General features: G+C 37.6%; 3 protein-coding genes and 1 pseudogene across 3 annotated transcripts; all 4 read right to left on the reverse strand.

The window, feature by feature from the left end:
* Nucleotides 1–9,693: 9,693 nt before the first annotated feature.
* LOC118901179 (olfactory receptor-like protein OLF3) lies at nt 9,694–10,635 on the reverse strand. The gene is given in 1 exon segment (XM_036864270.1): nt 9,694–10,635. A coding segment is annotated over 1 exon segment (942 nt).
* Nucleotides 10,636–28,308: 17,673 nt separating this feature from the next.
* LOC118901180 (olfactory receptor-like protein OLF3) lies at nt 28,309–29,243 on the reverse strand. Its single transcript, XM_036864271.1, is given in 2 exon segments — nt 28,309–29,057; nt 29,060–29,243. Coding segments are annotated over 2 exon segments (933 nt in total).
* A 14,823-nt stretch (nt 29,244–44,066) lies between these two features.
* On the reverse strand, nt 44,067–45,003 carry LOC118901152 (olfactory receptor-like protein OLF3). Its single transcript, XM_036864238.1, is given in 2 exon segments — nt 44,067–44,247; nt 44,249–45,003. Coding segments are annotated over 2 exon segments (936 nt in total).
* A 15,324-nt stretch (nt 45,004–60,327) lies between these two features.
* LOC118901207 lies at nt 60,328–61,282 on the reverse strand (annotated as a pseudogene).
* Between the last annotated feature and the right edge of the window lie 10,807 nt (nt 61,283–72,089).

The raw sequence follows: 72,089 nt of genomic DNA on the forward strand, positions 1-72,089 counted from the left end.
GTAAATAGTGCTGCTATGAACACTGGATGCATATATCTTTTTGAAATATAGTTTTCTTATGCCCAGGAGTGGGATTGCTAGATCATATGGTAACGTTATTTTTAGTTTTTTAAGGAACCTCCATACTATTCTCCATAGTGGTTGTACCATTTACATTCCCACCAATATTGTGGGAGGGTTCCCTTTTCTCCACACCCTCTCCATTTATTGTTTGTAGACTTTTTGATGATGGCCATTCTGACTGGTGTGAGGTGATAATCTCATCGTAGTTTTGATTTGCATTTCTCTAATAATGGAGTATGAGCAGAGGTCTAGGGTATGATCACCAAAGTTGATGACTGAAGTGGGTCAGAGTACAAAACAATGGAAAGAAATAGAAAGTCAAATAACTGAGATGCCAGGATACTGAATGGATCTGCTGCATTGATGTAGAAATTTTCACATGTACAACAGAATTAGTAGTAAACCAGTGTAAAACAAGGAGGATGGATGGTAAGTGAAGAAAAAAAGAGGGGATGATGGTGCAACACTCTGATAGCATATGCTTCAAAGGAATTGGAGTCATTTAGGGAAAAATAAAAAGAGCAATGGTCTGGAAGTGGCAGAGGATCAGGAAAAATACCCTCTTCACTTTCCTACTCAGTATTAGAGAAAATACAAGAGAAAATGTGTGTACATTTGAGAGGACTGAGTGGAATCAGAGCTCTCAGTGAACAGTCGGCTTGACGTTCAAGTACGAAAGAGAAGAATACATTTTTAAAAAGCCATTCAGAATATAGAGCATTTTGCTGATAATGCAGCACAAGTTTCAGGGGACAACTGGGAATGACTGTGGTATCAGAGCAGATTAGTATTTTGGTCAGATATTTAGGGCAAATTGAGATAAAAGCCCAGATGATGAAGGACAAGCTGTAAACTGTGGACTTCCTGCCAAGCCTCAGATACACAGGGTTGTGAGGCATGAAAGAATTACTTGGGATAGTCTCTTGAGGGAAAGTGGTTAATCAGAGGTAATTAAGACCTCTTTCTAGACACTGGGTTCAATCCAAGTCCTTATTCCCTGTGGGGGCAGCAGCTTCATTTTGCACTCCCCACTCTGGCCTTTGTTTCTTCACTTTCAACATGTAGAAATATAGAGCTTTTTTTTTTTTTTTTTAGATTTGATGAAAGTTCATAATGATGCAATTGACAAGGAAATTTAGTTATTTCTGAGATATACATTTTAAAGTAGTAACTAGAATTATGACTTATAACATTATACCAGAACATATAAGATTTTTAGAAATTTCATGTAACGTCTGAAACATTTTTTTTAATGTGTGAAACATTTATATTAACATATTTCCATACATGTTTCCATACAAATATAAGATTTTTAGAAATTTCATATAATGTCTGAAACATTTATATTAACATATTTCCATACAAATAACCCAAAGAAAGTTTAGTATTAGTTGTTTTGTTTGTTTGTTTCTTTATACTGCAGATTCTTATTAGTCATCAATTTTATACACATCAGTGTATACATGTAAATCCCAATCACCCAATTCAGCACACCACCATCCCCACCCCACCGCAGTTTCCCCCCCTTGGTGTCCATACGTTTGTTCTCTACATCTGTGTCTCAACTTCTGCCCTGCAAACCGGTTCATCTGTACCATTTTTCTAGGTTCCACATTCATGCGTTAATATACGATATTTGTTTTTCTCTTTCTGACTTACTTCACTCTGTATGACAGTCTCTAGATCCATCCACGTCTCAAAAAATGACTCAATTTCGTTCCATTTTGTGGCTGAGTAATATTCCATGGTATATATGTACCACATCTTCTTTATCCATTTGTCTGTTGATGGGCATTTACGTTGCTTCCATGACCTGGCTATTGTAAATAGTGCTGCAATGAACATTGGGGTGCATGTGTCTTTTTGAATTATGGTTTTCTCTGGGTATACGCCCAGTAGTGGGATTGCTGGATCATATGGTAATTCTATTTTTAGTTTTTAAGGAACCTCCATACTGTTCTCCATAGTGGCTGTATCAATTTACATTCCTACCAACAGCGCAAGAGGGTTCACTTTTCTCCACACCCTCTCCAGCATTTGTCGTTTGTAGATTTTCTGATGATGCCCATTCTAACTGGTGTGAGGTAATAGCTCATTGTACTTTTGATTTGCATTTCTCTAATAATTAGTGATGTTGAGCAGTTTTTCAGGTGCTTCTTGGCCATATGTATGTCTTCTTTGGAGAAATGTCTATTTAGGTCTTCTGCCCATTTTTGGATTGGGGTGTTTGTTTCTTTAATATTGAGCTGCAAGAGCTGTTTATATATTTTGGAGATTAACCCTTTGTCCGTTGATTCGTTTGCAAATATTTTCTCCCATTCTGAGGGTTGTCTTTTCATCTTGTTTATGGTTTCCTTTGCTGTGCAAAAGCTTTGAAGTTTCATTAGGTCCCATTTGTTTATTTTTGTCTTTATTTCCATTACTCTAGGAGGTGGATCAAAAAAGATCTTGCTGTGATTTATGTCAAAGAGTGTTCTTCCTATGTTTTCGTCTAAGAGTTTTATAGTGTCCGGTCTTACATTTAGGTCTCGAATCCATTTTGAGTTTATTTTTGTGTATGGTGTTAGGGAGTGTTCTAATTTTTCTTTTACATGTATCTGTCCAGTTTTCCCAGCACCACTTATTGAAGAGACTGTCTTTTCTCCATTGTATATCCTTGCCTCCTTTGTCATAGATTAGTTGACCATAGGTGCGTGGGTTTATCTCTGGGCTTTCTATCTTGTTCCATTGATCTATGTTTCTGTTTTTGTGCCAGTACCATATTGTCTTGATTACTGTAGCTTTGTAATATAGTCTGACATCAGGGAGTCTGATTCCTTCAGCTCAATTTTTTTCCCTCAAGACTGCTTTGGCTATTCGGGGTCTTTTGTGTCTCCATACAAATTTTAAGATGATTTGTTCTAGTTCCATAAAAAATGCCATTGGTAATTTGATAGGGATTGCATTGAATCTGTAGATTGCTTTGGGTAGTAGAGTCATTTTCACAATATTGATTCTTCCAATCCAAGAACATGGTATATCTCTCCATCTGTTGATATCATCTTTAATTTCTTTCATCAGTGTCTTATAGTTTTCTGCATACAGGTCTTCTGTCTCCCTAGGTAGGTTTATTCCTAGGTATTTTATTCTTTTTGTTGCAATGGTAAATGGGAGTGTTTCCATAATTTCTCCTTCAGATTTTTCATCATTAGTGTATAGGAATGCAAGAGATTTCTGTGCATTAATTTTGTATTCTGCAACATTACCAAATTCATTGATTAGCTCTAGTAGTTTTCTGGTGGCATTTTTAGGATTCTCTATGTATAGTATCATGTCATCAGCAAACAGTGACAGTTTTACTTCTTCTTTTCCAGTTTGGATTCCTTTTATTTCTTTTTCTTCTCTGATTGCCGTGACTAGAACTTCCAAAACTATGTTGAAAAATAGTGGTGAGAGTGGACATCCTTGTCTCGTTCCTGATCTTAGAGGAAATGCTTTCCGTTTCTCACCATTGAGAATGATGTTTGCTGTGGGTTTGTTGTATATGGCCTTTATTATGTTGAGGTAGGTTCCTTCTGTGCCCACTTTCTGGAGAGTTTTTATCATAAATGGGTGTTAAAATTTGTCAAAAGATTTCTTCTGCATCTATTGAGATGATCATATGGTTTTTATTCTTCAGTTTGTTAATATGGTGTATCACATTGATTGATTTGCATATATTGAAGAATCCTTGCATCCCTGGGATAAATCCCACTTCATCATGGTGTATGATCCTTTAAATGTGTTGTTGGATTCTGCTTGCTAGTATTTTGTTGAGGATTTTTGCATCTATATTCACCAGTGATATTGGTCTGTAATTTTCTTTTTTTGTAGTATCTTTGTCTGGTTTTGGTATCAGGGTGATGGTGGCCTCATAGAATGAGCTTGGGAGTGTTCCTTCCTCTGCAAATTTTTGGAAGAGTCTGAAAAGGATGGGTGTTGGCTCTTCTCTAAATGTTTGATAGAATTCACCTGTGAAGCCATCTGGTCCTGGACTTTTGTTTATTGGAAGATTTTTAATCACAGTTTCAATTTCATTACTTGTGATTGGTCTGTTCATATTTTCTGTTTCTTCCTGGTTCAGTCTCGGAAGGTTGTGCTTTTCTAAGAATTTGTCCATTTCTTCCAGGTTGTCCATTTTATTGGCATACAGTTGCTTGTAGTAGTCTCTTAGGATGCTTTGTATTTCTGTGGTGTCTGTTGTAACTTCTCCTTTTTCATTTCTGATTTTATTGATTTGAGTCTTCTCCCTCTTTTTCTTGATGAGTCTGGCTAATGGTTTATCAATTTTGTTTATCTTCTCAAAGAACCAGCTTTTAGTTTTATTGATCTTTGCTATTGTTTTCTTTGTTTCTATTTCATTTATTTCTGCTCTGATCTTTATGATTTCTTTCCTTCTGCTAACTTTGGGTTTTGTGTGTTCTTCTTTCTCTAGTTCCTTTAGGTGTAAGGTTAGATTGTTTACTTGAGATTTTTCTTGTTTCTTGAGGTAGGCTTGTATAGCTATAAACTTCCCTCTTAGAACTGCTTTTGCTGCATCCCATAGGTTTTGGGTCGTCGTGTTTTCATTGTCATTTGTCTCTAGGTATTTTTTGATTTCCTCTTTGATTTCTTCAGTGATCTCTTGGTTATTTAGTAACGTATTGTTTAGCCTCCATGTGTTGGTGTTTTTTACCTCTTTTCTCCTGTAGTTCATTTCTAATCTCATAGCGTTGTGGTCAGAAAAGATGCTTGATATGATTTCAATTTTCTTAAATTTACTGAGGCTTGATTTGTGACCCAAGATGTGATCTATCTGGGAGAATGTTCCGTGTGTACTTGAGAAGAAAGTGTAATCTGCTGTTTTTGGATGGAATGTCCTATAAATATCAATTAACTCTATCTGGTCTATTGTGTCATTTAAAGCTTCTGTTTCCTTATTTATTTTCACTTTGGATGATCTGTCCATTGGTGTAAGTGAGGTGTTAAAGTCCCCCACTATGATTGTGTTACTGTCAATTTCCTCTTTTATAGCTGTTACCAGTTGCCTTATGTATTGAGGTGCTCCTATGTTGGGTGCATATATATTTATAATTGTTATATCTTCTTCTTGGATTGATCCCTTGATCATTATGTAGTGTCCTTCCTTGTCTCTTGTACCATTCTTTATTTTAAAGTCTATTTTGTCTGGTATGGGAATTGCTACTCCAGCTTTCTTTTGATTTCCATTTGCATGGAATATCTTTTTCCATCCCCTCACTTTCAGTCTGTATGTGTCCCTAGGTCTGAAGTGGGTCTCTTGTAGACAGCATACATATGGGTCTTGTTTTTGTATCCATTCAGCAAGCCTGTGTCTTTTGGTTGGAGCATTTAATCCATTCATGTTTAAGGTAATTATCAATAGGTATGTTCCTATGACCATTTTCTTAATTGTTTTGGGTTTGTTTTTGCAGGTCCTTTTCTTCTCTTGTGTTTCCCACTTAGAGAAGTTCCTTTAGCATTTGTTGTAGAGCTGGTTTGGTGGTGCTGAATTCTCTTAGCTTTTGCTTGTCTGTAAAGCTTTTGATTTCTCCATCGAATCTGAATGAGATCCTTGCCGGTAGAGTAATCTTGGTTGTAGGTTCTTCCCTTTCATCACTTTAAGTATATCATGCCACCTCCTTCTGGCTTGTAGAGTTTCTGCTGGGAAATCAGCTGTTAATCTTATGGGAGTTCCCTCATATGTTATTTTTCATTTTTCCCTTGCTGCTTTCAATAATTTTTCTGTGTCTTTAATTTTTGCCAGTTTGCTTACTATGTGTCTTGGTGTGCTTCTCCTTGGATTTATCCTGTATTGGACTCGCTGTGCTTCCTGGAATGGGTGGCCATTTCCTTTCCCATGTTATGGAAGTTTTCGACTATAATCTCTTCAAATATTTTCTCGGGTCCTTTCTCTCTCTCTTCTCCTTCTGGGAACCATATAATGCAAATGCTGTTGCGTTTAATGTTGTCCCAGAGGTCTCTTAGGCTGTCTTCATTTCTTTTCATTCTTTTTTCTTTAATCTCTTCAGCAGCAGTGAATTCCACCATTCTGTCTTCCAGGTTACTTATCCGTTCTTCTGCCTCAGTTATTCTGCTATTGATTCCTTCTAGTGTAGTTTTCATTTCAGTTATTGTATTGGTCATCTCTGTTTGTTTGTTCTTTAATTCTTCTAGGTCTTTGTTAAACATTTCTTGCATCTTCTCGATTTTTCCCTCCATTCTTTTTCCGAGGTCCTGGATCATCTTCACTATCATTATTCTGAATTCTTTTTCTGGAAGGTTGCCTATCTCCACTTCATTCAGTTGTTTTTCTGGGGTTTTATCTTGTTCCTTCATCTGGTACATAGTCCTCTGCCTTTTCATCTTGTCTATCTTTCTGTGGATGTGGGTTTTGTTCCACAGGCTGCAGGATTGTAGTTCTTCTTGCTTCTGCTGTCTGCCCTCTGGTGGATGAGGCTATCTAAGAGGCTTGATGGGAGGGACTGGTGGTGGGTAGACCTGACTGTTGCTCTGGTGGGCAGAGCTCAGTAAAACTTTAATCCACTTGACTGTTGATGGGTGGGGCTGGGTTCCCTCCCTGCTGGTTGTTTGGCCTGAGGCAACCCAACACTGGAGTCTACCTGGGCTCTTTGGTGGGGCTAATGACAGACTCTGGGAGGGCTCACATCAAGGAGTACTTCCCAGAACTTCTGCTGCCAGTGTCCTTGTCCCCACAGTGAGCCACAGCCCCCCCCCACCTCTGCAGGAGACCCTCCAACACTAGCAGGTAGGTCTGGTTCAGTCTCTCCTGGGTTCACTGCTCCTTCCCCTGGGTCCCAATGTGCACACTACTTTGTGTGTGCCCTCAGAGTGGAGTCTTGTTTCCCCCAGTCCTGTCAAAGTCCTGCAATCAATTCCAACTAGGCTTCAAAGTCTGTTTCTCTAGGAATTCCTCCTCCCATTGCCAGACCCCCAGGTTGGGAAGCCTGACGTGGGGCTCAGAACCTTCACTCCAGTGGGTGGACTTCTGTGGTATAAGTGTTCTCCAGTCTGTGAGTCACCCACCCACCAGTTATGGGATTTGATTTTACTGTGATTGCGACCCTCCTACCATCTCATTGTGGCTTCTCCTTTGTCTTTGGATGTGGAGTGTCTTTTTTGGTGAGTTCCAGTGTCTTCCTGTCAATGACTGTCCAGCAGCTAGTTGTGATTCTGGTGTTCTCGCAAGAGGGAGTGAGTGCACGTCCTTCTACTCCGCCATCTTGGTTCCTCTCCTCGAAATTTAGAGCTTTTAAAACTCAATTTTACACTTAGAGGATTTTAGCTTGTTGCCTGTCTTATCACAACTTCATTTTCATGCCCCCCGGTCCTTCATTTACACCATATTTTGTTTGAAGTTTTCACATTTTTTGTTGTATTGCCTGTAGTCTTAATGAAGGATGAATGGGTCATAATTTTGAGTTCTTGCATACGTAAATATGTATTTCTATCACCATTTAAAAGTGAATGATGTCAAGAGAATGAAAAGACAATCCAGAGGCTGGGAGAAAATTTTTGCAAAAGATACATGTGATAAAGAACTGTTATCTAAAATATACAAGTAACTCTTAAAAATCAGCAATAAGAAAATGAACAACCTGATTAAAAAATGGCCCAAAGACCTTAACAGACACCTCACCAAAGAATATATACAGATGGCAAATAAACATATGAAAAGATGCTTCATATCATGTGTCATCAGGGAAATGCAAATTAAATCAACAGTAAAATACCACTACACACCTGTTACAATGGCCAAAATACAGAACACTGACAACACCAAATGCTGGTGAAATATAGAGCAATAGAAACTCTCATTCATTGCTGGTGGGAATGCAAAGTGATACAGCCACTTTGGAAGACAGTTTGGTGGTTTCCTACAAAGCAAAACATACCTTTACCATACGATCCAGCAATCATGCTACTTGGTATTTACCCAAAGGAGTTGAAAATATGTTCACACAAAACCTGCACACGAATGTTTATAAGCAGCTTTATTCATAATTACCAAAACTCAGAAGCAAATAAGATATCTTTTAGTAGGTAAATGAATGAACTGTGCTACATGCAGACAATAGAATTTTATTCAGTTCCAAAAAGAAATGAATGATTAAGCCACGAAAAGACATGAATGAACTTAAATGTAAATCTCTAAGTGAAAGTAGTCAATATGAAAAGGCTGCATACTATACGATTCCAACTATAAGACACTGTGGACCACTTTTTTCCAAGTTTGCAGTGATACATAATTGACATGTACTGTTTGGTGTTTATTTGTATAACTTTTTCTGCTTATTGTATCCATTGAAAAAGAAAGACAAAATAAACAAATGGAATGAATTGGAGAATCAAAATTCAAAATAATCTTGGCAAGTTGGTGTGACATGTGAAAATCAGTAACAATTAGCAGAACAAAATGCATATACCTTTGTTTAAGCTTAAAAGAGTGCAATGGGTGTAGAGTCTTTGTAACCAGATTATAGGAACCAGGTCTTGGGAAATTAGTTGTATAAAAGACTGGTAATGAATAATTTTGGAAAAAAGAAGTGGTGATGTTTGCACAACATTGCGAATGTAATTAACGCCACTGAAGTGTACACTTAAAAATGATTAAAACAGCAAATTTTGTTACATATTGTATGTTTTACCACAATAAAAAAAGACTACAGGGCTTCCCTGGTGGCGCAGTGGTTGAGAATCTGCCTGCTAGTGCAGGGGACACGGGTTCGAGCCCTGGTCTGGGAAGATCCCATATGCCGCGGAGCAACTAGGCCCGTGAGCCACAACTACTGAGCCTGCGCGTCTGGAGCCTATGCCCTGCAACAAGAGGCCGTGACAGTGAAAGGCCCGCGCAACGCGATTAAGAGTGGCCCCCGCTTGCCACAACTAGAGAAAGCCCTCGCATAGAAACGAAGACCCAACACAGCAAAAAAAAAAAAAAAAAGACTACAGTGAAGCCACAGATTTCTCATCTTAAAAGCAAATGAGATCCAGCATAATGGCCTGAACAAATATCTATCATATATTATTTATTTCAGCATATATCACAGTCTAGACTAAGGCACAGACAGTATTGAAAGTTTCAAAACTGATATTTTTTTTAAAAGAGTTGAAAAAACCATTTGTGGTTATCCTGGAGGAAATTAAGCTATTCTACAAACAATTGGAGTATTGTCATGTAGAAAGAGAAACAGACATTATCCATTCTGTTTCACAAAAGTAAAGTGAACCTAATTGGTAGAATCCATCTATCCATTCAATCCACAAACCAGGTCTGCTTGATGAAGTCATGGCTCATTTCTTTAAACGCTGGTACGCTAATAAAATTTTTAAATAGGCAGATGATGTCTAAATACTACTGGATACCTGAGAGAAGACGATCTAAAAAAAGACCCTCTGCTGAATCACTGACATGTAAATTATCTGGTATTGGCCTATATAAGGAAATCCATTAATCATGTGGAGTAATTCTTCATTTGAAAGCAAGGGTCTGACCATAATAGTCTTCCTTAGTGTGAGTGTGGCAGTCCCACCTTCAGTTATCTGATCTCCTTTTTGATTCTGATGATAGATAGCAAGAAGTTCTTATAGTCTTTACCCTTTATCTCTGAATTTCTCTAAAAATTTAGAGAGAGCAGCCATAACTTCCTTGTTCCTCAAGCTGTAAATCAAGGGGTTCAACATAGGTGCCCCCACTGCATAGAATAGAGCAACCATCTTCTCCTCTTCCACTGAGAAGGCTGACCATGGCCCCAGGTAGGTGAAGATGGTAGCCCCAAAGTACATGCAAACCACAGTGAGGTGAGAAGCGCACGTCCCAGACGCTTTGCCACATCTCTGAGTAGAACAAATGCGCAGAATGGCAACAACTATATGACCATAGGAGAATAGAACCAGGGAACAGGGAAGCATGATCACCAGAAATACTGAGGCAACCACCATGACCTTATTGAAGTAGATGTCCACACAAACTAGCCATAGCACTGCTAGGGTCTCATAGGCAAAGTGATTAATAACACGGTGACACAGGAGAAGCCGAAAGGTGATGATTGTTTCCATCAGTGAATTCATGAAACCAGCCACCAAGCAGCTGGCAGCCAGCCCCAGGCACAGCCCTCCGTGCATGATGACTGTGTAGTGCAGCGGGTAGCACACCATCACACAGTGGTCATAGGCCACGGCTCCCAGCAGAAAGAACTCAGACCCACCCAATGCCAGGGATGCACAGAGCTGGAGCACACAGCTGTGGAATGGGATGGACTTCTAGACTGAGAGCAGGTGGGCCAACATTTGTGGGGCAAAACTGTTTGCATAACAAAGGTCCACAAAAGATAAAACACTAAGGAAGAAATACATGCGGGCATGAAGCCTGCTGTCCAGTCTGATCAGAAGAAGAATGAGGAAACGTCCCACAACAGTCACCAAGTACATGGCCAAGATCAAGACAAAAAGGGAGACTTGAGTCCCCCAGTCACTGGACAGCCGCAGCAAAATGAACTCACTCACCCATGTCTGCGTTTTATTTCCCTGGCCCATGAGTTTCTCCGGACTGAACTAATGATGTCAAAATAACAAATTAAGGAAACTCAGAATGGGAAGGTGGCTTTTAGACCACAGAGAGAACCTACCCACTTGAACTTAAAGTTCTCCTTGAATGTCTCAGCCAAATCATCATCCAAACTCTGCTTGAACGTATCCGTAGATGAAGAACACAATGGGACCCAGTTTTGCAGCTGGAAATCAAGGAGAAAAAAAGTTACATTCTTGAAATTCAATTTATTGGAAGATAATTTCTTCTCCTAAACATCTGCTCTTAAATGGAGGAAAGAAATTAATGAAGTGGTTAGACAAAATCCTAGTCAATTTAGTAGTTATTATAGGGGATAATTTCTGTCTTTCTGGTGTGACATTTTTTAGCCCACATGACTTTTTCTGAATTCTACATGATGTTCAATACCATTTAACTTTTTTGTTTTGTTTACTCTGGATACCTCAGACACAACTCCACTCACCCCTCCTTAATGGACTGTATCCATGAAATCCTGAATGTTTTAAGTGATATTCTCATACTTCTCATTACTAAGTGATTTTGAATTTATTTTCTGTAATTTGTCCTTTTAATTTGAGAGTGGCAGGTGGAAGGCCTCCTCTCCACCTACCTCATACCAGTGGCCCAGGTGGGCAAGATCAACCCAGGATGGCCAACTTCAAGACTCAGGTTGAATGAAGAGAAGGTATACATAGCTGCTAAAGTTTATGTCTTATGTCCCCCAAGGGAAATTTAATAAAGCATTTAATGATGTCAGGTTATTACTTAATAATAATGTTTTCTCCAGGAAGGGACAACTTATTTCCCAATATAACAGGGATCAGTCCTCAGCAGGGAAAGCAGAAGGATAGAAAATCAGGTCTTAATTATAGAACATGACGACAGAGACAGTAGTAGTTTTTTGACCCAAAATCAAAATTTCTTTTATGTTTGCTCATTTAAAGAAAGAAATAAGTGATCCATAACTAAAATATACAGATGGGAGTTTGAGGTCTCTGAGACAATCCTGTGACAGTACATGAAAGATTCACATGAAGATAATTATTCCAATGGCTTCTATACTATTCATGCTATAATTATAGATGGACAGCAGATTACATTTATTGAAAGTTTCCAGTTTCAGCATAAAAACTTTTAGAATGATTGTTACAGATCACACCACTTATAACACAGATGGTTGGAGGACTTAATATTATAGTTTATTATCATATGGTTAGTTATAAAATATTCAGGATTTAGTATTGTTTTGAATAAGGTCCAAAATGTCAAGGAATTATTAAAAAGAGAGCTTTCAGAAATTGAGTATCACACAGAAATTAGTGGAAATGATCAAACAGTGTCAGAAACCATGTTCAAGGCCTTGCACTGAAAGCTTTCAGTCACTTACACCAAAATTGATTGGAACAAGATACTCAGCTGCAACACTGGCAAAGAAATGCACAATATTTAAAGATATAAGTAATATTCTTCACCACATGAAAAGATAAAGAATTCAAAATCTTGATGACAAATAGGTATAGTTTATACTCAAGAATGATATTTTTTTCTAGAATGTTGAAAATTAACAGCTTGTCAGCCTCACAGCTACAAACCAATAGCCTAGTCTTAATTATTGTGTATTCCCTTCTTTGTAATTTTATTTTGCATTTTACCTATTTATACATCAATATCTTTTTGTTCTGCTACATTTTACATTGGAATAAAAATTATTGTCATTATACTTGTTGGAAATTTTCCTAGTCCTTTCAAGCCATGATAAAAATGTGGACTGGTAATATCTACAGTGCTTTCCGATCCCTATGTAAATGGACTCTGGCATTCCAATGCTTTTTAGAGATTTACCAATAGCTAGAGACCACACTATAAAATACAGCTAAATGCAAGACCCATCCATCCTTCCCCATCCATTCACTTTATTCCCAACATATGGCTGCCTATGCTTGCAGTTTTCAGAATATTTGGACTGAGAGAGTCATCAGGCCCATTGTGACAGGCAAGGGAGTTTTCTGGAAAATTCATTATAAGTACTTTATCTGGGGATATCAGTTTTGCATCTAAATATCTGAACTATATTTTCTCCACATGGAAGTGTTTGCTCTTCTTTTTACTTTCTCCTTCCCCACCTAATATCATGATGGCTATAGATGGCCATGATGTGTGTATATGTATCATATATTTGTGGTTCCACGTATTAGTGAACTCACACAGTTCAAACCCATGTTTCAAAGGTCAACTGTATATATGTGTGTGTGTATTTTTTTCAAAAATTGCTAACAACATAGATATTGAAGAAATTAATAGTTATTTTGTGTTTAATGCTTTGTGTTATGATTTAATTAAATAAACAACTATGTAAATCACTAATAAAACCTAAAACATATCAAAGTGGATGAATTGTTTCCAAGAAGTATTTCTACTGTGACCTGTTCTTTAACGGAATACCAGTGATTTGTCCTACGTTGTATGTTCAGGCCTGTCTCCCAGGGCTCAAATGTAACTGTGATGCAGGAACTCTTCCAGGTTTATCAGAAGGTATGTATGTGCAGATAGGTAGCATGGATGTGACAGTGATAGTTAATGGTAGATTCATTTACACTGTTTACACTTCTATAACCAGGACTCAAACGAATGTCAATTTTTAAAAGTCAATGTAACAACAAAAAAATAAATGGTGTCTTTTTACCTATCTCCAAAACCATATCCAAAAAAAGGGTATTTGTGCTTAAAGTCATGTTGCTTTTGCTCAGTAATGAAGTCAAGCAAGTGAATTTCCAAGTGACACATTACTTGCAAGCAGTTTTGTCTTTTTTAAATAAAATACATTTGATATTTTTAAAAAGTGATGTGTAAAGTCAAAATAAACCTGTTTCTTTGTAAAATTGTTTCAAATAACTTAACAGGTCAATTGCCCTGTGAATCACTGAATGGTAAGGTTCCGTTTTAGAAAATGTTCTCAGTCTTGTCTATTATTTTGGAGACAGATGGCAGGAAGAAAACAAACAAGCTACTGAAACACTTTTGCCCAGAGTACAAAAATCCACTGGAGTGGGAAAGATGGTAAGAGAAGAAATAAGAATCATAATTATACTTATTTTTATATTGAGTTGATATAAATACTTTATTTGCTGAACACTTACTATGTACTAGGCATCATACTACTTTATATATCTACTAATATAATATAATATAGTATAATAATATTCACAACAACACTCTGAACTTTGGCTTATTATCTCTATTTTACAGATGGGAAAAAGACTAGACCATGGAGGAGTCAGCAGGTAAACAGGATTATCTGATAACCTGGGGCACACCAATGATCCTGCTCCTGTACATAGCAGACCTTGTGTATAGCACAGTGAGAGTAATTTTTTAAAGGTTGTGGATTCACCCAACATGAAAATCAGAAGACATATCAAGAGGACTAATTGAGTTCCTACTTTTGATCCCATTTACTTCACAGTCATGGTGGACCAGAGTAGGTACTTCTCACTCACCTATGAAGTTGAAGTCTGGCCTTCAAGCCACATCAGCAACATAAGGAAAAGAAACACAGCCCATCACCCTTATTAGGGACTCTCTTCATGAAGTATGTGATTAACTGGCCTCTTTCATAAATTTGAAAAGGTGATCATGCTTCTACTTTGTGTCTCATATTGTGATGAACACAACATCTTATAATGGATCCATGGCAGGAAGTTCTTTCTTCCTCTTATAAGAGAAAATTAAGGGCTCTAATTATGGAAAATAAGGAAAAAAATAATTTAATAGAAATGGATAAATCGAGTGCTTATTTTTTAAAATTAGCTTTCAAAAGAAGATTTGAACCTAAGGATAGTTTTGTCTACCCAAAAATATCCCTAACAAGTAAGAGATGAGACATGATGAAGGGTCCTGGTCTGAAGGTATGAGTTTTATCTGGTTGGGAAGATTTGTCCCTTCTGAGCTGTCTCCCATGGGGAACTTGGAATCTATTCTCTGTACTGGTGAGTGCTTATAAATAGTGCCAATACATCCCCTACTGTGTAAATAGTTACTATCGCACTAACATAAAAAGTGGGCTATGTTTCCAGGTCACTTGGCAACCACACCAAAGGCAGAGGAAAACTGTTGAGTGGCCAGGTAGTTAAGCCAAAATCATTACACAGGTGGAGAAGAGAGCCAGGAGTTCTTTCCACTCAGAGGAACGCTTTCCATAGTGTCCTCTTTGGATCCCACACATAAGCACACTCACTTATGCTCAAGTTGTTCACAAACTTCTTTTCAAACCTACTTAGCTGTACACTCACAAATGTAATTTGAATAGCCAGAACATATTTTTTAGAATAAATTTCTACTAGAGCACAACTATATCAAGCCGCCATACTCTTAGGTTTGAGGAGTATGGCAGGAGAGGCCATGGATTACAGGAACCTGGTTTCACAATTTATGCTGCTAAATAAGTGATGAAGAAAGACTGAAAATGCCTGACTCACCTCTGGAGAATGGAGGAGGCCATCCTGTGCCTTGGAAAGATGGCAGGGCTGGGAAAGTTATGGAATTTGAAGCAAGTGCAGTTGGAACAGGTAACTTTCTATAACTTAGTGATAAAATCTCAAGGGACCAATTATTTTTTGTTTATTAGATTTCTTTTATTTTCCATTTCCCTCTGTCTGGTCACTTCTGCATCTAACACCCTAACCTACATTTCAACTTTGCAAATGAACATTTTGTTTCCTTGTCCCCAGAGCCTGGGAAGGAGCTTGCCAAACTTTAATTTCTCAAGGGAAGTGTGTCTGAATCTTCAGTGATAACACTTTTGGATGCTGGGAATTTTTATCCCACTTTAGGACCGTGAAGATTAAATCGAAACTTTCTCATTCCAACTCATCCATCTCCACGTTCCTTTGAGTGATAGCTCCTGGGCCAGGCAACTCACGGGACCACTGACATGCTCTATGGTACATCATCTAATCTGAGGTTGGATAGGGAGAGTTTCTTATGCCAATCCTTAAACAGATGTTGCTTATTATTGGGCTGCTCTCAGGTTTGTAATTCTACCATCACATCGTGTAACCTTAGCAATTTCACCTTTCCCTTCACTTTAAGGAAGATGATCTTTCATATCCTGGTTTGTACTTAGGGATTTTTAGTGTTGGGAATCTTTAATAAAAGTACAACCTCCTCTGTGAAAAACATCTAGTGAGGATGTTAAGCATTGTGCAGTGACACCTCTAGTCCCCATTTCCCTTTCCCAAGAGTGGGAAGGGAGATTTCCACTGTACGCCTTGTCTACGTCAGAGTGACCAGTCTGTTCTCATCCTCTGCTCAACTACCTGGCATTGCCCCAGAGAAGGGCTTATTCTGGGAGCTGGTGACAAAAGCATCTTCTGGTGACCTGAAACCATAAAACTCTAGGAGAAAACATAGGCAGTTTACTCTTTGACATCAGTCTCAGCAATATTTTCTGTGTGTGTGTCTGTCTCCTCAGGCAAGGGAAATAAAAGCAAAAATAAACAAATGGGACTACATCAAACTAAAAAGCTTTTTCATAATGAAGGAAATCATAAAATGAAAAGACAACCTACTGAACAAAGGAAAATATTTGCAAATGATATACTGGATAAGGGGTTAATATCCAAAATATTTAAAGAAATCACACAACTTAATATCAAAAAAAACAAAACAAAACCCAAAGAGGTCTATTAAAAAATGGTCACAGGACCTGAATAGACATTTTTCCAAAAAAGACATACAGATGGCCGACAGACACATGAAAAGATGCTCAACATCACTAATCATCAGAGAAATGCGAATCAAAACCACAGTATCACCTCAAACCTGTCAGAATGGCTATCATCAAATAGACAACAAATAACAATTCTTGGCAAGGATGGGGAGAATGGGGAACCCTGTAGGCAGTTCCTGTTGGTGGGAATGTAAATTGGTGCAGCGCTATGGAAAAGTGTGGAGGTTCCTCAAAAAATTAACAACAGTACTACACAGTCCAGTAATTCCACTTCTGGGTGTTTTCTAAAGAAAACAAAAACACTAATTCGAAAAGATATATGTACTCCTATGTTCATTGCAGCATTATTTACAGTAGCCAAGATATAGAAGCAACCTAAGTGTCTACAGATAGATGAATGAATAATGAAGAGGTGGTATATAGCTATATACACAATGGAATATTACTCAACCATAAAAAAAGAATGAAATTTTGTCATTTGTGACAACATAAATGGACCCAGAGGATATTATGCTAAGTGAAATAAGTCAAACAGAGAAAGAGAAATACTGAATGATTTTACTTATATATGGAATCTAAAAAACAAAACAAACCAACAAAACAAAACAGAAGCAGACTTACAGATAAAGAAAACAAACTGGTCATTGGAAGAGGGGTGGGAGGTTGAGGAAAATAGGTAAGAGAGATTAAGAGGTACAAACTTCCAGTTACAAAATAAATAAATCATGGAATGTGATGAACAGTATTGGGAACATAGTAATTTGTAATAGATTTATCTGGTGACAGATGGTTATTAGACTTATCATGGTGATCAATTTGTAATGTACATAAATGTTAAACTACTATGTTTTATACTTGAAACTGATATACTATTGTATGTCAACTATACTTCAATTTTTAGAAGTAGAGTAACAGGATTACATGGTGCAAGAACAAACGAACAAACAGAAAAGAATAGAATTTAAAGGCAGACCCATATATAGGTAAACTTAATGTACATGAAAGTTATTAAAATGACTGAATAAAGAATAGACTGTTTAATAAATGGACCACACATGGAAAAAACACTAGATCCATACTTAACAACATATGTAGAAGTAGATGTCTAAAGAAATACTAAAATACTAAAGATAAACTAAAGAAATACTGTGAAAGGTAAAAGTATAAAACTTAATTAAATAAAACAGAATATTTTATGACCTAGATACAGGGATTTTTATTTAGAAAAACAAAACTTCATAAGCATAAATCATTGGACAAAAATGTGATAAATTGGATTACATCAAAATGAAGGTTCTTCATTCAACAAAGGACTCTATGAATAAAATTGACAGAGAGGTGATGGATCAGAGGTATGTATTTGCAATGGTTATAACCAAAAAGCATTCATATTTATAATATACACACCAACAAGGAAATGGTAGAAAACTCAAAGGAAAAATGAGCAAAGAAAATGAACACAGAGTGTCCAGCAATAGAAACCCAAAAGGCTGACAATATGGTTCACTCAGAAAATATTTATTTGGTGCTAACTATAAGACAGACAATATCCTATATTCTTGGTATATATATATATTTACCTGAACCAAAGAGCCCTGCTCTCAAGGGGCTTATATTATATTCTGGGGGCAGTGGAGGGATGAGAGACAGACATTAAACAATGAGTTAATTGCAAATATGTTAGAAAAGATAAGTTCTTTGGAAAAAATAAATAACAAGGTAAGAGGGAACAGGAGTAGGGGGCAAGGAGAAAGTCTGCAGCATCAAATAGGGCAGTGATGATAATTAAATGAAGAATTGGAGGAGATGAGGAAGTGGCTACCTGAGAAAGAAGCATTCCAGGTAGAGAGGCATAGTTAGGAGAAAAGCCTGTGTTCATTGTAAATACTTTGGATTTAATTCTGAATGATTGCATGGTTGAAAAGAGGAAGGACATGATTTGAGTTCTGTTTTAAAGGGATCACTCTGAGTGCTGGGATATAAGAATAGAAGCAGGGAAATTTGATGCAGGCAATTGCAGTAACCCAAGTGGGAAGTCAGGGTGGCTCACATTGGGGTGTAAGAGTGGAGATGTTGAGAAGTGATCATACCATGTATATATTTTGAAAATAGAGACAACAGGCTACTCTTGCCAATTTATGAGAAAAAGACTGGGAAATTGCCTATCACTGCAACGATGGAGTTACCACGAATTGAAGCGGGGAAGGCATGGATAGAGTGGTGTTGGGTGAAGGTAGACAAATCAGAAGTTCAGCATATGAAGACATGTTCATATTGATTACTTATCAGAGCAACACAAAATAAGACAATTTTATATCTTTTAGGCTAGAAAAAATTCAAAACATGCAGGCTGTGGATAGATAAGACCTGTCAGAACCAAGAGGGCGGAGTAGAAGGACGTGCTCTCACTCCCTCTTGAGAGAGCACCAGAATCACAACTGGCTGCTGGACAATCATTGAGAGGAAGACCCTGGACTTCACCAAGGAGGATACCCCACGTCCAAGGACAGAGGAGAAGCCACAGTGAGATGGTAGGAGGGGCGCAATCAGAGTAAAATCTAATCCCATAACTGCTGGGTGGGTGACTCACAGACTGGCGAACACTTATACCATAGAAGTCCACCCACTGGAGTGAAGGTTCTGAGCCCCACGTCAGGCTTCCCAACCTGGGTGTCTGGCGACAGGAGGAGGAATTCCTAGAGAATCAGGCTTTGAAGCCTAGTGGGAATTGATTGCAGGACTTCAACAGGACTGGGGGAAACAGAGACCCCACTCTTGGAGGGCACACACAAAGTAGTGTGTGCATCGGGACCCAGGGGAAGGAGCAGTGACCCTGGGGGAGACTGAACCAGACCTACCTGCTGGTGTTGGGGGGTCTCCTGCAGAGGCGGGGGGTGGCTCTGTTTCACTGTGGGGACAAGGACTCTGGCAGCGGAGTTTCTGGGAAGTGCTCCTTGGCGTGAGCCCTCCCAGAGTCTGCCATTAACCCCACCAAAGAGCCCAGGTAGGCTCCAGTGTTGGGTTGCCTCAGGCAAAACAACCAACAGGGAGGGAACCCAGCCCCACCCATCAACAGTCAAGTGGATTAAAGTTTTACTGAGCTCTGACTGCCACAGCAACAGTCAGCTCTACCCACCACCAGAGCCTCCCATCAAGCCTCTTAGATAGCCTCAACCACCAGAGGGCAGACAGCAGAAGCAAGAAAAACTACAATCCTGCAGCCTGTGGACCAAAAACCACAGTTACAGAAAGATAGACAAGATGAAAAGGCAGAGGGCTATGTACCAGATGAAGGAACAAGAAAAAACCCCAGAAAAACAACTAAATGAAGTGGAGATAGGCAACCTTCCAGAAAAAAAATTCAGAATAATGATAGTGAAGATGATCCAGGACCTCGGAATAAGAATGGAGGCAAAGATTGAGAAGATGCAAGAAATGATTAACAAAGACCTAGAAGAATTAAAGAACAAACAAACAGAGATGACCAATACAATAACTGAAATGAAAACTACACTAGAAGGAATCAATAGCAGAATAACTGAGGCAGAAGAACGGATAAGTGACCTGGAAGACAGAATGGTGGAATTCACTGCTGCGGAACAGACTAAAGAAAAAAGAATGAAAAGAAATGAAAACAGCCTAAGAGACCTCTGGGACAACATTAAACGCAACAACATTCGCATTATAGGGGTCCCAGAACGTGAAGAGAGAGAGAAAGGACCAGAGAAAATATTTGAAGAGATTATAGTCGAAAACTTCCCTAACATGGGAAAGGAAATAGCCACTCAAGTCCGGGAAGCGCAGAGAGTCCCATACAGGATAAACCCAAGGAGAAACACGCCAAGACACACAGTAATCAAAGTGGCAAAAATTAAAGACAAAGAAAAATTATTGAAAGCAGCAAGGGAAAAACGACAAATAACATACAAGGGAACTCCCATAAGGTTAACAGCTGATTTCTCAGCAGAAACTCTGCAAGCCAGAAGGGAGTGGCATGATATACTTAAAGTGATGAAAGGGAAGAACCTACAACCAAGATTACTCTACCCGGCAAGGATCTCATTCAGATTCGATGGAGAAATCAAAAGCTTTACAGACAAGCAAAAGCTAAGAGAATTCAGCACCACCAAACCAGCTCTACAACAAATGCTAAAGGAACTTCTCTAAGTGGGAAACACAAGAGAAGAAAAGGACCTACGAAAACAAACCCAAAACAATTAAGAAAATGGTCATAGGAATATACCTATCGATAATTACCTTAAACGTGAATGGATTGAATGCTCCAACCAAAAGACACAGGCTTGCTGAATGGATACAAAAACAAGACCCATATGTATGCTGTCTACAAGAGACCCACTTTAGACCTAGGGACACATACAGACTGAAAGTGAGGGGATGGAAAAAGATATTCCATGCAAATGGAAATCAAAAGAAAGCTGGAGTAGCTATACTCATATCAGATAAAATAGACTTTAAAATAAAGAATGGTACAAGAGACAAGGAAGGACACTACATAATGATCAAGGGATCAATCCAAGAAGAAGATATAACAATTATAAATATATATGCACCCAACATAGGAGCACCTCAATACATAAGGCAACTGCTAACAGCTATAAAAGAGGAAATTGACAGTAACACAATCATAGTGGGGGACTTTAACACCTCACTTACACCAATGGACAGATCATCCAAAGTGAAAATAAATAAGGAAACAGAAGCTTTAAATGACACAATAGACCAGATAGATTTAATTGATATATATAGGACATTCCATCCAAAAACAGCAGATTACACGTTCTTCTCAAGTGCGCACGGAACATTCTCCAGGATAGATCACATCTTGGGTCACAAATCAAGCCTCAGTAAATTTAAGAAAATTGAAATCATATCAAGCATCTTTTCTGACCACAACGCTATGAGATTAGAAATGAACTACAGGAGAAAAGAGGTAAAAAACACCAACACATGGAGGCTAAACAATACGTTACTAAATAACCAAGAGATCACTGAAGAAATCAAAGAGGAAATCAAAAAATACCTAGAGACAAATGACAATGAAAACACGACGACCCAAAACCTATGGGATGCAGTGAAAGCAGTTCTAAGAGGGAAGTTTATAGCTATACAAGCCTACCTCAAGAAACAAGAAAAATCTCAAGTAAACAATCTAACCTTACACCTAAAGAAACTAGAGAAAGAAGAACAAACAAAACCCAAAGTTAGCAGAAGGAAAGAAATCATAAAGACCAGAGCAGAAATAAATGAAATAGAAACAAAGAAAACAATAGCAAAGATCAATAAAACTAAAAGTTGGTTCTTTGAGAAGATAAACAAAATTGATAAGCCATTAGCCAGACTCATCAAGAAAAAGAGGGAGAGGACTCAAATCAATAAAATCAGAAATGAAAAAGGAGAAGTTACAACAGACACCACAGAAATACAAAGCATCCTAAGAGACTACTACAAGCAACTGTATGCCAATAAAATGGACAACCTGGAAGAAATGGACAAATTTTTAGAAAGGTATAACCTTCCAAGACTGAACCAGGAAGAAACAGAAAATATGAACAGACCAATCACAAGTAATGAAATTGAAACTGTGATTAAAAATCTTCCAACAAACAAAAAGTCCAGGACCAGATGGCTTCACAGGTGAATTCTATCAAACATTTAGAGAAGAGCTAACACCTATCCTTCTCAAACTCTTCCAAAAAATTGCAGAGGAAGGAACACTCCCAAACTCATTCTATGAGGCCACCATCACCCTGATACCAAAACCAGACAAAGACACTACAAAGAAAGAAAATTACAGACCAATATCACTGATGAATATAGATGCAAAAATCCTCAACAAAATACTAGCAAACAGAATCCAACAACACATTAAAAGGATCATACACCACGATCAAGTGGGATTTATCCCAGGGATGCAAGGATTCTTCAATATACGCAAATCAATCAATGTGATACACCATATTAACAAATTGAAGAAGAAAAACCATATGATCATCTCAATAGATGCAGAAAAAGCTTTTGACAAAATTCAACACCCATTTATGATAAAAACTCTCCAGAAAGTGGGCATAGAGGGAACCTATCTCAACATAATAAAGGCCACATATGACAAACCCACAGCAAACATCATTCTCAATGGTGAAAAACTGAAAGCATTTCCTCTAAGATCAGGAACGAGACAAGGATGTCCACTCTCACCACTATTATTCAACATAGTTCTGGAAGTCCTAGCCACGGCAATCAGAGAAGAAAAAGAAATAAAAGGAATACAAATTGGAAAAGAAGAAGTAAAACTGTCACTGTTTGCGGATGACATGATACTATACATAGAGAATCCTAAAACTGCCACCAGAAAACTGCTAGAGCTAATTAATGAATATGGTAAAGTTGCAGGATACAAAATTAATGCACAGAAATCTCTTGCATTCCTATACACTAATGATGAAAAATCTGAAAGAGAAATTATGGAAACACTCCCATTTACCACTGCAACAAAAAGAATAAAATACCTAGGAATAAACCTACCTAGGGAGAGAAAAGACCTGTATGCAGAAAACTATAAGACACTGATGAAAGAAATTAAAGATGATACCAACAGATGGAGAGATATACCATGTTCTTGGATTGGAAGAATCAACATTGTGAAAATGAGTATACTACCCAAAGCAATCTACAGATTCAATGCAATCCCTATCAAATTACCAATGGCATTTTTTACGGAGCTAGAACAAATCATCTTAAAATTTGTATGGAGACACAAAAGACCCCGAATAGCCAAAGCAGTCTTGAGGGAAAAAAATGGAGCTGGAGGAATCAGACTCCCTGACTTCAGACTATACTACAAAGCTACAGTAATCAAGACAATATGGTACTGGCACAAAAACAGAAACATAGATCAATGGAACAAGATAGAAAGCCCAGAGATTAACCCACGCACCTATGGTCAACTAATCTATGACAAAGGAGGCAAAGATATACGATGGAGAAAAGACAGTCTCTTCAATAAGTGGTGCTGGGAAAACTGGACAGATACATGTAAAAGAAAAATTAGAACACTCCCTAACACCATACACAAAAATAAACTCAAAATGGATTCGAGACCTAAATGTAAGACCGGACACTATAAAACTCTTAGACGAAAACATAGGAAGAACACTCTTTGACATAAATCACAGCAAGATCTTTTTTGATCCACCTCCTAGAGTAATGGAAATAAAAACAAAAATAAACAAATGGGACCTAATGAAACTTCAAAGCTTTTGCACAGCAAAGGAAACCATAAACAAGACGAAAAGACAACCCTCAGAATGGGAGAAAATATTTGCAAACGAATCAATGGACAAAGGATTAATCTCCAAAATATATAAACAGCTCATTCAGCTCAATATTAAAGAAACAAACACCCCAATCCAAAAATGGGCAGAAGACCTAAATAGACATTTCTCCAAAGAAGACATACAGACGGCCACGAAGCACATGAAAAGATGCTCAACATCACTAATTATTAGAGAAATGCAAATCAAAACTACAATGAGGTATCACCTCACTCCTGTTAGAATGGGCATCATCAGAAAATCTACAAACAACAAATGCTGGAGAGGGTGTGGAGAAAAGGGAACCCTCTTGCACTGTTGGTGGGAATGTAAATTGATACAGCCACTATGGAGAACAATATGGAGGTTCCTTAAAAAACTAAAAATAGAATTACCATATGACCCAGCAATCCCACTACTGGGCATATACCCAGAGAAAACCGTAAATCAAAAAGACACATGCACCCGAATGTTCATTGCAGCACTATTTACAATAGCCAGGTCATGGAAGCAACCTAAATGCCCATCAACAGACGAATGGATAAAGAAGATGTGGTACATATATACAATGGAATATTACTCAGCCATAAAAAGGAACGAAATTGAGTCATTTGTTGAGAAGTGGATGGATCTAGAGACTGTCATACAGAGTGAAGTAAGTCAGAAAGAGAAAAACAAATATCGTATATTAATGCATGTATGTGGAACCTAGAAAAATGGTACAGATGAGCCAGTTTGCAGGGCAGAAGTTGAGACACAGATGTAGAGAATGGACATATGGACACCAAGGGGGGAAAACTGCGGTGGGGTGGGGATGGTGGTGTGCTGAATTGGGCGATTGGGATTGACATGTATACACTGATGTGTATAAAATTGATGCCTAATAAGAACCTGCAGTATAAAAAAACAAACAAACAAAACAACTAATACTAAACTTTCATTGGGTTATTTGTATGGAAATATGTTAATATAAATGTTTCAGACATTACATGAAATTTCTAAAAATCTTACATTTGTATTTGTATGGAAATATGTATGGAAATATGTTAATATAAATGTTTCAGACATTACATGAAATTTCTAAAAATCTTATATGTTCTGGTATAATGTTATAATAATCCTAGTTATTACTTTAAAATGTATATCTCAGAAATAACTAATTTTCTTGTCAACTGCATTATTATGAACTTTCATCAAATCTTTAACAGTGGTCATTTTTAAGTCTTTTGTCATTTACAGACAGTTCTGGGTGTACTCTGATGCTTTTGCAAATATGTTCCTATAAAAGGCTTTCATCTTCAAGAAATTCATGGAAAAGACTCGGACAAGTACAGGTTTCTGGTAACTGACTGTACTGCTGAACTGAATGAATAAGCATTTTCAGATCTCTAATGAAAAACTGATGAACTCATAAAAGTGCTAACAAAAGGTCAAGATGAAAAAAAAAATTAATTACATGGGACTGAGTGAACTGATGAGGATGAGTATAATTTTTGTGACTTTCTGTCTGAATTAAAAAAAAAAATCCCACAAGGACTCAGAGGCAAAGAATATACAAATCAATTTTCACTGCAAAGTAAAGGAGCTGTTACAGTGGAGGATTACTGGACTGAATGTCAATATTATGACATAGTATGAGTGTGTTTCATGTTTGGTAATTGCAATCATTGTTGCTTTTGTTGTGGTCATCCATGTACAATGCTTGGTGTCAGTCTATTTATCTCTTGTAAAAATAAAATACAGTGTGTGTGTGTGAAAAAAAAAAAAAAAAAAGACCCGTCAGGCACTGACGTACGAGTGTAGACGTATAAAGCCATTCTGGAGAGTGTTATCCATTACCTAGCAATTTGGCTCCTGTGTATATTCCTTAAATAAATTCTCACAGGTCCTTAAGTACACATGTATTATGATGTTCACCATCGGGCTATATGTGGTGGTAGGGAGCTGGGTACCATAACAAAGAGTGATAGCTAAAATATGATGAACACCATGGATTACTCTGAACAGTTAAAAGTAATAGACTAGCAATATGTATCAATCTTAAAAATATAGTCTTGAGTAAAAAAACAAAACTAAGACACAGTATGAGTAGTTAATATATATTTTAAATACATAAACGCACTCTCAAACATCATTATATGCATTAAACATATCAGAATAGTTGAATAAAGAATGGGATAAAACAGAATTAATTAATTTTAATTAATAAAAGAAGGCTTGTATGGGTGATAATATTTCATCTACTGAAGAGTATTATGAACCAATTAACTCTGAGCCTGAGATTTTTTAAAGCCTATTTACTATTATACTAAATTCCAACATGCATTATCTTTATATATTTCGTAAGAGGCAACCTCTAGAATAGTAAAGAAAGTTTCAATTAATAAATCAATCAGCAGGAATTTATTAGCATTGTTAAGGCACTGGGAACACAAATAAGATAAAATGCATAGTCCTTGCTCTCAAGAAGCTTATAGTCTAACTGATGAATATAATACTTTGCCCTTTCCACAGTAGAAACTTGAATTTTCTCCTTTTAAAAGTGGGAGATAAAACATCTCTTCTCTTGAGATTTTACTCAGAAATTTGAGCCCAGTTATTCATGATGTTAATTGATAGGATTCAGAATTTCCAGTGAAAGGAAGTATTTATTACTAAATTTATTAGTGCTTATTAGTAAATTATTAAGACATTGGATAAGTCTCAGATTTCACATACAAAAAATGTACAGGTCTACAATTATTTTTTCCATGAATGTCTATGACTTGTAAAAAAAAAAAAAATTTTCCTTTTATAGAGATTTAGCCGTTTTCTTCCAACCCTTGTTAGACAAGCAGTGTGCCATGAGAGCAGTAAGAGAGAGGAAGAAGGAGTCAAAATGCAGATGAAGAAGCAGGCAGCAGCTGGACCAAGTTAGGTCCTGTACTTGGGGAGTCTGGATTTTATACTAAGCAGGAAAAGGATGTGACTTGATTTATTTTCTAAGATAAAGGAGCCTTCTACAGGTCAAATGGCCCAGGTCACTCAAATAAATTGTAGGGAAAAGAAAGAGTTGGAGGGGACCTATAGATTAATGAGATTTCAAAGCATATCAAATTGAAAAAAATGGGCAAAACTAAACTACAGTGACAGTGACTAGGGATGTTTGCTTGAATAATAAAGCCATAAAGAAATGCAAGACAGTGATTACTACAGAGGTCATGAGAGCAGTTACTTTTGGGAAAAAGGAGTTGTGATTATGATGAGGCACATGGAGGGACTGCTACAGTAGCTGGCAGAATTTTTTTTTTTTTTTTTTTTTACTTGAGTGGTGGTTACAAGAGGGTTTGTCTTACAATAATTCCCTAAGCTACACATTTATTTAGTGTGGTGTTCTGCCTGTGTTTCACCTTACAAAATAAAGTCAAAAAACAAATAATAATTTTAAAAATTAAAGCTGTTGTGTGCAGAATAGAATGTAGAAAGCAGAGGTGGAAACAGAGAGACCAGTTGATCATATATTTTGTTGACAAGCTAATGAAATCTATTGCTGGGTAGGGTGTAAAATAAAGGAATCAAGAATTACTCTGATGTATGATGGTTCCTTTTACTAATACAGTGAAGGTGTATTGGGGCAAGAGGAAAGGAATAGCTTGGGATAGAGGAAGCAAGAACAACAGCTCTATTTTAGCTATGTTAACAATGAGATTCATATAATGTAAGTGAAAGGAGTTAAGCAAGCATTGATACATGTGTCTGGAGATCATAAGAAAGGTCTTGTCTGGCTTGGAGCTAAAAAATACATAGATAGATACATAGATGGATAGATAGAGATAGAAAAGTTGGATGGATGAATGGATGGATGGATAATGAATGGGTGGATGGATGGATGGATGGAGAGATAATAAATTGGATGGACAGACGCCATGGTTCTGGGTAAGGTGACTACCTGGAGCAGACATGGAACAGTGACCTACTAGAGCCACAGCAAAAGGAAAAAATTCATTTTGAGTAACTCTATATAGAGAGAAGGTTGCATAATGTGTAGTGCTATAATTGTGTCCTACAAGCTATTTTAAAAAAATAGTTGAATATCTACTCTATGCCACCACTCTACTAGGTATTTTACATAGATAATTTATAATCTTCAAAATAATCACACACACTGGATATTATTACTTCTTTTTATAGTTGAGGAAACTAGAGGTCAGAGATGTTAAGTACCTTTTTCAAAGCTACATTGCTGGTGATGGGTGGGGTCATGATTCAAAGTGTGGCTCTTCTCACCCTGAAAATTTTTACTGTTTGTATTTCATTTTCTGAGGGAATAGGCAGGAAGTATATGTAAGTAAAAGGGGGAATATGAAGTCTAGGAGGAGAGATTATCCAGCAGACTGCAGCTTAATAATTAAAGGCTTTTTTTCTTTTTTTACTGTATGTGTAACAGGGCAGTGATACATAGTCAAAATGTGGATGAATGTGGAAAGTCAGTCTAGAAAAACTTGTTCACCATGATCTACCTTATGAGAAAATCTGAGAAGAAAGGGCATGTCCATCATTTTCTCTTTGTTTAGAATGTCGTTCTATGGGCTGTTGGAGGGAAGGAGAAATTCTTTGAATCTTTACCCTTTGTCACTAAGTTTCCCCAACACTCTTCTAAAGGCGCTCATCACTTCCTTGTTCCTCAGGCTGTAGATTAAGGGATTCAGCATGGGGGTCACCACAGCATAGAACAGGGCAACCATCTTCTCCTGTTCTGCTGAGGAGGCAGCCATGGGTCTCATGTATGTGAAGATGGCTGTTCCAAAGCACATAGAAACCACAATGAGGTGAGAGGCGCACGTCCCAAACGCTTTGTGGCGTCCCTGGGCAGAATAAATACGCAGAACGGCAGCAACTATACGACCATAGGAGAACAGAACAAGAAAACAGGGAAGCATGATCACCAGAAATCCTGAGATGGCCACCATGACCTTGTTGAAGGAGATGTCCACACAGGTCAGCCTCAGCACAGCCAACATCTCACAGGCAAAGTGATTAACAACCTTACGGCACAGAGGCAGCTGAAAGATGATGACTGTCTGCATCAGTGAATTCACGAAACCAGCCACCAAGCAGCCGGCAGCCAGCCCCAGGCACAGCCCTCCGTGCATGATGACTGCATAGTGCAGTGGATGGCACGCTGCCACACAGCGGTCATAAGCCATGGCTCCCAGCAGGAAGAACTCTGTGCTGCCCATTGCCAAGGAGATAAACAGCTGGAGCACACAGCTGTAGAATGGGATGGACTTCTGGGCTGACAGGAAGTGAATGAGCATCTGGGGGACAGTGCTGTTGGTATAACAGATGTCCACAAATGACAGGATACTGAGAAAAAGTACATGGGTGTGTTTAGCCTGCTGTCGAGTCTGATAAGGAGGATGATGAGGAAGTTCCCCAGCACAGTCATCAGGTACATGGCCAGGAAAAGGACAAAGAGGGAGACCTGAGTCTCCCAGCAGCTAGACAGTCCCAGCAGAATGAACTCACTCATCCATGTCTGGTTTTCCCTGCCCATGAGCTTCTGAAGACCAAACCCAAGTTATAAACCAAAAAAACTAGATACGTAAGGTGCCAGAGGACCTTATAAGGTCACTTAGATCAAATAGCCATCTAATATTAAGTGGTGTGGTTTTTCAGATTGTACGTCTCCTTCTGGGAAACAATAGAACCCGCTGATGTGGCTCAGATCCAACGAGAAAACTCTTCTCCTTCTTAAGCAGGAAAGTTTTCATTAAAATGCTTATTTGAGTTAAAAAGATTAACTGTAAAACGTGATTTTTTTTCTTTAAAGCCAACTCCTAACCATGGAGTTTGTTTACTTCTCTGTTAGACACCGGTTTTTCCCTCCTTACTATCTCAAAATCCATACTGAATGGAACCTAATAGGTACGAACAGGTTTTTTTTTTTAATTTACTTTTTTTACTTCTGGATTCTTTGACTATGAAAATGAGATACTAAATTTCCACCCTTTTAAAATCACAAATTTGGGGTTGTAAATTAAAAGGTAGCAAATATAAAATAGTTTTTAGTAGCTAAAAATTATCAAAAATTACATTTCAGAGTCAGTGAGATAAAAAATGAAGACCTGGGTGACGAGGCTCATTTCTGAAAAATCTTCACCTGTTTGTCTTTTACCTGGCTGAGAGAATAAGAGGAAAGAATCTGCAATATTGCATTTCTCCTCCCTTGAAAGAGCAGCAGATCATGGGGTCGACAGCAGAGTATGACTGTCAAGAAACAAATCAAAGATGCATTAACTATCTTCCTTAGTAAATGATAAGAGCTCGAATAGTTGCCACACGTGCTAGCCTATTAACTAAAAGATAAGGGAAAACTGGTTGCACATTCCCTCTGATTCTATTTGCACATATTCTGGATAGTGATTATTGTGATTTGGAGACTATATAATGTGATGGAAAAAATTAATTAGAATTAACTCAGTGAAATGACTGTTGATGATCTTTCCTTCAACCGTCCTTACTTTTATCTTTATCTGAAATATTTGACTATCCCCTGCCCCTTAGAAAACTCTGCCTTTTCTCATCCTTGCGCTATGCTCCCTCTACTGTGACTCACATGACCAGAAGGTAATACTCTAGTCTGCTCAATACCATCCGCAAACTTTCTAATCCTGCTGATATATTAGTATTTCCGAAAGCTCAAGGGCTCTAGTATTCTCTCTAGAACTCTTAGTAATCTTATTTGTACATTACTTGTCAAATCACAAGTGATTTCCAAAAACCTCACAGACTGAACAAAGCCCACTCTAGATTTCCCACATACCCTGCCCCTCTAATTACTCTGTCCTTTAGGTACAGAAAGTGAAACACATGCACTGTTGTGACAAGGAGATATTATCTGTTTGCTGTCTGTGATCAGATAGTGCCATTGAATATATGATGAGAATCATACTTTGTGTTGAGGGTATTCATGACAGTAAGGGCAGCTAACTGCAGATAAATAGGGTGCCAAAGGTGATTGGATTAGCCAGCAGAGAAGGGTCTATTGGCATTTGCATTTGATAATCTTTTATCTAGAAATAAATTAAGCTTGATAAACCATTCCCACTCCAAGAGATAATTTATGCAAATTACAAGAGGAGGCAATAAAAGTACAAAATGTTCTTTAATTCTTTAGAATTTACTCTAGAGCTTCAGATCAGCAAGCCACTTTGTAATATTTCTATCAAAGAAAGAGGAAACCTACCTTTTTATCCCCAATGAAAAGGGAAAAGTTGGAATATAAAATTATCACTGGTGAAGAACTCAGGTACAAAAGAGAGATAAGTGACTTCAAAGGGGAAAATCAGTGCCTGAGACCTGTCAGTGGAACCTGACAATGTACAGATGGTATTTTAATAGATAATATTCCTAGGAAGGTGCATGAGGCAGTCTCTGATTCTGCTATAATACATGAAGCAATTCATGTAACATGAGTTCACCAGGAGAGGGCTAAAAGGAAAAAAAAAATACAGTGCAGGAGGTAGCTGATGATTATTTAAGGTATTCTCAGGTACCAAATAAGGAGACTTGACTGAAAAATCTGATGATAATATCTTGTGGTTTTGAGTTTTCACTTCTTAAAAACTAGTAATAGTTAAGGGCTCGACAAAGAAAATGTAGTAATCCCTGGTCTTGGATCAGTAATTCCACTTAAAGGCTCAGCAAGGTATTGTTTACAAATAGAAACACTCATGGTTCGCATGACACGTTTCTGTATCATCTTCATGTTTTTTAAAGTGCCTCTCCCTGGGAGTGAATGAACGACCTGCTTGGCCAATGAACTTGCATTTCCCAGTTCAACTGTCACTACCTACAGCTGCTCCTCAGTATCCCTGGGATTGGTTTCAGGACTCCAGTGGATACCAAAATCCACAGATGCTCAAGTCCCTTATATAAAATGGCCTAGTATTTGCATATAACCTACACACATCCTCCTGTACACTTTAAATCATCTCTAGATTACTCATAATACCTAATACAAAGTAAATGATAAGTAAATAGTTTCTAGCATGAAGCAAATTCAAGTTTTGCTTTTGCAAACTTTCTGGAAAATTTTTTAATATTTTCAATCCATGGTCGGTGAATCCACGGATGTAGAACCTGTGGATTTGGAGGTCCAACCGTAGCTTCTTCATCTGTCTAAAGGAAGCATAAATTCAAGTCTGTCCCAATTTGTTGGAGTGGGGGAAGTAGGGAGGATAATAGAAAAAGGATATGACATCAATAGGAAAAAGAATAATTTTTTAACCAAAAGTAAAATGTTTAAAACACTTTTGAAAATATGGTGTGTAAATAAAAGTTAAAAACAGATTTTCAAAAATAAGGCAGAGGTGTTGTAAGTGACAATAATAGTAAGATAAACAGCATTCCTGAACCACCTCTCCTTCCAAGAACTGTGATTCAAGCTTCCTAAAGTTCTACATCAGAAGTGTTCTCAAAAAAAGCCACCTGGAAAGCTTCAGATTTCCCAACAATGTTAACTGGCTAAGTTGCTATCGCCACCCCATTCCCACTTCCTAATGCATACCTACACTACTTGGAGCAACAGAAAGTTTAGAGCCAGTCATCTAGACTAAGTTATCTTCTGACCATCACTGTTTAAGAATGAGCTGGTTAACACAAACCTGTTCTCAGGTCCAGATTTCCAGCAGTGGACAAGTGCTGAGGGGGGAGTGCAATGTGACACAGGGAACACGACCTGTAGTAAATAAGTTCAATGTTTCCTATGAATGCAGTAAAAGCCCTAGGCTAGGTGCTTCATTTCTCAGAGGTATTCAAGAGAAATTTCTCCCCAGTTTGGCTACCCAAACGTATTTTCTTAAAACCAACTGCAAAAATGGGACCTTAATCTCTGTAGTAACCAAACTCAACCCAATTTTCACATGAGCCCAGAAAGAAGCTGTGTGTTAAGGAAATCCTTGCTTCTTGACTCATAATCCTAAGAACCCAATGGAGAGCCTCTGAGCATGACTGCCTTACCTCCAGGAAAAGAGGTCAGCATTGCCCCAGGAAGAGCAGGGCTGGGCAAGAAGTGGGATTTTATCTTCCCTCAGAGATAAAATCTCTACAGGCCAATTATGCTGTGCTTGTTAGGTTTCTATTGTTTTTTCTCCTTCTCTGTATGGTGACTCTCTCACCTTAAACTCTCATCTGCTTTTAAAAGAATTTACAAGTGAGAATTCAGTTTTTCCTGAGCCAGAAACATGAGAAAAGAGAATCTAAATCCCCAGTTCCCCTGGAGACATTCTCCTGTCTTTGTTGAAATTTCACTTTGAGGTAGTTAAAACTTGCCCATGACTTTCTGTCCATGTACTCGTGATTGAGACTATCTGAGCCAAAGTGCCCAATTATTTATGGACCGTCAAGGGGATCTTTGGGCAACATCTCCTGTAACAAAGTCCTGAAATTGTACATAAGCTATGATTATATATTATCTACACAACTTATGTAACTATTTCATAGGATATATCTCCATTTTGTCTCTATTGGAAGGTTCCTTTTAACTGTGCATTGTCATTATGTATTTTTATATCTAGATGTTTGCCCTCATTTTCTAAAAATACTACAAAAATTTACTACCCACTTAAAGGCATCTCAAATCTGATATCCATCCCATTGATAGACATTTAGGTTGTTTCTAATTTGTGGCTATTAAAAACAACACTGCTATGAACATTCACATAAACACACTAACAAACACACACACACACACACACACACACACACTCACTCACTCATCTTTTGTCCCAGACATGTACTGTACTCATTTCTGTTGCCTAGTAGTGGAATTGCTATATCACAGATTATGTGTGTGTCCAACTTTAGCTAATATCATCAGTTCTGTCAAAACAGATGTTTCAATTATATTCCCACCAACTCTCTATGAGTATTCCTTTGCTCTAACCATTCTTTGTCCTTGGATTGTAAGTCTTTTTCATTTTAGCCATTCTGATGTGTACATAGTAGCATCTCACTGTGATTATATTTTACATTTCTATGATGACTAATGAGGCTCTACATATTTTTAAGTATTTATTGACTATTTGGATATTCCATTTTCTGAGGTGTATGTTCAATTTCTTGCCCATTTTCCTATTGGGTTATTTCTCTTTTTCTTATTGAGTTTAGTTCTTTATATATTTTGAATATGAGTCACTTGTCATTTATATGTATCACAAATATTTTCTCCCACCTATTCATTCTCTTAATGGTGTCTCTGATGAGGAGATGTTCTTAATTTTAATGTAGTTCTATTCATCAATTGTTCTTCATACAGTTACTGCATTTTGAGTCTTGAGTGAGAAATCTTTGTCTCTCCCAAATCATGAAGTTATTCTTCAATGCCATCTTCTGGGAGTTTTAATGTTTTACTTTTCACATCTAGATCAACAATATATCTGGAATTTATTTCTGTGCATGATATGACATAGGAACCTAGATTCATTTATTTCTATGTGAATATCCACTTTTATTGAGAGACAATTCTTTCCTCACTATTCTCCTGTGTTGCCACAAATCAAATTTTAATTTATATGTGTAGGTTTTTCCCTAGACTATTTTTTTATGATCCATTGGTCTACTTATCTATTATTATACCAGTACTGCATTGTCTTAATTACTGTAGCTTTATAATAAACCTTGTTTATAGTAGTATAAATCCTCCAACTTGATTCTACATTTTCCAATTGTTTTGGCTCTTCATGGCTATTTGAATTTTCAATCTGACTCTAGAATTAGCTTAAAGATTTCCAGGAAAAAAAAAAAAAAAAACTTTGTGAAATTTTAATTGGGATTTTACCTAAAAATCAATTTGGGGAGAAGTGACATTTCTATGCTATTCAGTATTCCAATCCATAAAAAAAAAATTCTCCCATTTATTTAATACCTTTCCTTTTTTCTATGTATATTTTTTCTGTGTGTCGTATATGTCTTATCAGATTTGTTCCCAGGTATGATGGTTTGAAATGCTGTTTTAAATAGTAACTTTTAAATTATATAAAAATGTAACTGGCTTTTATATATTAAATATGTATATATGAAATTACTTTTGTGGATGAGTGGTGTTATTTCTTCCTTATATATTTGGTAGAATTCACTGGTGAAGCCACTTGGCCTGAAATGCTCTTTGTTAAAAAATTCTTAAATATGCATTCAAATTTCTTAGTATATAGGACTATTCTATTTCTTAATGTGTCCATTTTGGTCAGGTTTATCTTTCCTGGGAATTTATCTCTTTCATCTAACTTTTCAAATTTATTAGCCCAAATTTGTTAATATCTTCTTATATATTTTAATGTATATAGAATCTGTGGTAATGTCTCTTTTCTTTCCTAATATTGTCTATTTCTTCCATTTCTCTTTGTCTTCTTTTATTAGTCTTGGAAATGGATAATGGTTTACTATACACTATTTTTAATATCACTTGATGCAAGGAGAACAAAGATGGGGTAGTCCCACCCCTTAGAAAATACCATTTAATAGGTAATAGGGAGAAGACAAATATTTCCTCTTTCAAGCAGTTAAATCTGGAAACTATAAAAGAAATCAAACATCATAAAAAATTTCCTAAGATATAGGTGAAGAGAACAGAAGTATCCACCACCCAAAAACATAAAACTCAGTGTCTGTAATCCAGTAAAAAATTTTTCCAAGCATACAAAGAGGCAGAAGAGTTTCCAGGCCACAGCACAAGGAGAGGGAATGCAAACAAGCCATGATAAGGAGAAAAATCAACCAATAAAAATTATGCAGTAACAACAGAGGTGATAAAGTTATAATACAAGCACATTAAGATAGCCATTATAAATACACTTCATATTTCAAGAAGACAGAGAAAACACTAAGCATGATGAGGAAAGAAACCAAAGATATAAAAATACCCAATTCAAACTATAAGGTGATGAAAAATATGATATCTAAAATGAAAAATACACTGGATAAAATCAATAGCAGATTAGACATTGCAGAAGAAGAGATCTGAGAACTTGCAGACATAGCAATAGAAACTATCCAAAATGAAGCAGAGAAGAAAAGACTGAAAAAAATTGAACAGTGCTTCAATAAGCTGTGAGAAATATCAAACATGAAATCAGAGTCCCAGAAGTAAAAAAGAGTACTGGGGTATAGGGGAAGACATAACCAATATTTTAAAAATATTAACCTCAAATTTCGAAATATAATGAAAAGAAAGAACCTACACATTTAAGTAGCTCAGCAAACCTCAAGCATTTTTTAAAAATGAAGAAAAACATTACAAAGTGCTACGTTATCAAAGTGCTGAAAAGCAATAATAAGAACAAAATTATGAAAGCAGTTGTATAAAAAAATGCATTACATACAGAGAAAAAAAATAATATTAACAGAAAAACTGAAAGAAAAAACATGCCATCCTAGAATTCTATGCCCAGAGAAAATGTCTTTTAAAAATAAAAGAAATAAAGATACATTCAGTTATTGATAAAAAGTATTCATAGTCAGCAGACAAAATATTACAAGCAAAGTTAAGGACATACACCTAAAGAAAAAATAAAGATGAGCATAGAAATCAATGGAATAGAAAAGAGAAAAATAGAAAAAAAAATCAAGATGATTCTTTGAAAGCATCAATAAAATTGATGAACTTCTATCTAGACTGATCAAGAAAGAAGAAACAAGACACAAATTATCAATATAAAAAATGAAAGGGGTGACATCACTACTGATCCTACAGACATCAAAAGAATAAAAACAAAACCTTATGAATATAGTCTATGTTAATACATTTGACTACTTAGACGAAATGGAAAAATTTTTAATTTCTTTTACAAGTATTGTGCTGCCAAAACTCATAAAAGAAGAAACAGATAACGTGAATAGTCTTATATCTAAACAACAGACCAAATGGCTTTACTGGTGAATTAAACCAAACATTTTAGGAAGAAGTATTACAAAATCTACCAAACTCTTCTAGAAAACTTTAGCAGAAGTAACTTTGCTCCTTTAATTAATTCTTTAAATATTACCCTGATATCTAAACCAAACAAAAACATTGCAAATAAAAAAAAGAAAACTACAGATCAAAATCACTCATCATCATAGACACAAAAATACTTTAAAAATATTAGTAAATTGTATCCAGCTTATAATAAATATGTTATTTCCAAGTTGAGTTTATCCCACGAATGCAAAGTTAGTAAAACTTTCAATTGGTCAATACTCTTCAAAAGTGTCAAGGCATGAAAGACAAGGAAAGACAAGCTGTTACAGAATGAAGGAGATTAAAGAGAAATAATAAGCAAATGTAATGTGGGATCCTGGATAGTGTTCTAAATTTTAAAAAAAATAATAATTAGTGAGAAAACTGATAAAATTAGACCAAGCACTATAATTTAGCTAAAAAATGAAATAATATTAATTACACCAGTGTTAAATTCCTGGGTTTTTTTTTTGTACTATGGTCATGTAAGATGTTAACTTTATGGTAAACTTTCTATACTATGGTTTCAAACTTTCCTTAAGTCTAAAACTAGTTCAAAATAAAATCATTTTTAAAAAAATTTAAAAATGTGATTTACCAAATCAAGAGTCTACAGAGATTACCTATATATGATAATATATGATATCTATTGAGATATATATATGATATCTATATGAGATATATCTCAATAGACATGAGAAAAATTGTTTGACAAAATTCAATATCCATTAATTATAAAAACTAAGGAATCTAGAGATAGAAGAGAAAGTCCTCGGTCTGAAAAAGGACATTAACAAAGTTCTAGTAGTTAACATCATTCTTAATGGTGAATGACTGAATGATTCCCCTCTAAGATCCAGAAAAATGAAGCAGATTTACTCTCAACACCCCTATTCAACATTGTATTAGAGGTTCTAGTCACTGCAATAAAGAAAGCAAAAGAAATAAAAGGAGAATCTACCAATAACAAAAAAAGGAAATCTAATAAGGGGTTTTAACAAAGGACAAAGGATGCACATCAGTATGAAATAATAAATTTTATTTCTATATTCTAGCAATGAATAAAGTGGAAACTGAAATTATAATAGAGTATCATGTAATGTAGCATAAAAATCATGGAATACTAGAGAAAGAGCTAATGAAACATGTGTAAGATTTTTATCATGGAAACTACAAACAAACTGATCAGAGACATTAAAGAAGACCTAAATAAATGGAAAGAAATACCATGTTCACGAATTGTAGGATTCAATATTGCTGAGCTGACAGTTCTCCCCTACTATTTGACTTATAAGTTGGATGCAATCCTAATCAAATTTCCATCAGGCTTTTTTGAAACATTTGACAAGCTGATTCTAAAATGTATGTGGAAAACAAGGAACCTAGAATACAGTCTAAGTAATTTTGAGAATGTAGAACAAATTTGGAGTGACACTCTCTGATTTAAAGACTTACTATTAAGCTACAGTACTCAATACAATCTAACATTGCTTTATCAGTAGAGGCATGGATCAATGGAACAGACAAAAGAAGTTTCCCCTTCTAGCCAAGATACAGAAACAGGGCTTGAACTTCCCCTCCCATCAGAAACAACTATAGATCAGGACAAAATATATTAAACTACAATTTTCATGGTATTGGACATCAGGCAATGAAGGACAATGATCCATGAGATATGGTGAGAAAATACCACGTTAACACTAATCAAAAGAAAGCTAGAGTTTCTATAGTAATATCACTCAAAGTAGATTTCAGAGCAAAGAACACTACCAGGGATAAAGAAAAGCATTTCATAATAGTAAAAGATGCAATTCATCAAGAATACAGAACAATTGTAAATACTGAGGCACTTAGTAACAGAGCCTCAAAACACATGAAGCAAAAACTGATAGAAATGCAAGGAGAAATAGGCAAATTCACAATTATAGTTAGAGATTTCAATACTTCTCAATAATTGATAGAATAAGTAGAAAGAAGCGAATAATAAGGAAATGGTAAGGAAATAGAAAACTTCAACAGCACTATCAACCGTGGACTAATTAACATTTATAGAATACTCCAATCAACAATTACAGAAAACACGTTTTTTTCAAGTATGTATGGAACATTTACAAAGATTGAACATATGACTGGTGATAAAATAAGCTTTCATTAATCAAAACAATTCAAGTAAAAAATATGTTAATGCCTCATAACCCTAACAGAGGGCTTGACTGAGGAAGGGCCACACCACCCAGGGTAAGCCAACCTGGACCCATCTCTGAGCTTTTTCCGCTGGAGCTAGCAGACAAGTCAAGATTCTGTCTCTCACATCATGTTGTATATCTGGGGCCTCCAAGGGTCACTTTTTCCACCTCATAGAGGAAATCGATGAATGATAGAAAAGAACAAGTTCCACAGAGAGAAGCAAAGCCAAGAGGCAGGAAATAAGAAAAAATTTAAAAAGACAAACTTCAAAAAACTTTTTAGACTCTAGATTCAGTTATTCATGATACCATTGATGATATTCATTACTATATTCCACAGTTAAGCTATTTATTTAATTTTTAGTTTTGCTTATCCATTTTGCTTTGGGTCTTACCACTTGAAACCCTAACGGTCCTAACTATAATGGTAACACTACGGGTCTGTGGGTTTTTCACATCTTCAACTGAACGCTGATCCACACACAGCAGACTTAAAGTGCCAAAACTCCCTGTGGTATCCCAAAAGGGGTGTCCTTGTCGAGATTTAGGATGCCTTTGGATTCAGACAAGCCAAGGCTGAACTGAATCTAGGCTGTATGTGTTGATTACTAGCTGTCTGAGCTTGTGTGAGTTACATATACTTGAAACTCATATTTTACCCACAATGTGGATAATAATATCTGTATTTTAAGGAAAGCCATTAATATAAGCTTATAGAATTTAGGAGACCTTTAAAGTTTAAAATTCGTAAGTGTAGCACAGAGCTAGCTAATATTACTCTGCTCTTTCAGATTTTTATGAATCTGACTTAAATCCTATATTTATATAACTGATGGGAATTCTAATACCCCCTCTAAAAGTTTCTAGACTTCTTGGCTCCCAAAAAGTGAATAAGCATCTGTGAAACAGAACTTTGTAACAGAACCCCGCAAAGCACAGTCATTAAATAAAAAATATATAGAATAGGTGATCAAGTGTCCGGACTGCTCATAGGGGCTTGATGAGGAAGTATCACAGCACTGCCACCAGGTACTTGGCCAGAAGTTGAACAGGGTCTCCAGTGACTCAGGTCCCAGAGCAGGGTGAATTCACTCAACTTTCAGTTGTCCATACCTTTGTGGCTGTAAAGGCCAAAAATAGGGGTAGAAACCAACTGGGCAGGATTTGCTTAGATAGAGTAGGTCAAGGTAGTCAAGGCCCAGGGTTATAGACTAAGATAGGTAAAAAACAGATGAAGCAGACATCAAGCCTATAATGAATTAACTCTGGGACTGTATGTCTTCTGACCTCTGTGCTTATGATTCACTTGTGAATACTGGTGCCCAAACAAGGACTAGTTCTCTACAGACAGAGCAGTTTGTCTCAGCCTTTTATGCATCATCATCCCTCAAAGAAAACTTTTTAGACATCTTTTTCTTAATCACCCACCCCATGGAAATTTAATACCTTAGATATTCTGTATATCTGTTTATATGGTCCCTTTGAAGGACCATAAGCCATTGCAATATCTAAGATATTTTTGCCCCCCCCCCATGAAGACCAATTTTCACCGCTTTGGGGATGATACCTCCGACAATGAGAATGCATGAGACAGAATTTGTTCTTTGTTGCCAAAAATTAGAGGTCTGTTTTCTAGACACTTTTCTGGCATCTACTCTTCTGTCAGACCCCTTAGATTGTTTGGGATGGACTAGTGAGTTGGTCTAAAATGTTTGCCAGAGGGTCAGGGAGGACAGGAGGTGGGAGAAAATTGGTAGAATACTCTATGAGAAAAAAACAAAGATAATAGCAAACAGTTACCAAGTGCTTTTTGTGTGTCAGCCATTTTACTAACTGCTTTACATATAATATTTCACTCAATCCTCTCAAATTTCTCATGAGGAGCTTATTATTCTTTGTAAGTTATGAAAAAGAGAGCTGATTCTTAGAGAGGTTTTATAACTTGCCCAGGATCGCACTTCTTGTTTTGTTATCCTGCTATACTTTGATGAGGAAGATGTAGAAGGCTCAAAGAAGTCAGGAAATAGTATGCATACAGTGATGAGATATTTTCCATGAGATGGGAAAAAAAATCTCATGATACTAAGGATCAGATTTCACTGGAGTAGCCTAGCCCAAATTTGGAACTAGAAGGACAACCAAACCACATCAGTCTGACTTGGTTGTGTATATTTTATAGGACCTATATTTTATACAATAGGCTTAGGTCTCAAGATCCTGAATTTTAGTGGGATGAATAGGGGAGAACCTGATGGTCCCAGACATCATGATAAGGGACAGTACAGAGTGAAGCTCCAGCTTGTATGTAAGGGAATGTGTCCCCAAAAGACCTGTCACTGTGGTTAAATGCTGCTAGGGCTAAGAAGTAATACAAATCATCCAATTAGTATTCAGCAGATATCTAAGAATTATGCTCAGTGTGTGATTCATGTCCTCCATTCACCCATTAGTATGGAGTCCTTAGATCTTGGGTAAATGGACCTAAATGACTATGAGAAATGAGATGCTTTCTGAAATGCAAACTGAAGTCAGAAACACTTCATTTTCTCTTAGAAGCCTTCACCATTATAACAGTCTACATGCAGAAAAGAATCCCTTCTTCCTTTGAATATCAGGACTCTTTATGAATCCCTTCTTCCTTTGAGTATCAGGGCTCTTTATGTGCATACCTCGTGTTATAATTTTGCACTTTTGTTCTATTTCCCCTATAATGGTGTAGCAAACTATTGCCCAAAGGCCAAATTTGGCCCACCATTTGTTTTTGCATGGCCCACAAGAAAAGAATTTTTTTATATTTTTTAATTGTTGAAAAAATAAAAAGAATATTTTATGATGTAAAAATTATATAAAATTCAAATTTAAAATTTCAGTGTCCATATATTTAGGTTCATTGCTACCAGCCACATTCATTCTTTTTTTATGTATTATCTATGGCTATTTTAGTGCTGTCATGGCAGAGCTGAATAGCTGTGATGTAGAATGTATGGCCCACAGAGTCTAAAATATTTTCTATTTGTCCTAATACAGAAACAGTTCCTCAACCCCTGCCCTACAAGACTGTAAATTTCTTGAGGTAGCGGCCATATCTGAACACAACTTTGATATCCCACAATGCCAAAAGCACTGTCTACAACAAAGTCAATGCCTACAAAATGATCATCTGTAACTTTGTTTTAGAGAAGGTTGAGAATAAAGATAAAGTTGGTCAAATTAGAGGAAAAATATGACCTTTGTGACCTTGTAATTGAAGATACTAAGATGAAATTCAGAGATACTTTAGGCTCAGTGATGTCCACAGGTAAAAGGGGCACATTTGTCTATACCCATGTGGACTATTAACCTTCACCATTCTCGGACTTCCCTGGTGGCGGAGTGGTTAAGAATCCACCTGCTAATGCAGGGGACACGGGTTCGAGCCCTGGTCAGGGAAGCTCTCATATGCTGCGGAGTAACTAAGCCCATGCGCCACAACTACTGAGCCTGTGCTCTAGAGCCCACAAGCCACAACTACTGAGCCCACGTGCCACAACTACTGAAGCCCCCATGCCCTAGAGCCCATGCGCCACAACTACTGAGCCCGTGTGCTGCAACTACTGAAGCCCATGTGCCTAGAGCCCACGTTCCGCAAAAAGAGAAGCCACTGCAATGAGAAGCCCGCGCACCACAACAAAGAGTAGCCCCCGCTCACCGCAACTAGAGAAAGCCCGCGTGCAGCAAAGAAGACCCAACACAGCCAAAAAAAAAAAAAAAAAAAAAACTGCACCATTCTCAAATCTCACTCCTGTATCTCTTCCTCCTTCCCCTGTACTCTCAGCCATGGGTACTCCATCTTATTTCACAGAGAAAATAGGTGCCGGTGGAAACCCTTCAACTTCTGATCACCAACGCCCAAACGCAAATCAACCAAAAACCAATCAACTGACTTAATAATGAGACCAGAAAAAAAGAAGAGTCCCTCTTTTATACTCCTTGAAGAGAGTGAGAGGACCCACTATTCCCATATTTTTTGTCTCCTTCCCTTACCTATCCCTTGTTTAATTATTTCTTTCCCCTCTTTTACCTTATTTAGGTTTATCCTCAGAGACAAGGTACACTCACAGACAATGCCAGCTCACAAGATTTACAGAGATTAAGTAGGGTTTTGGTGTCTGTGTGTGTGTGTGTGTGTGTGTGACAGGGAGGGGAATACAAGAAGGCCTTTAATGTGGAGACTTGAGAATAACATCTGCAGAGCAGACTGACCTATCCTGATAACACAAAATCAAAGCTGTACTATCTTCCACTGGCTTCTCCAAGAAAACTGCTTTTCTTAGATTAACTATGTCTTAACATTGTACTCATTTATTTCCTTGTTTATTTGCTTATTTTTTTCCCAAGATTTCAGAGAAAAGAAAGGTTTGCTGAATTTTCAGAAATTACAATTTTACCTTTTGAATGGTACCCAATATACATGCAATAGTTTTCTTATTAAATTATTCATATGCTAATTAGCAGTAACTGAATCTCATATTTTTCTTAAATAATGTCATTGTGTACAAACAACCCTTGATTATATCCTTATCACGGTAAACTATGAATTTGGTTGATGCTTCTCCTCTCACTTATTTCCGTTACTCACACAGTCCGTATATCCACGTGCAGTAGGTCACGCACAAAAACATCTTAATCAGCGCTGATAGCAACGCCCTCCTTAGGATGCTGACTCACACAATTAATGAACGTGACTATATACGCCACACAATATTTTAAGTGAGTGTTCAAATATGAAAACGCATTTTGTTCCCAATGGAAATACAATAACCTCTTTAAAATGTGGTTGAATAAAATCAGTGTTCCAAGGTAAGATCCAAGAATGGGTCAATGATTACAACAATTTTTCATGCTGCTATCAAAAACAATAAATGATATTTTCCTCAAATACTCTGAGGCCATATGAATGGATACTGAGTGGTTAACAGTGGGAAGTTCTATTACAGCAGGGCTTAATTTCTCTGAACATGCTGCTGTGACATAAAAACACCCTTACATCCCACACCCCAACCCACTCACTCAGCCTCCTACCCAGTATCACAAGTACACATTTCGTCATCTCCTTCCTGGTTGCCAGGGCAATGCAGTTACAATGCTTCATATCTCAGTTGGGTGGGAAAGCATACAAGCAAAGCTCTTTTCTCTAAGTGATGCTCATGATTCATCAAGTTGCCAGTTTTGACATTAATCCAGATAATTGCCCTAGTAGTTTCTGAAAGGCCCCCTTCACCTCCTTATTCCTCAGACTGTAAATCATGGGGTTCAGCATGGGTGTCAAAATGGCATAGAAGAGAGAGATCAACTTCTCCTGAAGGACAGAAGGGCTGGAGCGTGGTTGGATGTAAGTAGCACAGGACAACTACTGCGAGGTGAGAGGCACAGGTGTGGAAGGCTTTCTTTCTCCCCTCTGTGGACTGGATCTTTAGGATGGTGGAGATGATCTGGATGTAGGACAAGAGAACCAAGCACAAAGGTGTCATCAGCAGAACAATACTAGAAACCATGATTGTGATCTCATTGGAGGAGGTGTCCACACAGGCCAGCCTGACCACAGCTAGGAGTTCGCAGGATATGTGATCAATATACTTGTTCATACACATGGGCAACTGAAAGGTGATGGTGGTCTGCATGAGAGAGTTGACAGAGCCACTGACCCAGGATGTGATCGCCAACCTAGTACAGAGCCCTCCATGCATGATGACCAAGTATCTCAGGGGGTCACACACAGCCACATAGCGGTCATAGGCCATCACTGCCAGGAGAACAAACTCAATCCCACCCAGGCCCAGGGAGAAAAATAACTGGGCTGCACAGCTTACATATGGGATTCCTTTATGTTCTGCAAGAAAATGCACCAGCATCTGAGGGACAATGCTTGTGGCATAAGAGGCATCAACAAGGGAGAGGTTGGTGAGAAAGAAATACATGGGAGCGTGGAGTCGGCTGTCCAGTCTGATCACAAGAAGAATGAGGAAGTTCCCCAGCACTGTCACCAGGTACATAACCAAGAACAGGACAAAGAGAGCGACCCGAGTGTCCCAGTCACTGGACAGGCCGAGGAGGATGAATTCTCTCACCAAAGTCTGGTTATCTGCTCCCATTTTAAAATGTGAGGATTATTAATCTGCAGAGAGAGTCAGAAATAACAGAATCTACTGAATCACAGAACCATAAAAATAACTTTTATCAATACAAACTATATACAATTGGCCACCCTTAGTCAGATGTTTCACATCACTCATGGGCCAAGATGACAGGCTTCACCCTGATATACATTGTATCCATTCTGCATCAGAGAACAGGACAGCACCTTCATAAGGACTTGATGTTGTCCCTGGGAGGCCCAGTTAAAGCCTGAAGATAATGCATTACAATTATAGGAGCTCCACATCTTTACCAACTTGCCTAAGTTTCTAGGGCAAGGAAAGGATGGTAGATAACAATGGCAGGTAAACTGATAAACAGTGAAGAAAAGCTTGGTGGGAAAGTTACAAAAACTACCTTAAATATGTCAACTAGATCCATCATGATGAAATGTATAAATCTATTATAAAAGGAAATACTGAAAAGAGGCAGGGGCTTGTGAGAAGATCTGGAATCAGAGAATCTAGGTTTGAAAACTGATTTTATTTACCAGTTATGTGATGTGGGTTTAGTGACAAACTTTTACATATGAAACAGATAATATTATACAACTCACAAGTACATTTAAGCTCACATGTAGGTAACTTATGGAGAAAGTACTCTGTGAACTGTTACTTGTAGCAGTACTGTAGTTGTATGGGTATTAGTAGTCATATGATCTCTGCCTTGGCGTAAATAAAGTAGCAAACATGATTTTCTCATGCAAACCCCCCCCCAACAATTCAGTCATAAATAATATCGGAGGCAATTTTTAATAGAACTGAGGGCTTAGGAGTTGCTGGGTCACTTTGAGGACCTGGGGACCATTTGTCTTTCTGATAGCCTTGGGTCTCTTTAGCCTCAGTGAGATACAGTGGGGTAGATGACTGTAATTGTACCTTGTTCTTTTCATTTTTCTCCTTGCAACTTGCTGCTGTTAAAAATCCACCCTTTTATATGGGCTCAAAATCAAGGAAATGAGAGTGTGAATGCTTGACTTTTTATTTACAAGAGAGAAAGGGAAGCAAATGTTTAAATACCTTTCTTAATTGTCGAAGGCAGAGAAGGAGGTATGAATTCATGTAGATGTACAGAGGAATAGAGTTGACTTTTTGCTTTCTTTCACCCAGAAAGTGCTTTTTCAGTAGAACTGTATGTTATAATGTCAATTTTGAATATTAATAAGCCATTTACATTTTTAAAAATATTTTTATAGGACTCATTATTATTTCTCCATGCCTGCCTAATTCACTAACTTTTCTTTTCTTGCAGTGTACAAAATAAAGTACAAAATAAAGGAAAATAGGAGATAAGGCAGTAAGAGGGCTTGAGGGCAGCAACAGAGCTGCTTGTGTCATCCACAAACCCTTACGGGTTGGGGTAGGGTCTCTGAGCAGAAAAGTGAGTATTGTCTATGCTTCAACTCTCTTACCTGTGTGAAAATTAAAAAAGGAAAACCCTGAATAAGGGAGGCCTGATAGGGAGTCTCAAGCAGACCATCAATGTAAATTACAGGAAGAATTGTCAATTACAGGCCCCAGGGAAGAATCATCAACAGGAAAGAATCATCAATTACAAACCTCGACAGGAAAAGATAAACACATTGCATCTCTTGTAAGTAACGGACTACCCCAGCAACTCAGCCAGTGAGAAACCGTCATAACCCTGAATTCTCAATTTTCTCCAAAGGACTTTGGTTCAAAACAACCGGTCCCAACATCCTCCTTTTTCTCTATAAGGTTCCTCTCCTTTGTTTGTGGGACTTGACTATGGCTTTTGCTACAGCTTGCATGTCCTGAATTGCAATTTCTCTTGCAATAAACCCTCTCCCAAATAAACCCATTTTGCTGGCAAAATAATTGTTCCGTTTTTAAGTTGAAAACCTGTTAAAGGACAAAACAAAGCAAGTAGGTCTAGAAATGCCCATATATTTCATGATTCAGATACATAAATTTTCATAAACCTCTTTCGTAATGTCCACAAACCTGATGTCCTCTACTGCTCTATCAAGGTATTTCTACCACCACCCCTCACTTTGCTTTTCTTCAACATGGTCAGGCTGAAATAACATCTACTTGCCTCAAAGAAGGCCTTCAAATATAATTGTAAAACTGCAAGAAAATATTTAACTTAAAAAATCTGTTAACTTTTGTTGAATATATAGCAGATCTGCAGCAGAAAGTAGACATTTCTTTTTCTATTAATTTGGCAAATATCTATAAAGTCTCATCTTGACTAGATGTTGGTGTTTCAAGGCGAATATTACACTTACCTGTGTTCAAAGACCTACCCCATCCATAGAGGAAATGACACGAAACAGATCATCATCACATCATTTTTTCCCCCTGGTGCATGTGCAAGCCGCCTGGAGAACATGCCAGCCAATGACTCACCTGTGCTCCTTTTACTCACCCTGCACATCTCTCTACTACAGCTTGTGCCTCATTACAAACAAGTGACAGTGCCACTTAGTGCAGGTATGAGCTTCGGAATCTAATAGTTTCTGCTTTGAATTCATTCTCTTCCACTTCCTGAAGCAAGCCACTTGGCCTCTCTGAGTCACATTACTCTTCATCTATATAATGTGGATAATATTGGCCTACTGAAAGGATCATCGGTGAAATTAAGCAGTTGAAGATCCAACATTCCTATATTAATGACTGAATTAGGGCAGGCACCCATTATTTGGTGATGATAATTGATCTAACCTTTGATTTCATGCTCTTTCAGGATCTTATTTCTTCATTTAGTCTATCTCTTTGTCATCCTGGGGTTTCTCCTGCTTCAGATGGACTCCTTTTCCCTCATTATAAAAAATATGCATACCTCTCACCATGGAGAGAGGAATCTTTGCTATTTTTCACTCTAATTATTTCTTTCTTTCACATCCAGAGTTCTCAAATGATTGGTATCCACTTGCTGGGTTCATTTCCTCAAAACATTCTTCATTTAAGCCATGGAAATGTAGTTTTCACCTTCACTAATCCATAGAAACTGTCTCTTAAAGGTCACTCATGGCCTTCTAGGCATCAAACTCAGAAACTTTCATTTCATTTTCATTGCTAACTTTTAACAGCGTTAACTAATTCCTCCTTCCAACTCTCAACTCTATCATTCACTTCTGATCAGATTTTCCTCCAATCTGTTATTCCTCATCTGCATTCTTGGGTAATTTTCCTAAATTCTCCTACCTACCCCAGTGCTGTGAGAACTTTGTAAGTTTCTTGCTCACAGTTAATACTCTTCTTTCTATAGTTTTCTTTTCTTGAAGGGTTTTTGATTTCTAACTAAAGTAATATTATCAACTATATGTAGCTCACCCTCAATTCTGCATTTATCTCCTAGACTTCCCTCCAAAGCTCCAGATGCTTTTCCCAACAATTTGAAAAATATTTCATAAATATCTCACGAACATCATTCATCTCCCCACATGCTGTATTCCTTCCTGACTTCTTCATGTCTGACAATGGAACTAAAGTTCTCCCACTCTTCTAACACATCAGAATTGATTTTTTTCTTCTTCCTCACCACTCCATAGAATAAATCCTCATTTATTTAAGCCTCAAATAAATAAATCTTTGTTTTAATTACATATCTTCCATCTTTCATTTAGTGTTCATTCACACTTACATTTGCCCTCATCAATCCCACTTTATGAAGTGTAATAGCTTCCTTGTAAATTTCCCTGACGTAAGCTCTACCCACTCCACACATCCTACATACTGCCTCCACATTAATCATGCAAAACAAATTTCTTCACATCACTTTCATGCACAAACAGATCTATGATGTCTAAATGTATACAGAATTAAGTTCATCCTGAGCAGAAGAATTCCCACACAATCCACAATCTTGTCCTATTTCTAAATTTTATTATCTGTAGAATTATTATACTATGTTTTACAGCAAAGTATTTTATTAAAATAGCTGAAATATCTTTCATTGATATGCTACCTGATTAATTTTAACCTAAGACTACTATTCATTTTTAAACACCATGGCTTATTTCAAAATTATTAACATCCAAATACACCTTACATCCACACTCACATAGTCCCTTTTGGGACTCACTGTAGATAAAGAAAACAGAAATAACATCAGCATTTGGAAAGCCAAATGAAGGAGAAAACATGTGTTTATCAGATTCTTTTAACACTCCCTGCAGTTAATACTGTCTCCATATTACTTTGGGGTCAGCTCCACTGGAATAGAGCTGGATTTCTACCCAGGCCCAGGGTAGAGAATGGATTAGTGCCTGATAATGTGCTTCATATCTCACTGCTCCTATCAGGAAGCCAGAGCGTGGTCTTCTCAGTCCAAACTAATTTGTAGAATATGTAGCTCTCTCTAAACACGTGTTTTTCATTGAAGTCAAAAAACTAAGAGAAAAATCTGGGAATATTTCTCCATTTGTCTGTGTAAAGAAGACAACAAAAACCTCATGGTGCAGACCTGAGCATACAACTGATATTCAAAACCGGAGTTAAACGATGACCACAGTTAAGAGGCCAATCTATTTAGCTTTTCCTCCTGTAAAAGTCATTTTGTATTTTCTTCTCAGTATTTATTTTAACTTCGGCTAATTCACCTTTTTTACAGGTTTGTAATGTTCCATTAATAAAAAACAAAATCCTATTTTACATCTTTTGGGTCATATCATGCTCACACTCAACAAATCTCAGATCATACCTCTCCATTTGTTTTGAGCTTTCTTGCCTGCTCAAAAATAAACAACCCATGTTGACTGTTCAAAACACAGAACTGAAGAATGATGTACCCAGGTGGTTCATCTCCTTAGATACGAGCACCATGAAGGAAGGGCGTCTTCATGCCTGTGTTTTATGAATTATAGTGGAGATAGGAAAATTACTGTGGCTCTAACGAGTATAGAACACTATGTGACTTAATATTAAAGGTGCCATTGAAATATTCCATAAAAAATTATACCCTTAAAGTACTGTTACTAATGCCTGGAATCTGTTACTTTTATGTTGAGTATTATCCTTGTGGTGAACTGTTTATATATGAAATAATACTAAATGAGGGGGTTAAAATATGAAGTATCTAATCTTATTGTGGACAAGTATGTGAATGACACTAAAACTGCAGGAAAAGTCAGAGGTGAGATATGAACAGTAAGATCAAATTTTATCAGTTAAACTATTACATTTTCAGACCTTACTTATAACTACTGCCATGTGCCTTCTCCCATTACCCAGTAATTATCAGTTATATATATATCAGGACTGAAATGTTCTTCTCTTCACTGAAATAAGAAGTAGGTGAACACATTTCTCACACAACTCCTTTTACATGACAAAATACACCTAAATTAAAAGATAAATTTCAGGGCTTCCCTGGTGGTGCAGTGGTTGAGAATCTGCCTGCCAATGCAGGGGACTCGGGTTCGAGCCCTGGTCTGGGAAGATCCCACATGCCGCGGAGCAACTGGGCCCGTGAGCCACAATTACTGAGCCTGCGCGTCTGGAGCCTGTGCTCCGCAATAACAGGGGCCGCGATAGTGAGAGGCCCGCGCACTGCGATGGAGAGCGGCCCCCGCTTGCCACAACTGGAGAAAGCCCTCGCACAGAAACGAAGACCCAACACAGCCATGAAAAAAAAAAAAAAAAAAAAAAAAAAGATAAATTTCAGTCAATTATTACATTTTTTAATAAAAGTAAATCTATTTATTGATTCCATGGGTACTGTTATATTCTCTAGATTATAAAAACTTGATTTAAATTGTAACAAATATAATGTTATTTTCCAACCTATTCTATCTCTATAAATTCAGCCATAATTGTTTTTCCTATTGTTTCAGTCTCCTACTACCTGATAACACTTTTGGCTAAAAATATTCGTCACCTGAACAGGATGATGAGTGCAAAATTCTGACAACGGTGCTAGCTGATATTAAAACCAGGACTAGTCTTTATCTAGGGGTTTGACGGGGAGGAAGATAAAATTTGGCGTTAGCATGCTCCTGCCTTCCTTTTCTAGGCCTGCCTTCTAACTCTTCATCTATGAGCCAAAAAGTTTCATGCCATCTCTCTAATTCTCTACACCAAGGCCTGCCTTCCAGTGGAAATGGCCTGTGCTCTAAAACTGCCCTTTCCTCTTCTTATCTGGTAATTAGGAGTCATGGAGATCAGGCATCTCCAACCAGTCTGTTATAATTTACTTAAACTCTGAGCAGAAGATCTCCCAGATGAAAGACCCTTCCATACCAAACCCCCTAGAGCTCTACAGTATGCCTTTCAGGTACAGCCCCAAGCAGGTATGTGGCTTCTCAATTTGCAGAACTCTTTTAGCTTTTTACCACTTCTTCCCCCACTTTCTCTGCCGTAATAGTACTAATAAGGCCTGAAGAACTATGAGCAACTGCTCATCAAGAAAGATTAGAAACTTGACCCACAGACAAAGTCAAACTAATATTGACAGAATTTTCATTATGTTGGTGCCACATAGATAGGATCATTATTGTGGTTCTCCGCAGATGTTTTCAGAAGCTGCTGTTTCCATTTTTAAATCATTTTCTAGTTGAATTAAATTTCCATTGCTACTCTATGGACAAACACCCCAGAGTACTCCATGAAATTTTGCAAAGATGGAAGTATTCAGGGCTTAACACATGGCTAACTTTTCCACTTGCAACATTCTTACCACATTTTATTTATCCTACCCTGGTGTATTATACATTTAAACCTACCTAACAACATTTTCTATTTCTGTTGGCTGTCTGCTTCAATAAATCATCTCTACCTCCTCCTACATTAGGAAGAGAGAAGTATTAATTTGAAAAGATTCAGGAAGTATGCACACTATAAAAGTGATCCTGAATATCTCACCTTCCAGAGTCATATTTCAGAATAATAATCTTCCCACTCTTCATGCCAATTCAAAGACTACATAGTTGGACAAAACCTTGGATCAGCTTCAAAAATCCAATCTGAAACACAGTGAGGCTTACGAGTGAGCCTATTACTTCATTATAAAGATAGCGCACTATAGCTAAGGGATAAAACGCCAAAGTCTTTTTTCCCCTAAAAGTTTGTGCATCATGTTTTGTAACATTCTTGAGTCTTAATCATATTGCGCTTCTTATTAGAGTCCTCTACAGTCTTAGCTGATACAAAGAGAAGTCTTGAATACAGAAGCAGAGCACATGAAGGTAAGTCACACAACCTACAAATAAGTTTTCTTTTATGCTGATCAAAATAAACCAAACCATACCTTCACACAGTTAAGCTGTCAAAGATAATGGCTTTAATTTAGAGAAATATTCATTTGATCTGTGGATGAATATATGTATGCTCTGTACATTGAAAGCATTCATCACGGGCAGGAATATTTGCATCACCCTAATGTTTGGAACAGGGAACCCAGGACCACTTGGATGGGTGATTTCTCAAAAACAGTTTTATATCCTCAGAAGGTAATTAAGTTTTCTACTACTGTCTGGACTTGGTTTCCTGGCTTTTCACATAATCAACAATTATAGAGGCCAAGCTTCTCCAATAAGTGCAAACCTGAGATCCTTTGATTATTTATGTTATCATGACTTCATTTTGTAAATGCTCGCCTTCTTTATATGTCTTGTTCTATAGGTAAGACTAGGCCATTCTTTTGCAATATAATTCCCTGAGTTCACCATGTGTCCACAGTGCAATCCCTGAAGCTTATAGAGTCACCAACCTTTAAACAAGAGTCAGGAGACCTGAATTCTCATCCCACTTCACCTTCTGGGTATCGTACGACTTTGAGTAATCCATTTCATCATCTTACAATTCTATTTTCTAAAACTCAAAGTAAAATCAGAATACTTTGTATACATACTCTTGGGGAAATAATTGAGATAAAAGACTTCATAGCAATTAACAATTTATCTTTTTTGGAAATGTAATATATTCTTACTACATGTTCATAAATATTAAAACCTAACCATCATTTTACAGATCTTGGTTTGTTCCTTAGTGTCTTGCCCAACTATAATGTAGAATTTATCCATACTATCTCCAATTTCTAAATATTAATCATTTTCTACCTCATTCCCTCCATTTCACTATTACTCTTTCTGCCATTACTAAAGTTTGGAATTGAGAACTGTTAGAACAGAAATATACCTAAGCCCCAGGTTCTGGAAAGCAGAATTACTTCACTACCTTTGCCATACTTATTGAGATGAGAAGATTTCAACGTTCCTGGTTCATATCCCTGATCCTCTAATCAGATCAGTTCTATTTCTGCCCCTGTAGAAGCCTGTTTACACACACCCTCTGTGGATACCTGTTAGAGCTCTCACTCACTGATTAGTGCCAGACAAAACAGGCATGTCTCCTTCAGTCTAGGTTTATGTTGATTTCTGAAGAGTACTTCCCCCCAACAAAGTGATGGACCAGAGAAATGAAGGGGCCCACACTCCTTGGTTCCTGCGCTAAGATCACCTGGGACTAGTTTAGATTGTGAGGGAAACTGCTAGGAGGAGGTTCACAGGTGCCCCAGAATTGGCTCAGACACAAACGTAATGAGGTGTAGCAGCGGCTGAATTAGCAATGTGGGCCAACAGATTCCCCTCAGGAGCCTTATGCATTAGAGTGTTAACTGCTGCCTTCACTCCCAGTTCTCAAGGGCAGGGCCTTGATGCTACCCTTCTCCTCCCTGTGCAAGACTATTCTCTCCATCCTCCTCAGACTACAACAATCCACTGAAGCCTTAGGTCATCTGAAAACTCACTGAAGCCAGTTTTCTGAGGTTTTAGGATATTCTCCTACAGCCCAAACTGACTTTAGTGCTCATGCCCCTATTCTAGTGAGCAGTGGCTAGGCCTGCATCCGCCTGGTGAAAAACCAATTATCCTCTTCTGCTCAGGATGCCCTTACCTCTCCTGGAGACAGGAGAGGTGTTTTCACTCCCCTGAGATATGTTCCAGGAGTCCACTGGGCTGCTATGAGCACTGCATTTTAAACGGACCTGAGTACATGGCTCATGGTAATTGCAACACAAAGACTTAAAACTCCAAATAAAATTTACAACAATAGATTTTTATGGTCTCCGGATAAAAAAAGGAAAAGAGGATGCAAAGTCCTTAACACAGTGTGTTAACATTTTATGCCTCTTCAAGTTTTTGGTATTTATGAAAAGATTTAATGTAATTTGGACAGAATGCAGTCACATTATCATTCTCTGATACGTTCCTTAGGCATCATGCACCCTTTAAGTGAACCATGTATCCGTTTACTCTTCTACCAATTCATATACCCAGTAATCCTTAACACCACCATTACCGTAGCCACTCGTTTACCCAGCTGTCTACAACCATCTCAATATTCACTCACCCATTTGCTCATCTGCTAGTCCAACCACTTACGCATTCCCTCATCCACATGCCAGCTCATCTCTTTACCTAATATCCATTAATTATTTGCCAGATCATTTATACTCACCCAATGTATCATGCTTCTGCTCATCCACTAACACATTCCATCATGTTCCCATGGCTTCTGATATTACAGCACCCAGTGACTGTGACAAAGTTTATGTGATGTCCCAAGCAGTACACAGGGAAAGTAGAGAGGCTCCTCATTCCTCACTTGAATTTCTTAACTCCCACACAATTAACAGATTGGTTGCATATTTTCTCTCAGGAAAGTTGGAAAAATCCCATTACTGTGAGGGTTCTGGTCACAGTATGCAGAAGTCTACATCACTACTGTTTTTTTCCTCTCATCTGCAGACAACAGAGGTGAATTCCCAAATGCCAAGCTTCTCACAAGAATTCACAATCCTCTCAGTCACTCCTGCTCAAAACCTGGGGAAATCTTCCTCCTCATCCAACCTCTATCGTTCAGCAAGTTACATCAACTCTTACTTCAAAGCATCGGTCACATGGGTCCTTCATTTCCATTATTAATACTGCTGGTCTCTATTATTTTAGCATTTTGTTCCTAAGTGTGACTTAATTCAGTACCTTTCAAAGTGTGATAGACTACACTCTACCCAGACTTGATGAATAAGAAACTATGCAGATGAGGTCCAGCAAACAGTGATTTAAGGAGCCCCTCAGCTGTTTCTGATAGAATAAAACACTTTTCAGGTGTTTCTGAGAGAATAAAATTTGAGAACTACTGGAACAATTCACTCTGTGGACCACTGTCACATTAATCTTTCACTACAACACTTTACTATTATACACTTCACAAATATTTGATCTAAAGCTTCCAAGGACTTTTGGGACTTCCCTCATGGCACAGTGGATAAGACTCCGCGCTCCCAATGCAGGGGGCCCGGGTTCGATCCCTGGTCTGGGAACTAGATCCCACATGCATGCTGCAACTAAGAGTTCGTATGCCACAACTAAGGAGCCCATGTGCTGCAACTAAGGAGCTGGTGCAACCAAATAAATAAATAAATATTTTTAAAAAATAAAAAAATAAAGTTTCCAAGGACTTTAATCCCGTATCTCAACCATCTGAGGGAGAAAAAATTTTAAGTCAACCACAATCTAAGAGTTTCCCTGCTTCTCTCCCATGTGAGACCCCATGATTCTAAAATTCTTGCTGTTCCCCAAACAGGAAATACTCTCTCTTCTACCTAGGAAGTTTATCTCATAGATGTCTACCTAGAAATTGAAATAGTTCCTTCAAGAAGCATTTGTGACAGACACACTAATATATATTATCAATGTGTAGGCTTGGATTTTTAAGAAAAGTATGAACATAAATTATTTGCTCCAAAACTATGCATATAATTTGGTTAAACTGCTTCCAGAAATTCATTTGTTTAACTTGAAATTCCTTAGCTTGAAAATCATTATTTGCCATTGTTATATATTACTGAGCTGTAAATTATCACCCACCTCCCCCACTCTTACTTTATCTGTTAAAAGTCCTTTTAAAAATTGAAAATGTCCAATCTCTGCTGGAGGATGTTTATAGTGGGAAGGCTGTGTCTGTTGTAGGGGGGTTGTCTGGGGGGACAGATATAATATATGGGAACTTTCAGTACTTTCTGCTCACCTTTGCTGTGCATCTAAAAATGCTCTAATAAAGAGAGTCTACTTAGATAAAATAAAGTAATTGAGCTTGTTCTAGCTTCCATTTAGGTTGTAGAAAGCTGGAAAGAGCATTGGCTCCATCCTAAAACAAGAAAAGTTTTGGTAATCTACAAAATCATAACTATTCTTGAAATCATCAGTAAACTAAGATTGCAGGGCAACCAAATAGCATGAGATCTCGGGAAAGATAAGTACATCCAGAAAGAGATAGGATATGAGCTCTTACTTACCTGGGCCAGAGCATGGAAGGAAAATAGGGCCCCCAAACTAGCCAGTGAGAATTTCTTTAACAAATTGCTAACGTTTAAGTGCGGGGTACTGTAAGTATAAAGTGGCTGAGAGCCATGGCAAAAAGAGGAGTTCCCATCAATTCTCAATATTTTCTCCATAGACTTAGAACAGTCCTCACATGAATATTTGGGGAAAAGCGGAAAACCAAAGAAAGCCTTCTTCCTGGTGCAGGTCTATGTGAAGGCAGCCGCAGCCACTGCTGTGAGCAGAAAAAACTCTCCAACCACCAAATCATCTCCATATGGAACAAAAGCCTGAAGCCACTAGGGGAAGGATAACAGCACCTGTTTTCCTCAGAGACAGCTGAAGATTCATTAAAGAGGGAAAACAGAAAAATAAATAAATTCTTGTGCAGGGTCCTTGGGACAGGAAACTGCTCTGTGCTCAGATCATAAGCCATCTATCTCCTCACTCTGCAGAAGTGGCAAGACCACTAACAGAGCTCCAACCCTGAGACATAGGGACAAAGGCTGTGCCTAAGTCTGAGATAGACCCAGGACAACAGAGAATAAACCCTCACCCTCCATCACCAGACCAGCAAGAATTGAGGAACAAGTAACAGCAGTTTACCTCGGATTAGAGAGAACATGTGGAAAGACACATCCTGTGACATGCAGTCTCACAGTGTAGCTTAAAACTAAGGGAGGAACAGGAACACTGGGAAAAACCCTCCAATGACTGAATATCCCACCCGAAGCACAAGTAGTAATAGAAATCATTGAATTTGTTGTTGCACTGAGGATAACCACAGCAACACAAGACTCAAACCCAGCTCCACCCATGACTACACTGATTCCCACACTCTTCACAAGACTACAGGATAAACAGTAGAGATGTGTCCATTTCAAGGTATAAGACTATCTCATTATACACACAAAATGTCTGGGTACCAATCAAAATTAAAGGTCGGAGGAAAAGGCAAGAAAAATTACACTGCACTGAACAAAGAAATTAAAGAACCAAAATTAGATATACGTGTATTATAAGAACTACCACACAGGGGGTTAAAGTAACTCTCATAAATAAGTAAAGGATCTAGTGGAAAAAATGGATGGTGTCATAAATGCTTGAGTAATTTCAATAGAGAACTGAAAACTATATGGAGGAGTTAAATGGAAATGCTAGACAGAAAGGACACAGTCACAGAAACAAAGATTGTTTCTGAATAGACCCATAGAGCCAAGAAACAATCAGTGCGGATAAAGATAAATCAATAGAAACTGGCAAAACTGGAACACAAAGAGGAAAAAATTATAATGATAAAAAGAGAAAAGAGCTTCTGAGGACTGTAGGACAATAGCAATCTAACATATGGGAAATTCTCCTTCTTAAAGTGTCATGTGTATATTTGACATGTGTATACTTGTATTTTTTACTAATTTTCTTCTTTCATCACTTTCCCCTACCATTTTATATAGTATGTGCTCGTGATGGTACATTTAGTACTTTACTCCACAATTTACTGAACATTCAGGCAGGATTATGACATGTTAGATGAGGCGGTGGATCCATATTAAATTCTAATCTAAGAAAACAGGAAATGTTCCTCTGAACTCTCTTTTATCATGTGACTTTACTTGACTTCTCTCTTTGCCCATTGCCACTACCTTAGTTCAGATTCCTTTTATGTCTCAGTAGTATCCCTGGAGCAGCCCCCCTGGATGGTCTCCTTGCCTCTCATCTTTTCTTCCTTTGACCCTTTTGCAAAAGTGGTAATTCAGAAATGTAAATTTTATCAAGCCATACCCTGCTTAAAAACCTCTACTAGGTCCCCATCGCTCTCAGATAAAGTTGAAAGATAATATGGCATCAGTGCCCTCCGTGCTCTGACCCTTCTTACCTGCCTGCTTCACCCTCACTACTGCCTCAATCTTCTCTGCGCTGCAAGCGAGGATTCGGTACATTTCTGAACTTCCATGCTCTCCCAGCTCCGCACATTTCACAGGTTGTCTGCACCTTTGTTTGGATCGTTGTCATCTGAATAACTTTTCCTCACTTTTCTGGTCTCCACTTGGACCTTTTCTGGTCCTTTCATACAGAAGACTCCTGAAATCACCCCTGAAGTCTTAGTCTCTCTGTGACACTTATCACACTGTATTTTAACTGTTTCATCATCTGTCATCCCTGCTCTAGGGTCATGTTATTGCCAGAAATGCATCATATGGTTTATTGTATCTCAAAAACAATTCATTGTCATACACATAGTAGACACTCCATTAATATTTCTTAATTAACACCAAGAGAAATTTAGCCCACTAGTATTGACATGTTTGGGGATGCTTGTCTATAACACAGATTATAGGTCTAAATTATTTTAAGGTAAAATTAAATATCAAATGGGACTTTGACTCTGCTTGAACACTGAGACTGTGTGACAGTGTGTTCACAAGTGGAAGAACTGCACATCACCTGACTTAAAGAAGAGACAAGGAAGAAAGGACCTAAAGAAGACGTCTTCAAGGGAGTGTGAAGATGAGCCACTACCATATTCTTTCTCCCTTTTCCCCTTCTTTATCTCTTGTACAATTATTTCTTCCCCCTCTTTTACCTTATGGAGGCTTTCTCTCAGAGGTGAGGTCTGCTCTAGACTAACTCAGCTCAGCAGATTTACAAAGATCAACTAGGTCCCTGCTGTGTGAGGAGGAGGGATGGGAGAAGGCATTTATATGGAGACTGGAGGGTGACATCTGCACAGCTGACTCAACTATCCTTATTCACCAAATGAAATGTGTCTTATTTTACATTAATTTTGGCTGAGGAATCTTTCTTTCTTAGACTAAATACATCTTTAATATTTTATACACTATTTCAAATTTTATGTACCTATTTTGTATCTGAAGTCTAGGAAAAGAGGTAATAGATTTTTCAGAGATTGGACAGTTTTAACATTTGAATGGTACCCTCTCAAACTGTTTGTAAACTGTGAGGTAAAAGTCCTCTCAGTTCACATACTATCAGGAAGAGCTTGAAATGTAGCTTTTCCTGGGCCAGTCATAGCCATGCGTACAAACACCCTTAGTTACATTCCATCCGTGTAAAACAAGACCTTGCTTGATGGTTCCTCTGACGTACCTCCAGCACTCGAAAGTTAAGTTTTATCGCCACACGTCCAAGGTCGAGCTCAAAAACATTTTAATCAGCCTTGACGGCAGCACTCTCCTCAGAATAGTGATTCACACAATCACTGGTTATGGATACATATCCCACACATTATTTTCAGTAAATCTAAAAGGTGAAAATGTTTTTGTTCCCAATGAAAACACAATAAACTTGTAAAAAAATTTGGATTAATAAGGACCAGTGGTATTGTGAGCAAAACTACTATGAACATTTATGAACAAGTCATTTTGTAGACAATGTTTTCATTTCTCTTGGGAGAGGATGCCTAGGAGAGGAATTGCTGGGTCACATGGTAAGTATATGTTTACTTTTATAAGAAGTTGTCATTCTATACTCTTAACAACAATGCATAAGTTCACACTGCTCCACATCCTTACCAAAACTTAGCACTATCACTATTTTTAATTTTAGTCATTTGAGTGGGTAAAATGGTTTTTAAAAGAGTCATGTATTTGGAAATTAAAACACATATTTCTAAATTAAAAGAAAAGAACCAGTAGTTCAAAGTAAGATCCATGAATAGGCCTATGATTACAAACAAAATGATAAAGCAAAACAAATGGTTTTTTTTTTTTCATTACTTCAGGGTCACATGAATGAAGATTGAGAAGTTCTATTATAGCAGTGCTTAATATCTCTAAACATGCTGCCAAGACATAAAAATATGCCCACGTCCCACACTCTAACCCAACCACTTAGCCTCCTACCCAGCATCACCAGTACACGTTTTGTCATCACCTTCCTGGTTGCCAGGGCAATGCAGTTAATGCTTCATATCTGAATTAAGTGGGAGAACACACAGGCAAAGCTCTTTTCTCTAAGTGATGCTCATGATTCATCAAGTTGCCAGTTTTGATGTTAATCCAGATAATTGCCCTAGTAGTTTCTGAAAGGCCCCCTTCACCTCCTTATTCCTCAGACTGTAAATCATGGGGTTCAGCACGGGCATCAAAATGGCACAGAAGAGAGAGATCAACTTCTCCTGAAGGACAGAGGGGCTGGAACTGGGCTGGATGTAAGTGAAAATTGGCCATGCCATAGCACAGTACAACTACTGCGAGGTGAGAGGCACAGGTGTGGAAGGCTTTCTTTCTCCCCTCTGTGGACTGGATCTTTAGGATGGTGGAGATGATCTGGATGTAGGACAAGAGAACCAAGCAGAAAGGTGTCATCAGCAGAACAATACTAGAAACCATGATTGCGATCTCATTGGAGGAGGTGTCCACACAGGCCAGCCTGACCACAGCTAGGAGTTCGCAGGATATGTGATCAATATACTTGTTCATACACATGGGCAACTGAAAGGTGATGGTGGTCTGCATGAGAGAGTTGACAGAGCCACTGACCCAGGATGTGATGGCCAACCTAGCACAGAGCCCTCCATGCATGATGACCAAGTATCTCAGGGGGTCACACACAGCCACATAGCGGTCATAGGCCATCACTGCCAGGAGAACAAACTCAATCCCACCCAGGCCCAGGGAGAAAAATAACTGGGCTGCACAGCTTACATATGGGAGTCCTTTATGTTCTGCAAGAAAATGCACCAGCATCTGAGGGACAATGCTTGTGGCATAAGAGGCATCAACAAGGGAGAGGTTGGTGAGAAAGAAATACATGGGAGTGTGGAGTCGGCTGTCCAGTCTGATCACAAGAACAATGAGGACATTGCCCAGCACTGTCACCACGTAAGTGATTGAGAACAGGACAGAGAGAGCGACCTGAGTGTCCCAGTCACTAGACAGGCTGAGGAGGATGAATTCTCTCATTCAAGTCTAGTTATCTGCTCCCATTAAAAAACAGAGGATTATTAATCTGCAGAGAGAGTCAGAAATAAAAGAAGCTGTTAAAGAACCATAAGAATAACTTCTTAAAAGAATGCATATCAAAAAAAAAAAAGAATGCATATCATAATGATCGGCCAACCGTGGCCAGATGTTCCAGATCATTTACGGGTCAAGAAGACAGGCTTGATTCTACTATGCATTATATCTACTCTACATAAGAGAGAGAGGCTAGCACCTTCCTAAGGACGTGATGTAATCTCAAGGAGTCAGTTAAAGCCTGGAGATACTGCGGTGCAATTTTTGGAAGCTCTATATCTTTCTAACTTCAGTTTCCAGGGAGGGGAGAACTGTTGATGATAATGGGAAGTAGAATGATAAGCAATGAATATAAACATGGCTCGAAGTTCAAGGACTACCCTATATGTATTTACTACACAAAATATGATAAAATGTATAAATAAATTATTTTTTAAAAGATTTGTAAGAGGCAGATATGTACTGCAAGTAAGGCTGGTGAATGATGGAAAAATCTGGAATTTGAGAACCTGAATATGAATCTTGTTTTTATGACTTATCGGATGTTTGATTGGGTTAGAAATTTAAACTTTTACATACAAAATTTGATAATGCTGTATAGCTTACAGATATATTTATGCTCAAATGTAGATAACTTATGGGTAAAGTGCTTTGTAAACTCTTACTCATCGCAGTATTTCAGTAGTATGCTACCAGGTGAAGCATGAGCTCTGCCCTGAGAGAGATAGAGTAACAAAGTGATTACTGTGATAGTGATTTCCTCATATCCCCTCCACAATTTCAGACATTTAAAAAAAGGAAGCAAAACCTTTAATAGATTTGAAGTCTAAGAAGTTAGCTTGGATGCTTTGAAACTCCAGAAAAATATAAGTCTATTTGAGATTTGGTGTCTCCAGTCTTTGGAAGGAGAGGGAGAAGAGGGTAATTTTATCTTGTTCTTTTGATTTTTCTGCCCTATTTTTTAACTCATTCTAACTCGCTTTTTTTATTTTCTGTAACTCTAGCCCTTATATATGATCTCAGTAAAACTGATAGTATGAAAATAATTTCTTAAGCTTTCTAGTATTAAAGGAGGAAAAGAAAACAAATCTTTTAACTTTTGCTGAGTATTTAGCAGATCTGCATAAGTAGACATTTCGTTTTTGAATAATTTGGCAAACATGGATGAAGTGCCATCTTCCCTAGATGCTGGGATTTCAAGTGTGAATATTACCCTTCCCTGTGCTCATAATGCTCAAGTGGAAGAAAAAGACACACATTATGTTATCACATTATTTGTTTCCCTTTGCACCTGCAGGACATGCCGCCCATGTCTCCCTGTGCTCCTCCGACTCACCCGGCACACCTCTCTACTACAGCCCTCAGTGCAAATGAAGGTCAGCATCACATCTGAGAGAAAGTGTGACCTTTAGAGCCTAACAGTCCCTGCTTTGAATCTACAGTTGACCCTTGAAGAATGCGGAGGTTAGGGGCCTTGGTGCAGTTGAATATCCGAGTATGACTTACAGACAGCCCTCCGCATCCCCATTTCCTCCTCATCTGCAGATTCAACCGACCTCTGATGGTGCAGTACTGTACCATTTACTGTACTGTAGTATTTACTGTTGAAACAATCTGCATGAAAGGAGACCCACGCGATCAAACTCGTGTTATTCAAGGGTCAACTGTATTCTTTTCCGCTCCCTGAGGCCTAGAGCAAGCTACTTCACCTCTTTTTTTTTTTCTTTTTTTATTTATTTATTTTTGGCTGTGTTGGGTCTTCACTGCTGTGCGTGGGCTTTCTCCAGATGCAGCAAGCAGCGACTACTCTTCGCTGCGGTGTGCAGGCTTCTCACGGTGGTGGCTTCTCTTATGGCGCAGCATGGGTTCTAGACGCGCGGGCTTCAGTAGTTGTGGCGCATGGGCTCAGTTGCTCCGCAGCATGCGGAATCTTCCCGGACCAGGGCTCGAACCCGTGTCCCTGCAATAGCAGGAGGATTCTTAACCACTGCACCACCAGGGAAATCCTATGTTGCCTATCTTAACTTCAAAGTTTCTAATCTGTAAAATGTGGGTATATTGGCCAACTGAATGGGTAGTTGGTGAACCCAGTGTGTTGAAGATCTAAAGTCCCTAAGGCGGGTGTCCATCATTCAATGATGATAACGATTAACCTTTCATCTCAAGCTCTTGATCATATTCGGGATCTTATTCCTTCTTTTATTCGCTCTTCTACCATCCTTGGTTTCTCTTACTCCTGATTAATTCCTTTTCTCTTATTATAAAAAATAAACAAAGCCAATTTAGGGGGGCAAAATCTTTTTTATACAATTACCATTCTAACTCTCTCTTCCTTTCACATCCAAAATTCTCAAATGACTGGTGTCCACTTGCTTGGTTTATTTCCTCATAACATTCATCCTTTAAGCCATGGAAATATGTTTTCCATTTTCATTAATCTATGGAAATTGCACTCTTGAAGGTCACTCATGGCTTTCTAATCATCAGATTCAGAAACTTTAATTCTATTTTATTTCTTTACTTATTGTTTGAACCATTCGACTATTTGTTCCTTCAAACTCTCAACTCTCTGATCCTCTTCTGTCCTGATTTTCTTCCAAACTAAGCTTCTTCATTTGTATTCTTGGATAATTATCTTAAATTCTCCTGCTCCATTACTGTGAAGATTTTCTAAGGTTTTGTGCTCAGAACCTGTACTCTTCTTTCTACAGCTTTTCCTTGGAGGACTTATTTCTAACCATAATAATTTTTATCAAGGCTGTATGGTTTCCTTTCAATTCTACAATTATTTCCTAGACTTCTTGCTAAGAGTCCAGATGATTTTTTTCAACAGCATAATGAATGTTTCCCAAATATCTCACTATCAACTCAACTCTTCTCTCCACAAACTGTATTCCCTCCAGACTCTTTTATTTCTAGCAATAGACCAAAATTCTCCCACTCTCCAAAGGCATCATGTTTAATTATTCCTTCTTTCTTAACACTCCATGGAATAAATCGTCTTCTTTCATTGTTTTATTATATATCTCCCACCTCTCCTTTAGACCTCACTCATACTGCTAATGTACTAACACGTCTCATCACCTTGCAGCTGATGAGGTGCAACAAATTCCTTCTGAATCTCACTGATTCAGCCTGTGCCTACCCCAAAGCAGCCTATACTCTTCCACCAGATTGATCATTCTAAATGCAAATTTAATCATAGCCCTTAAATATGCCAACAAATCTTGTGATATTTAATTGCTTACAGAATTACATACATCCTGGACTTCCCTGGTGGCGCAGTGGTTAAGAATCCGCCTGCCAAAGCAGGGGACATGGGTTCGAGCCCTGGTCTGGAAGATCCCATATGCTGTGGAGCAACTAAGCCCGTGTACCACAACTACTGAAGCCCGCACGGCACAACTACTGAAGCCCTCGTACCTAGAGCCCGTGCTCCACGACAAGAGAAGCCACCGCAATGAGAAGCCCGTGCACCACACCGAAGAGTAGCCCCCATTCACCACAACTAGAGAAAGCCCACGCGCAACAACGAAGACACAATGCAGCCAAAAATAAATTAATTTAAAAAAAAAACAAAAAAACTGAGACCCTTGCAAATGACGGAGGGATGAGGAATGACACAGAAATTATAGGAAAAATCAGGCATGAGGTTTGGAGAGCAAAGACCAACTCATCACAGTTAAAATATAACCTTTGCTGAACCTAGTTAAAAGTACCTCCATGTGCCTTCTCCCATTATTCCAGTTATTAATACAACAAATAGAACCAAAATGCCTTCTACGACAAAGAAATGAAAACAGAAAATTAGTTTTCAGATTCCTAATACAACATATTTTATATAACTTAATACAACTAATTAGTTCAATTTAGTCAGTTATGATTTTTTTTGTTTAAATAAAGAAAATGTGTCCATTTAAGCTTAAACCTATTTGACCTCTGTATTGGGATTCTAAACAGTCTTGGATGGGACAAGTGAAAGCCCTGAATAAAGAAGCAGAACACATAAGTGTGGGTCCCACATATTTATATACCTGCAGATATGTTTCTTTCATGCTGATCAAAAGAAATGAGTCATACCTTTATAAAGCTGAACTGTCCATAGCAATGGCACTTTCAGTTAAAGAAAGAGTTCTCTGACTTGTGACTCAAGAGTTGGTTGATGTAGACACTGAGTGTAACCATCTTGAGAAGTAGTATTTGCATCATCCTCATGTACGGAAACAGAGAGCCCAGGGCCCTTTGGGTGGCTGATATCTCAAAGATGGGTTTGACATGCTGAAAGAACATTTTTTTTTTCTCTTTGGGGTCTTGTTAACCTCTTTAGCCTGATATGATTACCTGAATTTTTACTTAATCAAGTCCAATTTTTTAAACTCAGTTTCTCAAACATGTGCAACCTAACATACACTTTTGGTGACATATTTTACTATGGTTTCATCCTGTGAATTCTCACCTTCTTTATATTTCTTGTCCCCTGTTGCTAAGACTAGGGTTTTCTTTTGCAGTAAAATTCCCTCTGTCTGGGAAGTCTCCACAGTGCAGTCCCTACAGCCAATTCTAGAGGAACCAACCCTGCGATGAGAGTTAGGAGACATAGATCCTAACTCCAATTCACTCCCTAAGTGCTGAAGGTCTTTGCATAAGCCATTAATTGCCTTACATCTTAATTTATCTGTTATTAAAAGGAAAAGCATAAGATCGTGTGTACCAAGCCCTTCAGAAATAATTGAGACAGGAGGTTTAAAGCAATTAATAATTTATCTTTTCCTGTCTGAAAATGTAATATGTTAATATTCCCACCATCTGCTAGTTAATACTAATACCTAACTAAAGATTTTATCATTCTGGGTTTCTTCCTTTAGTGTCTTTGTCTCTTTATATCAGTACTAAACCTGGGAGAAGTCTGTTGAAAAATATTATACCCAAGCCTCATGCTTTCTGCAAAGTAGAATTATTTTACTATATAATTTGCTATGATACTTAGAATAAGAAGATTTCACCAGTCATGTTTTATATCCCTAATCCAAAGTCCCTAATAAGTCACATAATTTCACACTCCCACATGCTGTTGATGCCTCTCAAATATTAATCAGTGTCTAACAAAATAAACATCTCTGTTACCATCTATGTCTAAGTGTATCTAAAGAGTTTTCCCTTCCAACAAAGGGATGGACCATGTAGAATAGAAACCCCCAAATTCCTTGGGCTCCAGGCTCATAAGTCATCTGCGACTAATTGTGATTGCGAGGAACACTACTGGGAGGAAGTTGACAAGAGCTCCAAAAACAGCTCCAACACAGACCTAATGAGCTTTGGCAGCAGTTGCACTGGCAACGTAGGGCCAACAGATTCCCCTCAGGAGCCCCGTGCATTAGAATGTTAATTGCTGCCCCCATTCCCAATTCACAAGAGCAGGGCCTCCATGCTGCCCTTCTCCCTGTGGAAGGCTGTTCTCCATCCTTCTCCCACCAACATCTTCATTATAGCCTTAAGTCACTCTAAAAAGAGAAGCAGCTTACTGAGGCTTTAGTACGTTCTCCTATAACCCAAATCAAACTTTAGCCTTCAATGTCCCAATCTAGGGAGAAGTGACAGGGCTGCATCTAATTCTAGTGTAAATACCATTTCTCCCCTTTTGGATCCAGATGCCCTTATTTCTTCTTCTAGAGACAGGAGAGATGTACCTTAGTCCCCTGAGGTACGTGCAGTCTCATGGGCTTCTGTGAGCATTGGGAGTATAATGGACATCCTAGTACATTTCTCATAGTACTACGAGCTCAGAAAATAGACATCAGCATTAAATAGATTTTAAAATCCAGCTCTACAGAAAGTTGATAAAGGGAGTTTCAGCAACTACTGAAAAAAAAAATGGAAAAGCAATAAGGTCACCCAAAATCCTTAACACAGAAGGGTGAAACTTCTACACCTCTTTAAACATTTTTTCAGGTTTACTGATGTATAATTAACAAATAAAGTTGTAAAATATTTGATGTGCACAAAGCAATTATTTGATATATGTATACATTGTGAAGTGATTCAAACTATTTTTTAAATTAAATTTTGTATTTTAAAATCATTGTGGATTTACATGATGTTGTATTAAATAATACAGAAGTATCACTTGTACCCTTTTCTAGTTTCCCCCAATGGTAATATCTTGCAATTTATAAATTTATAGCTTTACATTTAAGTCCATGGCCCATTTAGGTTAATTTTTTTAATAAGCTGTAAGATCTATGGAGCTGCTTTTTTTTCTTTTGCCTATGGATGGATGGCCAATTGCTCCAGTACCATTTGTTGTAAAGTCTATCTTTCTCCATTAAATTGCTTTGGACCGTTGTCAAAAATTAGTAGGGTACATACATGTATTTATTTCTGGGTCCCCTATTGTGTTCCACTGATCTATGCATCTATCCCACATAGATGGGATACCACATAGTCTTTATTACTGTCGATATATAATAAACCTTAAAACTGGATAGATTGATTCCCCCCTAATTTTATATTCCTTTTTCAAAATTGTTTCACTGTTCTACTTCCTTTGCCTTTCTATATAAATTTTAAAACAGTCTTCTGTATATGTACAAAAAAAACTTGTTGGGCTTTTGATAGGAATTGTGTTAAGCCTATATATAAATTTGTGGAGAATTCAAACCTTTACTGAGTCTTCCAATCTGTGAACATAGTATCTCTCCATTTATTTAAGTCATTTTTATTTCTTTTATTTGCAATATGTAGTTTTAAGCATATAAATTCTATATATTTTGCCAGATTTACATAAAATTATTTCATTTTTGAGCTCTTGTAATTGGTATTGTATTTTTAATTTCAGTGCTCACATATTTATTGTTAGTATATACAAATACAATGGATTTTTGCTTATCTTATATCCTGTGGCCTTGATGAATTTACTTAGTCTAGAAGATTTTCATAGATTTCTTGGGATTTTCTGTGTAGACAATAGAAACTGTCTAGTAGGGACAGTTTTATTTCATCTTTTCCAATCTACATGTCTTCATTTTCTTTCTTACTTTACTGCATTGCTAGAATGCCTAGCACTATGTTGAATAAGAATGTTGAGAGCAGATATTACCACCCTATTCCTGATCTTAGGGGGAAATCATTCATTTATTATTTAGTACAGTGTTAGCTGTGGGTTTTTTGTAAATGCTGTTTGTCAAGTTGAGGAAGTTCCCCTCTATTCCTATTTTTTGAGGATTTCTATTATGAATATATGTTGAGTTTCATCAAATGTTTTCCTGCATTAGTTGATGATTATGTAACTTTTCTTTCTTAGTCTATAAATATTGTCTATACATAGATTTATTTTCAAATGTTGAACCAGACTTGCATTCCTGAAATAAACTACACTATGCTGTATATTTCTTTTTATATATTGATGTATGCTATTTGCCAATACATTGTTAAGAATGCTTACATCTATTTTCAAGAGATATATTGGTTTGTAGTTTTATGTGTCATCTTTTTATGATTTTGGTATCAGGATAACACTAGCTTCATAAAATGAATTTGGAAGCACTTCTTTCTTCTAATTCTGGAAAATATCAGGCAGAATTCGTGTTAATTCCTCTCTGTCTGGTAGAATTTTCCAGTAAAACCATATGGGCCTGGAGAGTTATTTGGGGGGAGTTTTTACATTATGAATTCAATTTTCTTAACAATGAGAAGATTAAAAGGAGGGGGGTACCTCACTACAGCCAGGTAGGGGTGAAAGTCTAGGCTCTCCACATAGTTTCCACTGATGCCCAGGTGGAGAGGTGGCTCACTGCTGGCTGGCATGGAGGAAAATCCTGGCACCCTACTTGGTCATCTCTAACACAACCCCAATGGGAGCTCTGCAGAAGGCCCTTGCCTGAGACTCGGGAACAAAGGATGAGCCTAAGACTGAGAATCAGAACGAGAGAAAAGAAAACTCTACCCCCATCAAAACTATGTAGGCTGGAAGGCAATGGAGTGACAATTGTAAGTGTTGACGAAAAAAGAAAAGCTGTCAACCCAAATTTCAGATAAAATATCTTTCAAAGATCAAGAAGAAATAGGAGTTCATCAGAAAAAACAAAAACAGAACTTATTGCTAGAAAACCCACACTACAAAATAGTTCTTGGAAATGTGTCAAAGGGAACATAATACCAGACAGAAATCTGAATACACACAAAGACATGAAAAGTGCTAAAATGATAAAATTGAGGATAAACATTAAACTCATTTTTAGAAAGTTTTAACAGACGACTGTATAATACAGAGTCTAAAGCAGAGTCTACTCAGTGTTATCTCATGTGAAGGACACAGGAGCAGCATGTGGTCTTCACCCTCTACAGACCAGACCATCGCAGAGTCAGATCCAGATTGGAGATTCAGTGTGCTTCTAATATAGTTTGCTTTTAATTTGGTGTATCCCTGATCTAATACCTAAATAGTACAAAGAATATTTTTAAAAGTTAGGATGCAAGTGGGAGAAAAGTAGTCATATGAACGTTTAATGGATAATTAATGATTTAAGGAACTATTGCTAAATTTTATTAAGTGTAATAATAGTATTTTGGTAATAAATTTAACAAGTCTCTATCTTTTAGAGGTACATAATGAAATAGTGCTTCAGAATAACTGAAGGAAGGAAAAATGGTGGTGTTATATATAAAACAAGATTGGCCATGATTTGATCATTGTTGAAGCTGAGTGTTGTACACATATAAACACGGAGACTCATTACTATTCCTTCTTTTTCATAGATTTTTTAAAATTTTGTATTAAAAATTTCTTTAATCCTATCAAGAGCCAATCATTTTAATGTAAAAATAATGAGTAACTCCTTATATATTAATGACATAAAATGGATTCCAAGATATGTTGAAGAGTAAAAAAAGTAAGATATAAAGCAGTTTGTATGTGTACAAATTGTGTTAGAAGGGCTATTTGTATATACATACATACATACATGTATACAAACTGTGTTTGCTTTGGAAGAAGACTACAGTGAATGTGTAGAGGGGATTTATGTTTTATAATATACCCTTTTGTACTATCAGAAAATTTTGTCAGCCCCAAATAATTCAAAAGAAAATAATATGTTCTAAAAATCAATTTTCAATATCTTGGCTCTATCCCCTACTAGCAGTGTGGCCTTAAGGACGTTTCTTAACCTCTCTGGGCCTCAGGTGCCTCTTCTATAAAGTAGGGATAATAAAGGTGCTTTCCCCAAAAGGCAATGTACTAAATGAGTTAACAGTGAAAAGTGCTTCCAACCACGGCTCATAAGAACTCAAAACTCATAATTTTACTTGTATTCTTCAGAAAAATAAATAAGGAAATGGTCTAATGCTTAAGAGATTCAAAACTTTCACCATGTAGCCCATTACCCAGGTAGAAGAGTCTATTGAAAAATTAGGATATTTCCAGCTGGGAAACAATGTTTTGTGAGGGTTTTTGGTTGTATACACTGTAATCCAGTGGCTCTCAACTGGGGGCGATTTTGCTCCCCACCCCAAACCCCAAGGGAACGTTTGGTTGTCTAATGGGTAGAAGCCAAGGATGCTACTAAACACCCTTCAATGGACAGGACAACCCTGCACAACACACTACTATACAGCCCAAACATCAATACTGCCAAGGTTGAGAAACTGCTCTAATCTATGACCAGCATATAGCGCTGTTTATTCCAGAGGCAGAAGAACAGTGACATTTCTCACTATAACACCTGTCATATCAACAATCACTCAAATGCATCATTTTAAGATTAGGAATCTGCCAAAATCCTTCATTTACCTTCATATGCATAGAGAAAATAGAAGAATCATGGTATTTTTGATTAACAAAAAGACATAACTGTTCATAGATGTTCTAAAATTACACACGTTAAAGTATCATTGTCCATGGTGATTAGTTATCCTAAAGGCTTGTGGATGTTAAACGTAAAATTCCACAAGAGAAACAAGTCAACTTTTGAAACCCAAATATCCCCAAAGGGCTTGCTTTGCAGACAACCTTCAAGGATGCCTTTATGGTTATTAAATTCTGAATCTGATTTTTATTCTCAAACATTTTTAGCGTCCAACTTTAAAAAACAAGTTTTTTCTTTATGGTTTTATTGTTTAGAATTTCCTCTTACGTTGCTCCTGTATTGACAGCTCTCTCTCTCCTCTCGCCTACAGGCCCAGAATGTCTTTCATAAGCAGCTACTAATTAGGAATGCCTGTAGCCTCCAGGTGGCCAGGAGGAATTTAATTTATTGGCACTGGCTGAGAAAATACCTCCCTGAAAAAACATAATGTCTACAAAATGAAAAAGAGAAAAACAGAAGTCAACAGATAGACTCTGTGGTACACGATGTTATGTTTCTACATAGGTAATGCCCACTCTCAACATTTCTGTTTTCTCAGAATGAACATTGGTTGACTCTCTGGGTGAAGTGAAACAAGCAGTGAAGCTGGGTAAGGGTAAAGATATCATGGGACAGATGGTGGACAAAAGTCACAAATACTGTGACCTCAATCCCAGTCACAGAAATAAGGATTTAGCATCTTCACACATTTTCTTCCTTGATGTGTCCTGTGTGCATTTGTATATTTGACTCGTTTTCTTCTTTCATCTCCTTTCCCCCTCTTACATATAGGGTGTGCTCATGGTGCCGCATTTTTCACATTATCCCACCAATTACAGAATATCCAGAGAGGATGTTCACATTCTAGAGAAGGAGTAGGGTCCATCCAGGAATTCTGGTCTCAGAGATGGATGAGTCTTTGACACCACTGGAGA

This window comes from Balaenoptera musculus, chromosome 9, assembly GCF_009873245.2.
Source record: "Balaenoptera musculus isolate JJ_BM4_2016_0621 chromosome 9, mBalMus1.pri.v3, whole genome shotgun sequence".
Classification (NCBI taxonomy): domain Eukaryota; kingdom Metazoa; phylum Chordata; class Mammalia; order Artiodactyla; family Balaenopteridae; genus Balaenoptera; species Balaenoptera musculus.